General features: G+C 37.3%; 1 protein-coding gene across 1 annotated transcript; it reads left to right on the forward strand.

The window, feature by feature from the left end:
* The first annotated feature begins 20138 nt into the window (after positions 1-20138).
* Positions 20139-59177, forward strand: PRSS12 (serine protease 12). The gene is made up of 13 exons (XM_075150486.1): positions 20139-20184; positions 21784-21922; positions 24187-24365; positions 26503-26653; positions 31170-31348; positions 32007-32148; positions 33131-33327; positions 36472-36613; positions 42769-42974; positions 43612-43690; positions 45788-45910; positions 54148-54428; positions 56398-59177. The coding sequence occupies exons 1-13, from the start codon at positions 20139-20141 to the stop codon at positions 56703-56705; spliced, it is 2172 nt and encodes a 723-aa protein (XP_075006587.1). The 3' UTR covers positions 56706-59177.
* The last annotated feature ends 1771 nt before the right edge of the window (positions 59178-60948 follow it).

Here is a 60948-nt window from a genome sequence, read left to right on the forward strand (position 1 = left end):
GTGCTGCCATTTCACACTTCATCTAGATCAAATTTCATTGCCATTTGATCCCGTATTGTACATGTCCTTTGTAATGGACACGAAGCCTTGATGTTGCATGTTGCTCACAGCATGAAAGCTGCTGCCTCTGGACCAACTGATCATAGCCTCCTTACTAACCGGGAGGTGACTATTGAAAGGAATTTTGAAAGAGATTGTTGAATTTCTTTTCTTTTGCACAGGATCATATTTCATTCTACTTTGTCAGCAAGAATAAGTAACTTGCACATGTTTAAAAAATTATAAAAGTATTTCTAATTCCCTTACATGGAATAAACTCATTTAGTTTCTTAAATGTTCTGAGTAAAACATTGTTCTGGTTTCTTCAAGTAGTATCCAACATTGCCAGAAGAACAGGAGTATGGGAGTAGAGCTCGAGAAACTTTTTGAACTGAACTTTGTTTTGCAGAAAAACGTGGATGGGTCAAGAGAGCATTTTAAGACCTTGTATTGAATTTGTTAAATTGCTGGGAATGAAAATGATTCCTGGTTTTAAAAATTCCTCTGATCAACATGTTTTATTCTAGAAATGTCACAAACTACCAAAAATATAGACTATATTCTTAATTCAAGACATTCTATTAACAGCTATTTAGTCTTGACATTAGGAAGCATGTTTACCAAGAGAGTGGTCAAACCCTGGAACAGGCTTCCCAGAGAGGTGGTCGATGCCCCAAGCCTGGGGGCATTTGGACAATGCCCATAACAACATGCTTTAACTTTTGGTCAGCCCTGAAGTGGTCAGGCAGTGGGACTAGATGCTCATTGTAGGTCCCTTCCAACTGAAATCGTCTATTCTATTCTATTCTATTCTATTCTATTCTATTCTATTCTATTCTACAAATTCATTGTGTTCATTTTTATACCAAAAGGTAAGATTTAGCCTTTTTATTTGGGGTGAAAAAAAGAGCAAGCTGTTTTACATTTTTTTCTTTTCTTTCTTTCTTGCAGAAACTTACTAGCCACTTGTCCATATGCTCTAAGGTAAACCATGTACAGCAGTGAAACTCAGAACTGAGAATTTGCCCCATGCTTCCCAGACAATCTGGGCATTTTAACTCTCATGAGGACACAGACCAACTGTCCCAATTCACACGAGCCCACCCACCTTTAAGAGTTCCACTGAAGTCACTGGGACTATTCACACAGAATAGACAATGCAATAGTACTAAATGTGAATAAGAATGGCACAATATGACCCTAACTCATCTTCAGTACTGTAGGATATTGTATTTTTTTTTCTGGAACTATAATGACTTGTGTTTTGATATCTCTCACTATCAAGATTTAGATGCTAGGCATATGTGATTTCAGAGCTGCTACCTTGCACGCTATAGTCATCCATATAGCTTGCCAACAAGTTGCATCCATATTTTAACAAAGAGATTAACACATTCTTTCTTTTGACAAATTCAGTCAATCATGGCAATTAATTGACAATCCTCCTTCTAAATTAGTAAAAAATTTAGCCCAAACAGTCTCCTGAGCCCCCAAGTCCCACTTCACTTGGAGATCAAGTATTACTGGCTTCCCACCACACATTCAGAGAATGTGTTAAAATACAACTGGCTTTTTAACTGAAATATCTGTTATATGCCTCAAAAAAATAGAATGTGAAGAGGGGATGGAGTGCAGCTTTGTGTTGTATTGCATCTAGCCCTGTATTTACTGCTTCGCATTTTAACACTGCCCCCAAATTGGCCCCCCTTCTCATTTTAACACTGCCCCCTTAGTGAGGCAGGAGCAAATCTCTAGCAACTATACGAATGTCAATGATATTATTTTTTCTAATGCTGAGCTGAATTTGATCCACTCCCCTCAAGGGCAGTACAAATCTAATTACAGGACATCTGCTGGCTTTATTATTATAAATCAAAGTGTTAAAGAAGTGTGAATTTGTTATGCTTTGAATGACAAAGAAACATATTTCCATACACCTCAGTGTTCACTGAGGTGTTACAGATTTAACTCTGTACGCACTGAGATCAGAAAATATCATCTATCACTTTCCTGCTTTCCCTATGTTTCTCACACAAGATATTAAAATTATACTGACAGTTCCATCGTACAGTCAGAAATTGTGTCCTATCATGCTTGCAAAACAACCCCATACATTTTTATGTTTAAATATGGTACTTGTGCGTATTTTATGTGATTATGGTACCCTTACTTTGTCTCAGAGCTGTTTTGTTTGTACTAAATAGCAATAAAGGGGAGTAGATGATACTATACAGAATATTACAGTATATGGTAGCTTTGTATACTGAAAACCTCATATGTTTAAAGTCTTTGTATTCCAGAAAACTCATCCGTATATATTACCTCATATACTCTGTACTTTTCCATTTTAAATTTGTTTTCAATATTATTTAATGTTTTCCTGGATACCTCCATAGGTAATTAGATGCAGTATTTTGCATCAGCATGTTATTTGCACAGAATATTTAAAAACATATCCCTGAATTTATCTTCTATGCCCAGTCTCCCATTTACTTACATGTTTTCCAGAGCATTACAGCGTTACCAGTTAACTGTGGCTTCTCTGAATGCTCAATTTTTCAATATCTGCATCTTAATGCCTTCTTGTTTAAGTTTATAGCATACTAAGTTAAACAGCTCCTAGATCTGCCACTTATTTCTACATTCATGCTAGTTCACTATCCATTGTGTTTTCTGTGCGGCTGTGCAATAAACCAGATCAGGAAAAATATCTGGCTGATCTTTTAACCCAGTTTGGATTATTTTGCAGCAAATGTGCAGCCACAGCTTCAGAAGCACCAGAAGTACAGACAAAAGGCAGTAAAGAAATATGAAAAATGTTACTCCAGAAGATGGCTTGTAGTTAAATCCTAGAGAAAGAAGTTACTCTGCTGCTTTTTACTTTTCCTGGGTTCTAGACGCTTCAGGAAGAAAAACCTACGTATACAGAAAAAAAAGGGGACATACAGGGATGACTCATGATCATTGGAATAACCTCCCCAGGGAATGGTGGATTCCCCAACACTGGACACTTTTTAAGATTCGGCTGGATAGGGTGCTGGGCCATCTTGACTAGACTGTGCTTTTGCCAAGAAAGGTTGGAGCAGATGATCCTTGAGGTCCCTTCCAATCTCCTGTTCTATGATTCTATGATTCAAATTGCAAGTCCATCTCCTACAGCTCCAAACAGAAGTTACTTATTTGATTTCTAAGGGCCAAATGAAGGTTCTGTTGAAACTAATAGCAAAACTCTGAGACCTGTTTCCAAAATAGGATAATAACCATAATAAAAAAACAATGAGAGGTTTTAAGATTTTATATTAATAAACTTAGCAGTACTTCTAGTTAATATAACTGGGTATTTGGTCTAGCAGGATTTAGTTACACACTCTTAGAACGTATTGGGTAAAATAACAATGTTTAGAAGTCTAAAGTACAAAAAGTAGTGTGTACTGTAACATAGTGTTTGTTTACAAAAGTCGTGCTAAGCAGATCAATATAAAAACAGGACAAGTCACTATTTATCTTTTGTATAACTATATCCATAGCAAAAATCCGCGTTTTTTCATAATTCTATGGGTTTAATTTTAAGTTTTACTTTTTAGTTGATAAATCATTATCCCAGCCAAGATGACGAAATATGAAAATAGTAAGTTGGAATGTGTAATTCCACATTGCCATTAGATTATCAAAAAAATAGCAATGGGGAAATCGTAATGATGGGACAAGAGGGATCAGAAGAGATAAGACAGGGACATCAGTCAGAAGTCGAGAAAGAATAAGGGACGATTAAGCCAACGATGAAGATTATAAGAAAGCAGTTTGTTTTGCCAATAGTTACAGCAGTGGATCTTGCCTTCCTTGCCCCCTTTCTTCATCCCTCGCCCTTCCTCCTTGCCCTTCCCACAGCTCCTGACAGACATTTTCCACATTCCATGGTAATGACGGCGATCTAAGTGCAAATGTCTGTCACAGGTCTGCACAATGCCAGTGTTGTTCTAACTACAAGAGTCCTAGTTCAACAGGCAAAGTCAACTCTGATCCCATCTTGTACAGAATCTCCTCACAATTGCAGACGGTATCCTCACCTTATTTATTTTAAAGCGTATGTAGCTGCATTTTAAAATTTCAACTAAAATGTTGAAAGGAGGCACAAATAGCAAGTACATCTTTGTGTACATCTTTATATTAATCCATGTGAAATGGTTGCTCCAGCTCTGTATATATTTGTGAAAGCAAGCTAGGAACTACTGAGATTTGTATTTTTTTAAATGGTAACAATATGGGCAAACTGATTGTATTCATAATGCACGAAGTCTTTCAGTAACATGAGAAGACTCACTGATTTTGATGAAATTATTAACCAATACAGCCAAGAGGACATGGTTTATAAACAGTCAACAATATACTCCCCTCCTTAACAGCCCAACTTTTCAACTAATTGAAATTGCAAGTAAAACAAAAAATATTTTAAAATTAGTCCTAGTGCTTCCAACACAACCTCAAGAATGAACATATAAAGATCATGTGTTATGAACATGGTAACTTCCAAGAGATCTTTCAGTACCTTTATGAGGTAAGAATTGACATGTCTTAAATCTCTTCTTGGTAGCACAGCATTCAGTTTCTTCAGGTAATTATAAATCCCAGCCTCCTTAATTCAAATAAGTATAAACTGTTTTTTTAGCTTTCCCTTCATTTATAAGAATATGTGTTCCTTTGAAACAATAATGATATTCTTATACAAAACTATTACTAATGATAAGAGAATGCAGCTTTCATGATTTTTTTCTCAAAAAAAAAAAAGAGGGCATTTGAAATTTTACTTGTATTATCCAGCAAATTCAAGTTGTTACATATTTTTTTTTTAAAGGATAAAAATAGGTAGGACTAAATTTGGGTAATGTTGACCGAACACCTATTTCAGTGGGGAGTTAAGAGTATGCAACACCTAGCAGAAGGGACATATGAATATCTCCACAATAGTTCAGGTCTCTCTTTTTAATCTTGGTAGAGAATTGTGATTGAAAATAAGAAGTGGCAAAGTTCTGCTTGCTTTTTGTTCTAACTTTGTGAGACATTGTTTTCAAGGTCATATACAATAAACTTCTCAAGTTATATACAATGATGAAATCTTTTAAAAAGTTTATCTGTGAACCAATTAAAAATAATAGATGTGAAACAGACTTTTGGAAATATGTGAAATTCTTTACATTGTCAATTAGTCCAGCACTTGGAGATGGACAAAGACCAAACCTCAATAATAGTAAGTGACAGGGGAATTATATTTGATTCTTCTGTGCCTCTTTGAGAAAATGTGTATTGAAACATGTTAATATGTTGTTTTTTAAAAAAAACATAGCATATTTTTAATGTTAATAGGACATTTTAAAGTCTTAAAAGCAGGTATCTATTGAGTTGTATTTTAAGAGTGCACTGCAGAAGCATATAGAGAAATTACAATGTATAAACCATTTTGTTTAAAAATGGGTTCCCTCCAAAATATTTTGTTAAATAAATAAAACATATGGGCCAGATTATAGTTGTATACATATACGGGGGGGAAAGATGGAAAAAGGAACATGTCCTGCTTTGCATTTCAATTTGTAGACCAAATGCCCTCATGGTAAGGTTTGTGCTAATCTGAAGTGCTTGCCGCTTTTCAAGATCAAAAACATTTAGAAAATCAAAGTCTATAAGACGTTAAATATGGCTTCATGGACAAAACTATTCCTGCTCCAAGTATTTATCTTTTTTTTCCTCTTTTTATGCTTATTTTACATGTTCTAATAAGCTATAGCTATATTTTAATAATTGTGTAATATGTGCTTGCATTATGCATAACTGTAAAAATACAGCTGTAACTCACTTTATCCTTTATCATTCCCAGTAACAGAGTCTTATGTTAATGAGGATAAATCAAATACTTGAAGGGTCATTGCATGTATGTAGCTCAGCACTAAAGTAATTCCTGCATCCCTCTGAAACTCCAGAGAAAAAAGTCTTATTTACACATGGTACATACATTGCTGTTGGATTTTGTGCAGGACACTGAGAAATTCCTGCAGGAAATATTAGAAATGCCTCATTCCATTGCTGCTAATGGGAAGGTGACACTTGGGTTAGATGGAAGATAAAAATACAAACCAACCCTGCTTGACTTATCTTTCTGTGGTTTGTGATTTTCATTGCACTTACCCTTCACAACAATGAAATGCAAAATTCTGAAATAGATGTTATTAAGAAATGTTTTCAGAAGATTAACTCTGAACAGAGAAGACACCTGCTACCATTCCAGACATAAATAATTGGAAGAGAGAAGAACTTAGATATACATTTATATATAAGTAAAAATATATATATATAAAATTGTGAGAGAAGAACTTATTTAAACAACTGCATTTATAAAGCATTGTTTACCCCAGACAACGTTCTACACCATGCATGTCAGAGGAAATTGTAGAAGGTCATATATATCTCAGCTCTATAAACCAGTTGTCCTCACTGACAGTGGATGTTTTGAATAAATAAGGCTTCATCCTGCTCTGTGGCAGGCTTACCTAATGTTGACTGATTTGTAAAAGCCACTTTCTACATGAAAAAGAGTCCAAAATGTATGTTTTATGATGAAGAGATGAAAAAAAAATTTGTTTCACCTTTTCTCTCTTAGATCTAAACCAAAATGTTAAACATTTCCACAAATACTAAATATTTTTACAAAGGTGTAGCCTGCCCATAGATTTTTTTGGAGTGGGTTGTTTCTCCAGCATGAGGACAGAATCAATCACGTACAGAACTTGCTGTAAACAACGGACTCAATGAATCAAGTATCAAAAACCACATATATCCAAGGTAGTCAGGTTCAGAACTGAAGTTCCATTTCTTAGCAAAACTTAGCAAAGATTGTATGTTAGCAAATACCATTTTCCATTCCATTTCTTCAAAATATCCTCTTTGGCATATTCTTGCCTCTTTAAGTATGCTTATTTATAGAACAGCTACATAAACTCACCTTTCACCTAGTTAGCAGACTGCAACATATGTGATGCCACATTTACTTCCTATTCTAAGCATCAGGAAATAAAGCAGTACCTCTGCTCTATTTACACAGTCATGCTGGGGCGCTCCTGCTCTCACACTTGAGTCTCACCCCCACTCAGCCACACGGCATTGCACACTTGGGATCTGCTGAATGGTCCTTCTGGGAGAGGAGCGTAAGGAGTGCTTGGAGTGCTCATGGAACCAATACACAACGCAGCCTCAAACACCATCATATTGCAACTGCCTGAAGAAGAGTATGTTGTACTAATTGTACATACATACATAGTACATACTATGTACTGACATAGTAGTAACAGCGTGAGCAAATCACGTCTCCAGCCCTCCGAAGTTTTACACACGGTCCTCATGTAACCTACTTTACACATGGAGACATTACAGTATGCAGATGTGAACATACTAAGAATGAGGATACATATGTGCAGAATGAGAGCCTTTACTGAATGCAGGACTTTTTTTGTTATTAAAAAAATATTTTTCAAACAAATATCTCCACATTTCTTTGTTATTCAAAAATCCTTTTTTTTCTATGCAAAACTGTGATAGTTTTTAAATGATGTATAGTCACTTTGGATATGTCAAAACTATCTCAGTTGAAGTAGCATTTTTTTCCACAGACTATATTAAACAAAAAGTGTTCACCAGTTTTGCATGATTCAGTTTACCTTTCAGTTTTAAATGCAATTATTTCATCATGTCTGTATAACCCAGTGTTAGGCACATCTGCACCTATGTATTGAATTGTTCCAGGAAATCAAGTTTCTTATTGCCTTGTTCCAGGAAATCAGGTTTCTTATTGCCTTATAATATGAACTCAGCTTGTTGTACAAGAAAGTACTTAACACTTTAAAAAAGGTTTTTCTATGATCTCATTACTGTGCGCACTGTGTTATGTGGTAATGGAAATCTCATCAATTACAGGCTGTTCAGTCACATCCTGTGTAATGCAGGGTCACCCTATGGAGCTTATATATAATTACAGACAAAAGGCCTATTCTCTTCCATATGAGCACAAACCCAAATTAATTTTGAGTCAGACTTGGCAGGATTTCAAATTTCTGCTGCCTGTGTTTGTTAAAAAGAATGAGATTAATGAATAAAATTATTTTATAAGAGTGCTGACTTACATCCTAAAAATGTTGACTCATTACGGCACCCATTCTATGGCCCGTTTTGCACATGGAAATCTCCTTTGTGTGAAGCCTTGCTTCCTTTCCTTCTAGCCCTGATTTCAGCCCCTGCCTGGTGCTGTTTGATCTCACTCAGTGCCCACTAGGTCATGTGCCTAAGTTTTTCCATTGATTCCAGTGGTTGATCTATTGGCCCCAGCATACTTGATTATGTGAAGAAATAATAGTAAGACATTATTAGATGGATAGTCTGAAAATAATTTCATTACAATGTGTTGTGCCTGCCTGTTTGGCTACATTCTCTCTGCTTTGTACTTGCGCTTATTTCCTGGGGGAATTTCTCATATATCGCATTGCCTGAAGTCAACCCTTGCTCTGATCTGTCACATCTACATTGCTGTTTGACTCTAACCTGGTCAGGAGGGAATGCAGGAGAGAATTCCCTGGTTTAGGGCTATCAGTGGCAATAAGATGAGACTGACTCACGCCTTCACTTGTCACGAGTATTTTGACTGAATTCCACCAACAGCTGGAAGTGCTCAGCTTTTCTAAAATCTATGCTGAGAGCATACTCTATGAGCTACTCAAAAATAAAGGTAAGCAGCTTTACTGAACGCAGGAAGAGGCTAATCAGTGAATTTTGCTATTGATTTAAATGGGAGTAGAATTAGACTGATTCTCTAGCTGAATTTTAAATGCTTGGTATTAAATGTTTTTGAAATGCAGGACTACTATTTTTGCATGTATAACCCACACATCAGATATCTTCACCTATTCACAAGAACCATTTATTGAAAAGTAGTCCTCTGATAACCTGTACCCTCACATGCAAAAGCAGAGTCAGCGACAGGGAAGAACTATCAAGTGCTTTTAGAAAGCTATTAGGATAAAGGAAGCTCTTGTGCAAATTTCCTTTTAAGCCTTGCGTATATGAATAACCCTTGCTGCTGCTGTATTGTGCGAGTATTTCTGATATTTCCATTTCTCAGGTTACTTGAGGAATCTATGCACAGAAATACAGCAGGGCGTTTCTGGAGTGGTCAGATCAGTTCATACCTATGAATTATTTATTATTCTTTGTTTTATCAACAGTTTGGTATTTGGGGCTGTCAAATACCAGGAGAGAAAAAAGCAGCCAACCCTGTGGAATTGTACAGAAATTAAGACCTATTCTGGAAGATAATTTCGTATGACTGCTCTCATGGAAGTTGTCAGGTACGCAGCACAGATTTGCTAACTTTGGTCACAAGCATTGTTCCATGGCCTTCCATGGGACTGCTGTCGATAGGTAACTCCTCTGGGCATAAGATGTACAAACTAAATACTAAGATTAAGTATTGAAAATGTTTTGCAAAAGGGAGAATTGCTATGTACTTCAGCTGCAGCCAGTTCACCCGCTGTAATGTCATCTTAATGGATTATTTTCTCTACCAATCTAGAAAGACTAAAACAAGCCTTTCTTTTCATATAAAACTGCAGACCTTGTAAAATACAGATTACTAACTTTAAATCCCTTAGTGCTGCTGCAGGAGTAAAATTAGCACAGTCTCCAAAGATTTATTATTTTCTCAACATTTTGTGACAATTTTTTTCTGAAATTGAGGTTTCCAAAGATCTACTTGCTTATTTTCCTAATTGAGCAAACATAACTTTTTCTTTCCTTTTCATCTCTAATTCAATTTGTGAATGAATTTTCAACAGTTTTGTACAGCTGTGACAAAACTTTTTAAGGCAACCAAATGCACTAAGAACATCTCATATTTGGCATCTTTTTAAAGCTATATCAGCTATATCAGAGTAATAAGCCTTTTTTTCTTGTTTATAAACATGTGAAGGTAAAGTCCATCCTTAAAGCATAGTGCAGTTTCATTTTACGCACACTGGTAATTCTTACTGTTATTTTAAGTGTGATGTCCAAAAGAATCAAGGTTCTCAAAAATACACTGTCTGTCCATGTAACCGTTGCTTTGTCTTTGCTCTTCCCAATAACTTTTGATCAATTGTGAGAAATGTGACAGAGGTAGAAGTCACACAGATAATGAGCTTCCTACAAGCGTAATAAAAGTAGTCAAGCAGATGAGAGTGATTTCATACATAGCACCTGTAAGTGCCACAGCCAAAGGAAAAACTGCAGCATGAGCTCACACAGTTCAAACACAAGAGAAACCATATGGGGGAGACACTTGTAAATGCTCTAGCCAAGACAGAAGCTGCAACCCAAGTGCAAAGCATAAATCCTGGGAAAACAAACTGCATCAGATCCAGTATTTCTTAGACAGGGGTCCCTCCTACTTACAGTGAAACTATTATCAATGTCTTGAATGGAAGCCAGATCAAGTCCCTAATTCGTAAATTCTAACAAAAGCATTATTTCCTGTAACATTAACAGAGCTCACATCATAGTGAAAGCTAATTTACAGTTATTAAAACAAATTAAGGCTCATTCTCCTTATATGATTACATAAAAAATAACAATCATGATAAAAATTAAAATGTTCAAGAGTGAATCTGTACATGTGGATCATTCGATTAAACTTGAACCCTGTCTTGGGAGGGAATCATTACGACAATTGCTTTTTTCTTCTTGATGCTTCTTTTATAATTCTATTTACTTCCAAACCTTTTTCCCTGTGTAGCTCCCCTCCTTTCCCCCCACCTCCTGCTTAGTACCATTTTGCAGCCTCAAGCACAAACACCTCTACCCTACATAGACAAAGAAAGTTCACTGCATGTAAGATTCCTGCTGGCCCACACACCTAGGGGAGACAAATGAAATCAGAATACATAAGTACCAAGCTCAAAGCTTTGCCTGAAGTGTTTTGCAAGATTCATCATACTCATCTGTTCTCTTCCTCCTGTGCTGATCAGCAGAACCCTTCCTCTTCCAGGCTAGAGGGGAAAAAAAAAAAGAGCTTAGGTCAGGGAAAATGATTATTGCTGTTACTGTGATGCCAAAAAGTGTTTACTAGGCAATGAAGGAAGCCTTAACCACCTAGGCTGAGCATGCTTTTAACCACTCCTTCCAAAGGATAAAAGCAACCAACTTGTCATGACAGCAACAAATTTTCAGAGAATTTAAAAATGGCCATAATGAGTTGCTTTCAGGCTAACATCTTGTATATATTCAAATATTTTGAAAACAAATTAAACTCTTGCCAGTCCTGACAGTTTCGAAACTCATGCATATACATACCCCCAAAAGAACCCTCAGAAAGAACAATCTGTGCGCTTATATCCACAAAGAAGTGCAACAGACACATGGGATAGCATAGTTATCATGTTGCTGTAGAAACCCCAGCAGAGTATTCTTTAACTTTGTGAGTGATTAAAATACTAACTGTAATGTTGCAATAATAAATTAATCACAGATGAGCAGAACTAAAATGAATACAGGTAATACCAAACACTGTAGGACGTGCTTTTCCTTAGCACTGGGGCTATTTTGTTCTTATAAACAAAAGCTTAAATTGGTAAAGTTGCATTTTGCACCTTTTGAACAGTTTGGAGGCTGCTAAAGGAAGCCCAGTGTTTACTGGAGATACCTGGGATCCTGCATGGAAAGCAGAAAGCACGCTTTCTCTTCTAGACTCTAGTCACAATGCAAGGTTGTGGAAATACTGATGCGCTCACCCAGATACCAGATTAACACTTCTCAGCCGAAAAATTAGAGAGGAAGAAAGACCCTACGGAGAGGCAAATCTACAGACTCGCACTACAGACAAATGAGCAAATAAAGGGTGCGTGTTCCATCAGGCAGAGTTGGACTTCGCAAAATATGAATAGCATAGATTAAAAACAGTGGTAAATTAAAAAATAATAACTAACCCAAAATAACAACTGAACAATATGAGACAAGAAGCAAAACTAACTGACAGCCATTCTGGTAGAAAAAGGAAATCGAAGATGATCAGGTCATGCAGGACTCCGCAGCGGCTGGGAATAAGCAGATTACTATTCAGAGCACATGGGCCTGGGATAAAGCTAAACCCTCGAAGACACTTCTCTTCACGGCATTTGTTTCCAGCCCCTTTGTTTCCCGCAGACACGACTGGGGCTCTCTCCATCCCTCTGCCTCCCCAGCCGCCCTGTGGGTCCGTTTTGTCCCTCTCTCCCCGAAGCCCCGCACCCGGCCAGGCTTTGCCCGGGCTCCTTCTGCTTTGTGAGGCTGTCGGGGGGTCGGGGAAGCCACAACCGCGGGGACGAGGGTAGAGGAGAAGGTGGCTGGTAGGGGAGCCCCAAGTGCGAGAGAGAAGCGGAGTGGGGGGAGCCTGCGGGGCTGCGGCGGGACCGCGGGCAGCGATAAACCCCGGGGCAGCCGGGGCTGCTGGAGCGGCTGCTGCGTGGGCCCGGGCGGCCGCTCCGCTCCCCCCCGCGCTCGGGAAGGCTGCGGCAGGTAGCCGCAAACGCCGCTACGGCCGCGCCGCGGGAGCTGCGCGCCTCTCCGCGCCCCGCTCGCCCTGCCCCCGCAGGCAGAGGAGCCGGGGGGAGGGCGGCAGGGGTGTGCGGCGTGGGGGATTAGCGGGACGCCGCGGCCCCGCCTTCCCCCTTCGCATCCCGGGCGTGATGAGAGGGGGAGATGGACCCGAGCCGGCGGGACTGGCACCATGACATTCACCGGCTTCGTGGTGGCGCTGGTGATAGGGACGATCCCCGGAGCCCGCGGGCTGGGGCAGGTCTCCGCCAGCCTCCCGGCCGCCCGCCCCCCGCAGCCCCCCGCCCCGGCCCCGCCGCCGCCCCCCGCTGGCTGCCCCGCCGGGGGCTTCGCCGCGGCCCCGCGCCCCTGGCCACCGGCCGCGCCCGCGCTCCCGCGGCGGGGGACGGCGGGCCGGGCGCCACGGGGCCGCCGCAGCTCCTGCGCCCTGCCCGGCGGCGGGCGGTCCGACTGCGCCCCGGGGGGCGGCCGGGGCCGCGCTGACTGCGAGCGAGGTGAGCGGGGCGGGGGCGGCGGGCCGGCGCGGAGCGGGGAGCGGCCGCCTTGGGCGCGGGCTGGCGGCGGAGCGGCGTTGCGGGCGGGTGCGCGGTGGCTCTGCGGGACGGAGAGCCTTGGCCGGGCGGCGGCGTTCTCACCGTCCCGTTCCCGGTGCCCCGTCGCTGGAGGGATCAGGGAACGAGGGGACGGGCACCTTTTGCCACGGTGACAGCACAGGCTTTTCTGAGAGGAGAGTTTCACCTTCTGCATCAGCTGATGCATCGGAAAGACGAAGGTCCTACCTGGTTTTACTCCGACGCTATTTCAATGCTCGGTAAATCGCGTTAAGAAGCTGTGCCGAAAGTATTCAGTAGGCTCAGTTAGCCAAGACCAGCATTGCCCTATTCGTAATCGGGCGCACTTTGCTGGGAAGCGCTTGGTCTACAGAAGTTAAGTGGCAGAAGGAAAAGCAAAAGGCTGCCTTGCTCTAAACGCAAACTGCTGACACAGTATCTCTTTCTTTCTTCCCTCCCCCCCCCCATCTCGGGATAATGGGGTTTGCAAGTTAGCGCTGGTGCTTGAGGACATGTGTGAACCCAGCCAGGAGACCGGTGCTTCCCACACACGCACTCCGAGCTAAACTCTCAGTGACTCTAGTGGAAGTTCTCAGTGCGTAAGGACTGAACGGCAGTTTCAGCGTTCACTCCTTGAGCAGTTGATCAGGTTTACATTTCATCAGTGTTGGCACCCCTCCACAAGGTTAACTGTATTTATGTACAGTCTGGTTTTGAATGACTTCACATTTTCTCCTGCATTGCTTTGGTGTTATCTCCTCCCTAAATAAGAATTATATCCTATCTATGACTATACTAAAAATGATCAAGCATAATTGTTGCAATGAACGTAAAAACCCCCTTCTTTGTTGCCCTTCCTTTTACATATTTTGTGATATCATAAGGTCAGAAAGGAAGTTGATCATAAATATTATTATTAATAATTTTGTTCTTGTGGAAGTTAGTTTGGGGTTGGCTTTTTTAAGTAATTTACTTTCAGATGTCTGAAGAGGATTATTATCTTTCTCTTCCAACAATAGCCCTAGAAGGTGTGTGAAAAGATGATAATTTGAACAATGTGATAAATATACATATTGGTATAAAACATCACATGAAGAGCATATGGAGGCACCAAGGTCCATATTGACCATTTATGCTTTAAAAAAATGCAGCTTCCAAAGCTGTGTTCCAAGTCAAATGTTGTACTCCTTCAAGAAGATGGAATGATGTTATGCATTACAGATGTTTCCTTGGAAAGAATACCAGGCAGCTGATGCCACGGAGGAGAAAACAGATAACTAGACACAGATGAAAAAAAATCCAGAAGACTTCACGCCCTTTAACTGGTCTCAGTTTGGGAAAGGGTCCCACAGTTGCTTCTTTGATTTAGTCCATCGTATTTATAGCTTTTTTCAGAATTCTTCAGTCTGGTTCCCAAAATACTTTGTGAGGATTTGGTCTAATATGTTACAGTGAAGAAGAACGCAGCATTTTATTGCTAAGAACCCAATCTTGCACTTGCTAAAGTAAATTCCAGAATCCCCTCTAAGTTCAGCACGAATGTGATTTCAGTAAAAAACCACCAAAAATACTACATGGTTTGTGTTTAGCTGTCTTTCTTCAGTCTTTTCAGAATGCTGCTTTTTTTTCCCCAGAAAAAGGAAATGCAGGTTAGCCCCTGTTAAGAGGGAGGACATAGCTACTGAACAATAGCCAGTACTTTCTAACTGAAAGGTCATCTGCTTCTATTGGGCTCAGTGCTAAACTCTCAGTGACATCAACAGGGCAAACGTCTGTCCAAAAGCCTTCGTGGAGGCGATATGAAAGAATTAGAGAGTGTGTGAGATGGCTTAAGGTGGAACATGGAAATAAATCAAGCCATTTGCCCAGAAATAAACATTATTATAACATTCGTCCTGAAGTATGTTCCTTTCTTACAAGAAGCAAAGAAATGCAAGTAAGGCAATGTTATGATGCAGTTTATAGCTAGAGAAGGACAGACTGTTCAGAGATAAACTCACTGCATCTGCTGCTTTAGTAAATGTGCTAAGGAAGCCCATACTCAGTTATTAGGCACCTGCAATAACTAAATACAATACCATGTTCAAAGCCTTAACTGTAAATCTCCTGGCTTTTCTAGCTTGAATATTATCTGTAAAGTTAATTGGCTAAACTTTGTGCATGTGTATATATTGAACTGCTTTATATTTTAACATTAACACTGAAAAATTTTTAAAAAAAGCGCTTTTGCAATTATGCTATGTGGTACCAGTCTAAATTCAGTTTTATAGTTAAAATAATAGATTTTGGTGTTTCATTTCCTTCCTTCTAAAATGAGAGACATCTGGGTAGTATTATTTATTCATGCCCTGAAAGCAAGTAAACCAAATACAAATATATATAAATTATCATGATTAACCAAGGAAATCATAAAGGAAATTAAATGAGTAGAAGAGTATTCTGTACGCAGAGCTGGCGTAAGTCCAGCAGAATTTAGTCTTTAGTTACTGCTAATAACAACTTCCCTGTAATGTACTCATGCTTCAAAAAAGAGGCCTACCTCAGTTCCTAGAAGCAACTGGTGCCACACAATGTTTATGTGGCATGTAGCTACAGTATTCTGCATGATATGTTGTTCATGCTAGGTTGCTACTTACCTAATTTAAAGCTCTTTGAGTAAGGTGGGTTAACTATTTTTCTTTATTTTACAAAGGGGAAACAATACAAGAGAGGGTAAGTGTCTTTGCTAGAGGTCACACTACCAATCAGTGGCAGAACTGGAAATAAAACACACATCTCCAGAATAGCCAGATTGTAAAGTCTTTCCATTTAAATTGCTTTTATCACAGGGTAATTCCACTAATGCCAATCAAATAATGCTTCACTAAACTTCTGTGAGAGAAGAATCAAGCCTCAGGCTTATAGCCTTAAACACTAGATTATTCTCCCTACCTGTTATACTACAGTCCAGGCAGTTGATGGAAGGTCTTTTGGGATTTTGGTTTTTGTAATAGCATAGTGTTAAAGAAAAAAATATGATGAAAAATTAAATACGAATGTCTGTATTTTCCTTCTAAGAAGTGGCTCATCTGGAACCATTCTTATTACAGTTGCACAGCATGAGACCCCTCATCTTCTGCAGCTCTGTACCACGTAAGACAACTGCCTTTAGAGCCCGTTAATTCCTAACACTTCAGAGCCTTAAACCATTGATCGTTGACATGATGAATCTTACTGCTGCAGAGGAACCAGTTCAGCACATTACACACTCAATACATACAATATTTATGAAACTTCTAATACAAGGATCCTGGAGTATGCAATACTGCTATCTGCTACAGTTCTCAAGATAGTTTTTAAAAAGTAGTTCTGATGGATGCACCCTTTTTTCAAGGTTAAAATAGCAGGAGAAAATAGTTATAATTTTAGACTAAGAGCAGTGCTCAGGAAAGTGATGGACAAGAGCATTCACTGATTGCAGTGAGCATTATCCATAGTTTTGCTGAAGTCAGCAGGATTAATTTCTTTGATTTTAGCCAGGCCTGATACTGGAAGGGAAGAAAAGTTGCCATTGATTTGAACTGGTGTTAGATTTGACCTATACTACAGTTAGCTTTTTACAAGTACCTCATGCAAACCAATGAATTAGTTTCATTCGGAAACTGGGATAGACTCTTTTGTATGTATTATAAATCATCTACTAGTGTTCTGAAATACTGCGAGTTGTAGTGTGGTTACATGGGATATACAGCATGTATCAATGGGAGACCCTCACGCTTTATGTCACTTTGGACTTACCTAATTGACTCCAAGGCAACAGAGATGAATTATCAGTGCAGGGCCTTTCTGTGGCACTATCCCATGTTGGAACACCTTGGAAATGAAAGCAGAAATTAAAAATATTTGCTGTTTTTACAGATTTCCAAAATGCAAAATACTTCTTTTGCTTTCTTTAAACCTGCCATTTCAGAGCACTCAGCACCAAGGCGAAAGGCACAAGCAACTTCTACTTCTGATTCCTCTTTTCCAAATCTAAATTTACAGCTAAATTACAACTTCTGGACACAGGTGTTTGTGAAGAAACTACTGGCACACCTTTAGCCAACACCATAAACCCCACTGCCACAACAGAAGTGGAAGTGATTCCCATTCTATTTGCAATTCAGCCACACACAGTAACAATGCTTGTTCTCAGTGAAATGTAGAAAATAAAATAGGGTTTGAAGTTACCCAGCATCTCTGGACATGAGAATGGTATAGGAAAAGAGGCCAAGCACAATTCCTTTGAAGCTCTTCTGCTTTTTGGAGTTAATTAAAAGTTGGCTGAGAGGTTTTCCTCTCCCTTTTTTCCTGTGTGTCTCATCTTGAGCCTATATGGCAGGTGTTGCGGAGCAAGTCTCAGCAGCACCCACTGGATACCCTTACTTCCTTGCATTTGCAAATATAACTTAATCTCTTTTAAACAGTGATAGCAGATAGGAAAGACTCTGACTTGAGCAGATACCAGGGCAACTAAAATTACCAGACTGTATGTAAACAACATGAATTGACCGTCAGTAACCTCGGCTAGAACATAGTTAGAAGAAACACATTGAGTTTTTGAGTGTATATAAATAAAGGAGTTTCTGTCAAGACCGTAGATTTGTATTCTTCAATATAGGGCTGAATTAAGTCCCTTGTAAGACCACAGTATGTGTCCTAGAACTGCCTAGTAGGCCTGCTTTGTGGTCCTTGCTTCTAACTCTCGTGGGGTCAATTCACCTCTCTTCATCCTTCCTCTTCCTGACCAGTGCTGAGGAGGGCATTGAGAGCCCGGGACAGGATCCCTGTACTCATGTTCCCTGCTGTTGAGCTTGGTGTTGAGGCAGTGAAGGTTTGATAAGCACTTTAAGCAGAGGCTTGACACCATATTGAGTTGGTGGAGAGGGAAGAGAGTGTGAGTTTCCTCAGAACATTGCATAAAAGCCAGAGTAGATATTACTGCATTAGCTCTACTCCCAACATGTTTAGTTTTCTTCAGCAACTAAAAGAGCTGAAAACTCACAGCATAAAAAATCGAGATGCTACCATAGCTATGACTCCAGAAACCTAGAGCCTCCAATGCAGATGCTTAAGCCAGACCTGTTTTCTAAGAAGTAATTCAGATGCTCTTTGCTAGAGCTTCTTGTGCCCTAAGGTGAGCATAGAAGGAAGCCCCTTGGGCACACATGTTGAGGTGCAGTATGGGCTGGAGGGGTTCAAATGTAACAGTGGAAGACTTAACCAGTGAAATTAAGAATTAACCTGTATCCTTTTAATCATGCTAAATTTAGTTTTCTTGCTGCCTATGAAGTGAAAGAATGTTTCCTGGTCATTTTAACAACGCAAACACTGATTATCTTGCAAGTAAGATACTAATGCATTCTTAATAACAAAGATTAAATCATGAGTAATAAATAGATACTTGGTAATACAGCATAAACATACATGGTGGCAGATAACGTTGGTCATCTTGCAATTCCCTATGATCAATTTACACATTGAAGTAAGAGTTTTATCGATTGGAAAGAAAAAATAAGCTACTGAAATTAAAGTCTATATTTTAAAGTTCTGTTATGTTTTATGAAGTATCTGTGTTACTGTAACTAATGTATCTCTTGATCCAGTAAAATAACTACCAGGGTCTGAATACCACAACGTTTTGAGTAAACAACAGAGCAATCATTTTCTCATTAGTTTGCTCCTTGATTTGTTTGATATGTGATTATGACTTGCCATATGATATAGGTTGATACATACTTCAAAGTGCATATGAAACAAAAAATACTGTATCATTTTACTCGTGTTGGATACAGTGCTGAAATACTGAGCTAGAAACACTTAGACTGAACTTAGAAAAATATGTTAGAGCTATTAACCTTTCCGAGGGTTTTCAATTCCGACTTTTCTTTAAAAAAAAAATGGTTTTACTTACTGTTTTGCTTGAGGAGAGAATGCTGGATTTTGCTCTGGGTGGTTTAGGTTAATCGTAGCTGTAGATATCAATACTGTCCTATGAGGAGAGTAGTGAGTCAATGCAACGAGCATGTTAAAATTATTACACCGTATATTCAGTTCACTCTATTAAACAGCAGGCACAATAAAAGGTTTAATATTAGTTACATGTAAAAATAGACTTTCTTTTTATTTCTTTCTAGATTAACTTATCAGGTGAAAATCAAGAATATTTTAAATTTGTTACAAAATTACCTTTTACAATCATCTTGTATGTTTTCTATATGATAGAAGGTGGTTCTTTATCGCGTTTTCTTGTGAGATGAACAAAGGTCTGTTATGAATGCTACTACCCTTCATAAAACATTGGTGTTCCTAAATGCAGCTCTAAGTCTACAGGAAAAAGGCAAACCAAAATATTTTGTTGAGATATTAGATGAATTTTTAAAAAATCCCTCATTTATTGTTTTCATCTATGTCTTTTCCCACAGGCGCATGGAAATATAGTCATTTTCCCTTCCTTACCAACTGATACCAGTAGTGTGTTTTCCCACTTCAACAGGGACCAGATGTCACCCAGGGTTCTTTAGGGGAGTGGGTGGCGAGGGAAAGGCTGTTTTCTTTGTTTAGTGGTACGTGTCCACAGTGAGAACTCTGTGCTTTTCAAACTTCCTTCCTGAGGCTTCTACGGGAGATGCAAAAGATTTTAGATTTCTTTCATTTTTAATTGTTGCAAAAGAGTTTATGATGTGCAAAAGTTCTCTCTTGTGCTATCTTTTGTTCTGTGTACATGAATAAATTCTTCCACTGTTGTCTTTGGGAATTCTGTAAATACAGAAGGAGGAGTGAGCCAAATTCTGCCATGGAGACCTTAGAAGAGAATTTTATTCTTCAAGTACTCCTTTATTCAAATATTTGAATAGAAATATTGTGTAATGTGTACTCAGGAAACACTGTATTGATTTCAGTAGGTGTCATGCAGGACTGTAAGCAATCATGTACAAAAATAAACTTATGATGACATCTTCAAAATTACTTTCTGGTATGTCAGGAATCACTTTGCTATGACTGCAGTTGATGTTTCAAGTGAAAATAATAGTCTATATAAAAGTCTGGTGAAGAGCAGAAATAAACAAAATTCCAGACTCTCTCTGTATGTGACAGAAAAACACAAAGAGAAAAATTATAAAGACAGATAAACAATGTGCAACATGTCTACAGTATTGTTTTAACTCATTAATAATCCTCTATTCAGAATGATAGCTCACTCTGTAACATGAGTTGAATAAATTTTGTTTGTAATTTACTGCAGAGTAAGTTACTGCTGAGAAAGTAAATAGGAGGCAAAAAAGAACACACAAAACCGAGTTTGAGGTTAATTAATTCCTCGAGTTATTTGGCAGTCGTTTAGCTTCGTGGTTTTATAAAATATACTGAACTAAATTAAAACCAGGACACAATCTGAGTGAAAGCTGAGAAGAAAAAGTGGATCTACCTATTATTAATGTTATTACTATTACTATTATTATTATTATTATTATTATTATTATTATTATTATTTACACATACGTGAACACATATACAATGAAATGCAGGCACAAACATTGACTGTTTTCTCCCATTGCTAAAAACCCTGCAAACTGGATGATGGTATAGCTTCTGATTTTAAGTAGATCACAGAACAGAGGCAGATGGATTAACTGAGATTTCAGGCAATACTAATGCATACAATTAGGCTATGTTTGATAATTTAACAGAAATGTATTCTTTCTTGTTGAATTACTGCTCTGTTATGACTCTTTGTTCTGCTTCTGTGGAGTTATACCTGTGACCAGCTTTTTCCCATCTTTAGCAGTCGCACTTGGCTACCTTCAACAGCAGATGCATCTGGCATCTCAAGTAAAAATACTGTAATAAAAAAATGCAGAATCTGTTAATTTTCTTGGATTTCTGTGTTCTATAGCTCTCAAGAAGCAGACTTTTTTTTCGCTTCTTTTAGACAATTCCTCATGTTTTTAGCTTGTTTTGTCTGAGAATTTGGTAAAGACCTCTCACGAATTAACAGAACTACATCCAATGTTTTTCTGTCTGAGAACAAGTATGAACAAATGCATTCTTTGGCTAAAATAAACTGCTGATATCCATGACATGCATAATGTTACATGGGTCAGGGCAAAAGCTATGCAATCCATGTGGTTGTTTTCTGATTCCCTTAAGTTGGATGGAATTGTGTAGAAGATAAAAGTATAGCACTCTACATATAAACTTTTTGTTCATTTGGGTAGAGGTAACCACTTTTAAATAATTATGTGTAGTCTATACGTACTTTTTTTTTGTTAGATCTTTAACTAAGTTGTGGCATCAGAAGGATCAGAAATGTGATGTAATTTCAGTATAAGAAGCAAAATGTTTTCCTTATGTAAAAAATAAGGTTATCTACTTTTGTATATCACTGTATAAGAATGTAAGCTGTGCCAGAGTGCTTCTTAGAAGCAGCTCACCCAAAGAGCACAAAGATGTAATACATGAAACAGAAACTCTCTCTGCAGAGGGAAGATCAGGTGCAGTGTCTTTTGTGTGGGATACATTAATTAAGCAATGGAATATCTTGGAAGCTTGATTTTTTAATTTTTTTAACTAGGGTCAGTGAGACTCCAGGGTGGCAAGAATGAGTTTGAAGGTACAGTGGAGGTTTATTTGAATGGAATCTGGGGAACAATCTGTGGGAGCCATTGGGACAATAATGATGCAACAGTTGTATGTCGACAGCTTGCACTTGGGTAAGTTTCAGTCTGAATAAAAGTCAGTCAACTTATTTTAATGACATTTCAGTACAAAGGACAATCTATTTTGCAAATCCTGATGGCTTTTTGTGTTTGATGATTGTTTTTTCTGCTTGAAAGTTGTTGAATGCTGAAGTTGTTCTTCCCAGAATCCTTCGCTTCCTTCAATTGCGTTGTACTTCAAAGAGGTTGCTGTGAGAATCAGTATTTCATTTGAAAGCTGCATATGGGATCTGGAGAGGAGCAGACCAGGGTAGATGCTTTGCTTTAAAAGTTAAAAGTGTGAACAGGTCAGAAAAGCTTAGGGCAAATAAAAACTGCTTTACTAGACATCCGGGAGATGTCCAGAAGGGCAGAAATATGAGGTCTGATCCTGATCTCACTTATGTAAGAGTCAATTAAGACCAGCTCCAGTGAGGTTACTGAATCTATAAAAATGTAAATGTGGTCAGAATTAAACTCTACATGGGCTCCTAATCATAGGAAAATTCCCGGTTCTTAGGAGCATGGGGTAACCCTGGTAATTATCCATTCTATTCCTGCCAAAAAGCATCTGGGACTCATCCTAGGTTTTTGGAAAACGGGGTATTTTTGTTGTGCACATCTTCATCTACCTAGATAATCTGTGTGGTTTACTTTCAGAGTTGCACATTGATAACAAAACGTAAAACCAGACAAGTTTTGCAGCTTTACATTTTCATGGAAACATTTTACTGAGTTGGACAGGTGGAAAGACCCTGCATTGTCTTCATTGACCACTACTTCCCACTGCTCTCAGAATGGAATTAATCAACAAGACCTTTTAACATAATTTGGTGATTAAACTCTAGATAATGCCTATAGTGACACTGCAATTGCAATAGTAAGAGCAAACTGAGGTAAGGAAGAAAATGCCCATACCAAAAGGGAGTTTTAAAAATAAAATGCAATTTCAGCTTCTAAAAAATCAATGCTGTTCAAGTTAGCAACCAAATTACTTGAATATCCCCCCTTAGCACCCCATTCAGTTTGCACTTTCTTAATAAGCCACAAAGTATGGCTGGCTTTACTGCCTAACATTTCTTTCAGTCACATACCAAAGTAGTGATTTTGTTTGCTACAAGCAGTAAGGGGCTTTTATAGCATACTTGCACTGTGACATTCCTAATGATTATTCCACTTTTTAAGACTGCTAGCCAGAACTAAATCTAAGCTGTTTTATAATGTTCAATACTAATCTGGACACACCATCCCAACTTATAAAAATATGAGGATTAGATGAGATAAAAGTTCAGCCATCTGGAGGCCGTGATTTTGCTTATGACTTCAGCTGTCTACGTGCAATGCCTCCTTTCCTCATTTTCATGTAAGTTCATTTTTACCGTCCATACCCTAAACATTTCAGTTGAACAAGACCGCTATTAGCAAAAGTAGTTCAGTGATACGGGTGAATGGTTTGGTCTTTTCAACAGCAATGGCTTAAATCTGAATCCAGGCCAAAAAGCCCCAAGCAAACAGTAGTTGAAAGTTTCTGTTATCATGAGCGTTTGGCAGAAATTTGGATCTATGTACCACAAGGTGAACTTACTAGGTGTTATTGGTGCTTTTCAGGTGCTTCCATCTATTTGTTCCTTTGATTTTACAATATTTGGGCTTTGTTTTTAATTTAATTTTTTGGGCATTATATGGAAGAAGAGATGGCTCAATAATTGTGGCTGTAGATTCAGTATGGGAAGGAAATGAAGCTGTTTATAAATGTTCTGGATGGATGGGAATGGCTGAATAGAGAATAACGGACATGGGCCTGATCTAATAGAGTATGAGGTGGTTGCACTGCCCCATGGTCACAACCGTATTATATGACGTGTATGGGCAGAGCACTGATACATTTTAATGGAGTAAAGGAGAGGATAAGAGTGAAAGGCCCATTAGCATTACCTCTCCTGGAAGTATAACTGCAGTGGGATCATTCTGTACATTCACTTATGGACTGTGGACTCTCTGTTGATTTTTGTAGTTAAGAACCGGGAGAACAGGAATGTAGCTGGCCCTGCAGCAACACAGGCCATTGTACTAAAATATCCCACAACAAAATGGTGAGAACTGGGTCACATCTGTTACTTTTCTTTGTGCAGAAGACAATGCTGAACTGTATGAAAATGTGATGAATTTACACTGCTGAAGAAAGCCCTTTCTTTTCTACTCCAAGATTTATATACGAGAAAGTGTTCCACTTCCCCTCCTCCCACTCTAATGTCCTATCCTGATTATTCTTCTTACAGTGAAAAAGGTACAGCAAAACATATACCATTTTCCGGACTGGGCCTTATTGCCGTTTACTGGAGTGAAGTGCGTTGTCGTGGTGATGAAGAAAATATACTGTTATGTGAAAAAGACATCTGGCAGGATGGAACATGTCCTCAAAAAATGGCAGCTGCTGTCACATGTAGCTCTTCCCTGGGTAAAAAAAAATACATGTGGTTTGGTTAACTCCTTACCTTATTTAAATAGAAGTAGTAATAATTACTCATTATTAAATTAGAAAAAAATGTTAAGACTTCTTGAAACAGGAAATTAAACTGAGTGAATCATCACATCATTGACTCTTTCAAAATTCCTCTATGCTGTGCAAGCAGCAACTAGCTGAAGCCCTTTTTACCCTTCCATAATCAACAAGCAAATTACTGCTTTGAGATATAGGTTGTGAGAAAGGGTGAAGCAGCGAGAATCTCTGGCTGTAGAAGTAGGATTGCTTCCCCCCACATTTTTTTTAAACTTTTTTTTAAAAATTATTTATTTATTAATTTATTTGTCTACTCGGAGGTTGTCTTTGGTAGCCACACATGCTTCATGTCAATTTGTTAGCTTTTCTTGAACAGTAGGGAGGAGCAGCAATTTCACAAACAGGCTATGCCTTCTTCTTTGGTACAGAAGCGTTGGGATGACATTCCTTACTGTGAACATGGATGACATTGCACAAGGAACTGCAAAGACATTTGCCCTATTCTACATACATTTAATACAGGTCCAAGTCTTCCTAGCTGAAGATTGCTACCTCACATATCACTCACACAAGTCAAAATTATATTGTTAGGAAAAAAATACTATTAATGTTTTTAAGATATTTCAGGTTATTTTAATGAACATGATAAACAGCAAATAAATGAGCAGTTATACCATCAGATTTAAGATATTGCTGACCTCAGGGAAGGCTGGGCTGGCAGTGCTGAGGAGGTGGCAATAGCAATCTCTTCAGTTGTAACCAAAACATGTATGGCTGCAGCCAGCTCTGTGCTGCCTTTTCTCTCCTACTTACATTCCTGTCCAAAGGCAGATGCATTTTTGTCCTAAAGCTCCACTATTCATGAGGAATATTTTGATAAATGACTTTTAAAAAATCATTTTGGTCTTAATTTAGAAAGCTATAGTGTAGAGGGAAGGGAGAACCTTTTTAAGCTAGGAGAAAAGTTGATTGACCAATGCAAGAGAAATAGTTTTGCCTAATACATTTGCAAATTATATTTTTAGATCATAAAGTTTTCCTTCTGTTTATGGACATTTTCACCAGAAAACTTTGTTTTGCTTAGATAAATTTTTTAAAGGACTACTGTCTGTTTCAATAATGCTGAAAGGAAGTTTACCAGTAATTTAGAGTCCAGGGTATCTGAAATGAATTAAATTGATCCTGAGTTTCAGCAGACTAGATGAAGCTTTCGTGTTTTGCAGGTTCTACTGCAACTAGCTTTCTAAATAATTACAAAAAAACAGATTTCATACTAGTGAAATAGCAGGATGAAATTGGAGAAATGCCCTCAATTTTCTTTTTTTAAGCCAAGAAATAGATGAAATAGTAGCATTAATTGGTTGGAAGACCTACACAAAAATTAATGACATTTTAAATCATTCAGATGTTAGATATGGTTTTAAATAGTTTTAAATACTAGAGCGATTTTTTTTTAATATGGTTTTAAGCTGTTTCCATTATTATAGCTTTATGCAGAAGTGATGCTTTCAAGACAATTTCTTGCTGGACCAGAAAAGGGCTAATGATTTGAAAAGACCAAAAATCAAACCGTATCTTGGAAACAGGAAGGGAACAATACTTACACAATTAAAGTGAGACTCCACAGTCAATGAGATTTCACTGCTCTGACTGGAATTACCAAAGTAATGAGAAAACATGAGGATGAATTTCTACTTCTGTGGCAGTGAAAGAATTTTTGCCTCTTACTTCAGATTTTACCCTCTGGGACCAAGCCTATACAGAGCCAGTTTTGCTCTTATTGGTAGAAATGGAGCTCTACTGACTGATTGTAGTATTTGACCTTACTGCCCTAAGTATCTGTGAACGCTTTGACACCTAAGTAACTCAAGATCAGTATGGTTACTTGTCTGTATAATATTCTTCAGCTACTGAGAGTGGAGCTGAGGGGAACTCATTTCTAAGAAGTTTAATTTCAGGTTTTCCATCTAACTAGAAAAAAAATAAGTGTGGTTCTTGAGTGATGTCAGAGAAGCCATTAAGCCATCTTCTTTACTATCAGGATAACATTTTGGGAAAGAAATGACCTTTTCCTATATTCTATGTTTGATCACAGCTCCTGTCTTTACTCCGATCCGGCTGGCCGGTGGGAACAATGCTTACGAAGGAAGAGTAGAAGTCTACCATGCTGGCCAGTGGGGGACTGTCTGTGATGATCAGTGGGATGATGCAGATGCTGAAGTTGTCTGTCGGCAGCTTGGCCTTGGGTTTGTTTTTCTACATATTTTCTATGCCAGCAGCAAAGCAGGAGAGTTAGTCAGATACAAAGCTTGGAGCTCTCAAAAGATGCTCCTTTAAAATCACACTAATACTTTGAAGCTGTAACTAAGTTTATTTATAGAAGGTTCAGGTACAGCGCTATTACTTTCAGTTCCCTGGAACTTTAATTTATAGGATCCAGTTTTTAATGTCATATGATAGGGGCATGTAAGACAGACAAAGGATATGTCTCAGAAAAATGCTGACTTTTTAGTGAAAACTCCCTACAATTTCAGTAAAGTTGCAATCAAAAACCATAGGTGAAGAAAAGGAAGTTGCTTTTACTGTTTAAATCCTTATATTCATTTTACTGAAGAGCCTAACAGTCTCCTTGCTTTGGAGTAAGAGCACTGCTTTGTCAGAAAGGGTATGTTTTTGGCATGCCTATGAGAATCTCTCAAGATTTGTTTAAGTCACAGGTCTCTGAAGACTGCCAGTTTACATATACTGAGTAGAGAGATCTGTTTGAAGTTTTGACAGTTAAGCTTGACAGTGATTATGTCTGAACTAACCATGGTCCGTAATACAGTCACAGCAGCAGAACAGGATTTTCTTGCTCCTCTTCTGAACAGCCGGGGGTGATTTTGATACCACACAGAAGGTAAGTATTCAGTATTTGAGGAAAGATGCTGCAGAAGTGGGAGGCAAAGAAGAGAACTGCCGGATCAGAGAGGAAGGAGATGGGGACAATTGGGATGAAAGGCCAGATGGGCTGAAGAGGGAAAGAACTAGGAGCAAGATGCAGAGAAGATACTAAGATGTAAACCCAAGAAGGGGATTATGTCTGAGACAGACTGGATGAGAACTAAGCAGGTCAGTGCAGAGGAAACTGGAACAGAACTTGCCTGTTCAACCCTGCTGGGATTATGATGAATTAAAAGAAGTGGCATTGAAGGTAGCAAGCTTTGTGGCATTAATGGGTGTCCCCCAGAGCGTACTTGTTTTGTAATGTGAAACTGAGGTCTTGGACTCCTGGTGCCATCCAAATTGGCTTAAAAGGATGAGAACTGTGTAGCACTTACAAAGCTTCTAGATCTCCTGGTGAGCCATGTGGGAATCAATATGCTCCTCTGACATTAGATTTTCATTTTTCCCCCATTTATTTTATGCTATATTTCTATATTCCTGTATATTTTCAATTGGGAATACCTAATAGAAAGTCTTGTCTTCTTACAGGCTTTTTCGGCTTTTGAATTGGGCCACTATTAATAAGTTTGGGGAGTTACTAAGTTATGCTTTACCTTTTTGTATACTAATGACAAATGTCATGCTCTTAACCTGCCTCCTTGCTGATTACACTAAGACATTTGATTACTTAATGTTCAGAAACTGAAGTTCTGAGATGCTTCTAATTTGATTCGTTTTTCTGAGTAAATAAGTTGTATTAAGATGATGCTAAGTCTTTTTGAAATGTCTAGAGATTTACAGAATTTCTCAAGTAACCAAGATGTCTTGACAAATATACTCATTACTGTGAAGTGAAATTTTACCAACAGTGGCAGTAGACCAGTTATGAAGTAATAAAAATAATCTAAAAACGTGCCACAAATTGTAAAAGTAAAGCATCTCAGTAAGCAGCTTCCCACACCCTTTCAACTTTTCTGTAGCACTCTTATAAAACTTCAGAATATTAATCTACCATTAATAGGTGAAAAATAATGACAATTTACTTTATTATTTGTTTCATACATACTTTTTGCTTGATACAAATTGCCCTTGTTATGGGCATGTGTTGTGGGATGTGTTGTCTCTGGTTTATTGGAACTCCAGAGAATCTTACTAGATTATGGTATAATTTGTTTCAATGTTCAGAGTAGTCAAGCATTATCTCTTTGATTTCAGCCAGCTTCTTAATGAATAAGGATTTTTTTTCTAACATTTTCTATACATTTGTACCAGCATCAGAATTAAAAAAATACGAGAAATTGAAGCTATGTACAAGCATTTTCTTTTTGTGTAAACTTTTTATATATGCAAATACCACTCAATAAACTTAAATGAAGATAATTTCTCTTATACATATAAATGTTCCAAAGTATAATCATCTTAAAAACTACCAGTAAACCAGGCCTTCTGTAATAAGCCTATGATATATTTAGGGTAGTATTAATAAAAATAGGTATCCTGCAAGTAGGCTTTTCAGTCCGTATTTATTCAATTCTACAAAAATAACCTGAAGTGCTGAGAACTCACAGAGCCTATCTCGGTACATCAGAAACATACACTGGAAAACCAAGACGTTTTTATTTATTTAGATGCTTAAATATAAATGGGATACCTAGATTTGAAATAAGTATTACCCTTAGTCTATCCTATGGATTATACTTTCTTAGTTTACTGTATAGTCAACAAGTTCGAAAAGCAGCTCTTTATGAAATATAAGAGATGGAGGACTTGGCTTTTTTTTCCCATTACCAGCATTGCAAAGTACAAGTGTTCAGTAAATTAAAGCTACAAATAAAAATGCATGGTTATTTAACAAACTAAAGGAAAGAATAGTAAGGGCAATCAGAAAATGTTTGCAAATCTCAGGGAAAAATACCATTTCCAATCTATTAATTCTCCTTGGTATTGCTGAAGGAAAAAAATTAGAGTAAGATATCTGTTAATATGTTATTTGGCATTAGGAAGGTCATTTGGAATAAAAGGTAATGTCTAATTAAAAATCTCTCTCAAAAATAAGGTACTAACTTCAGACTGAAGCTATGTGTTTTGCTAAAATGTTGCCTGTTTGAGGATATTTTTGGTTTACCTACCTGCTTCTTTGAAGCAATTGCAGATTCTCCCTTCTGAGTAAATAAGACCTGCTTTTTGATATTTTCCATGTTCTACACCACTTGAAGAAGGCATCTGGTCATCAGAGAAAGAGTCTGAAAATTAAGAGTGCATTAAAAATATTAAAAACATTGATTTTAAGCAAAATGAAAATGCAAACCACAGATTATTTAATTTACCTTTCTTGTGTGTGCTTTTATTTACTGAGCACTACCATCTACACAGTGTCTACCATGAATTTCCACATCCTTCCTTTTTATAGAACTTTTTCCTGGTTCTAATTTAATTTTTATGAGCCTCTTACTGTTGTTATTTTTCCCATACCCCCTTACTGTTTATCAAGAATTTGTATGATTACTAATTGTAAATTTAGTATTGTTTTCCTTTTAAAAGCACTAGAAATGAAGTCTACATCTATCTAAATCCATACATGGATTAATGAGTCAGTGCCTTAAAAACATGAACTAGTGCAACTTACGTTAGAAAAAAAAATTACAGCAACGTACTGTTCTGACACATGGTCGCAAAAGCCAGTTAAGGGTTTGAATGATTACATCCCAAAACAAAATAGTCAAGACTTGTTATGTTTTCAGTATAAGCTGAATGTACCATTCCTGTTAGGTGTTACGTGACAATGTATGGGTGGTAGTGGAAAACTCTCTTTAAAGCAATTTAATAATTAGTATAGAGCCCTGCACCCAAACTGTATGTTAATTAATTTAAACTAATCCTTTGCATAGGTAATTCATCATAGTAAAAAATTTAGATAGATATTTCAATCTTACAAGTTGAAAAAGAAGACAGATATTGAGAATACTCCTATAAAAACTCGACTGGGTATATGAACAGAGAAACTATTAAGTGGAAAGAAACCAAACCATGAAAAACATTTACATATGAAAAACATGGTATCTTAAATAGAATTGGAAAAATCCTGATAGATTGTCAAGTGTTAAACACTGCATAATTTCTGTAACGCTAAAACAATGAAGCATTTTCAATTTATGTAGGTTTTTGTGCTCAAAATCCTCTATGCTGACATAAAGAGTATTACACACATAAGGCTAGTCATTGGTCTGCTTTCTGTTCTTATTTCTACCACTGATCGGTGGTATGACATTGTCAAGTCACTTAAGATCTCTCTGCTGTGGTTTTTACATGACTAAATGGGGAAACAATCACTTTTATCTGCCTCATCCGAATATTTGACGTTTGATTAATGTGTTTGAGGAAAACAGATGAAAGTCACTGCAGAAATATATATCGGATTATTTTTACTACATATAAACATTAAATGAAAATTAAAATTAGAATCTTCATACCCAAGCTGTACATCTATAACCTCTTCTAGGAAAGTTATCCTTAAAAATCCAAAGGGACAGAAGAGGAAAATCTCATCAATACAAAACAATAGAAATTGATGTTCTAAACATGTTCAAACCATGGAAGTGTGGAAATGGTATGTTCAAGTTGCTCCACAGCCTCAGCTGAGACTGAAGTTGACTGTGGAACCACATCACATTACATGACATAGCGCGGGCTGCATTGTCAGGTACCAGTGCAGCAGCTATTTAGGCAGTCCCACCTGCTATTTTAGAAGCTGGATATGCCACATTTTAGCTCTTCCCAGTGAGTCCCAGACTCTTCAGCTTGCTTGTTCTTGACTGGGTGTTTCTTACATTTCGATAGGGGTGTTGCCAAGGCGTGGAGCCAGGCTTACTTTGGAGAAGGCTCAGGCCCCGTGCTGCTGGATGAAGTGCGGTGCACGGGAAATGAACTATCTATAGAACAGTGTCCAAAAAGCTCCTGGCGAGAACACAACTGTGGCCACAAAGAAGATGCTGGCGTTTCCTGCACACCTCTCACAGGTACTTCAATTACCAATAATCACACAGGAAAACAGTGGCAAATGCAGAGTTACACCTCTGGAAAGAGAATTCTTAAAGTTTGCAGATGCACAAAACCCCACAGTAATAAAGTGTTCTGCTAGTATCAAAGTGAACCAGCTGTTGGCTATGGAAATTTTAGAGGTACAGAAAATTTCATTATTCAACACAAATCCTTGGTTCCTCAGTAACATGCTAACTGCCACTTACTATGTGGGCATGCCTTAACTCTGTATCAATCACATGTATCAATGGCAGTAAGCATTTCAGCATAAAAGCAATGGGAAATAACAGAATACACAAAGAAAAAGCTAAGGTGTATATACAGTGAAATCATGTAATCAGAGCCCACTCCTGCGGACTTGACATGTAATAAGGGCTTGGGGGATCAGTATCTTGTGCCATTTCTCTTGCACTTAAGCAATTGCATTATGCAACACTTCACAGCTGACCGGGTGCATTATGGCATTTCTTTCATCTTCTCATTAAATGACACCTAGTGATCAGCACTAGATTTAGTAGTCTAATATTCTGATCAGATGCAGTAAATGCAATGTTATTAATTTTGTTTTAGAGCAATAATTGGACCTAAGAAAAACTGATTCTTGTTTTTGTTTTTCCTTACTTGTTAATGACACAGATGGTGCATTAAGACTAACAAGTGGGAAAGGCAGTCATGAGGGACGCCTGGAGGTCTATTATACGGGGCAGTGGGGCACAATCTGCGATGATGGGTGGACAGAGCTGAATACACAGGTGGTTTGCCGGCAGCTGGGATTTAAGTAAGATTACTTGATATTAGATATCTGACTGACTTGACAATGATGACAAACATTTATGTGAATCCTACATTATTCAAGAGTCTGTTTTTTTAATATTAGCTGAGTGCTTCATGGAAAATACTGAGTTAAAATCCATTAAAGCCTGCCTCCCTCAGTCTCACAGAGATATTTATGGCCTCAGTTTAGGTAGAAGAAAAAGCTTCAACTGAGGTTGTGGTTCAGCAGCCTTTATTCATCGAGTTCCATCTAATAATCTTTTTGGCTAACTGAGATCAATGCATACGCTATAGAGAAAAACTGATTTGTTGTGTACTATTTTGCCTGTAAAAGTTTGATTCTTCAAAATCTTTGCTTGTCGAACAGTGATTAAAAATCACAGACATTTTCAAGGTGTAAGTCCTTCTGGATTTAGCTCAGAAAAACCCATAGTCTGGCCCTAGAACACTGTTATGTATTGAAAAGCATATTTTAGAAAAAATCCCATTAGAGTTTCATGCATTTACTCTTCATTACTTTTCCTACTGACTGTGGCTACAAAGATACACTCTCACTAGGTGATTGTTGTCTTGCCTTCAGATTATAACTGCTCACATTCAGAAAAGAATTTTGTCTCATTTTTCCCCAGACTGCGATATTTAAATGTATATATAATACTAAGAACGTACTTTAAGTCTCAATTCAGTGAGACAGCCATATGCTTGGTTGAAGGGAGGCCTTAATCAAAGGTATTACATTCTCAAGTTTGTATTAATGTAACAGTAATTCCTTAAAAAAAAACATTACCAAAGCAGCAGCATATGGTGCTCTCATTGAATTTAATGCTAACTGAACCTGCTCTGTCATGGTGAACACTGTTTACTGTTACTACTTGAGACACCTTTATTTCTTCAGAAATAATTTATTTCCTTTCTAGTGCTTAAGCATCACGTGCCCTCTGAGCACTGTGGACCAAAACGTTACGTATACGTTATGTGTTATGCAGGTATGGAAAAAGCGCAACTGAGAGCTACTCCAAAGGAAGCTCTGGGCCCATCTGGTTGGATGATGTCAGCTGCTCAGGGAAGGAGACAAACCTTCTTCAATGCTCCAGGAGAGAGTGGGGAAAGCATGACTGCAACCATCAGGAGGACGTCAGACTCATTTGCCATCCAGATAACGACAGCCATAAACTCTCACTTGGTAAGGCATCTCTTTGGTAGAGTCACAGTGTGAGTATTGCAGTGGGTGCAGATCTGAGCAAATTATAGTATACTTAAGGATGCTCAAAATCTTAATATTTGGCAGATGTGTGCAAAGAAGGAACAGGAAGGGAAAAAAGCTCACTTTTCTCCTGAAGATCATAGGAAGTAATCAAGCTTTGTTTAAAGGAACATAAACAGCCAGAACATTAACGATCCGCACAAATTTGTAAGGTAACAAAGTCAGATTCCAGAGATCCTGTTCTCTCAATCTTCACAAGATTTTAGACTTATCCAGCACTTCCTAATGATATACTGCATTTCACTCAGCCCTCTCCAAGTTCTAAGTAACTGTCTCATTCTATCAAAAGTTGGAAACGTACCTGAGCACTGAGAAACATAAATCAATAGTATATCCTCTTATGGCCTTACATTCAGACAATCCGAAAAAAGAGATATGGAGAAAGAGGGGAAGTTCAGAGATAGCAAGAAGGAAGGGTGAGAAGCATGAAATTATTTCTGCATTACTATTGCCTATCATTTGTATTGGGCCTGGGTGAACGGGCCCCACTTGCTGACCAGGACAGAATGATACTACAAACACAGATCAAAGAGCCAGTCCCAATGTCAAAAAGCCTACAAACTTATATGAAAAAAGACTAAAAAGACAGATAAGAAAAGAAATGAGAGAAAAATACTAATTACATAGCGGCATTATAGAACAAAATATATACAAATGATTTCCAAAGATTCCTAAATCCACATGTAGATAATTAAACAAGAATTCTGGCTATCAGATACGCGTAGTAAAAATTACAGGGGAACAACGGGTTGCTCAGCAATTCTGAAAAACAGTTTCATTTTTTAAATTTGCAACATACTAAGTTTGTAGCTTGTCAGTAGGTAGCTTTTTACAAAATTATTGCCGATATTCTTTAGTTTACCCAAGTATATTTTAGGCGATTTTGAAATCAGAATTATAACAAGTTAGATTCACAGCTTCTACTGAAATGTAATGGATTTGTATGCCTGGGTGCCTGAAGTTCTCTGGAAATTATAGACTGAAGGTCTATCCTGCAAACTAAGAGACAGATTTACTGCACAACATTGCTACCTATTATAACAACAATCAGCACTTCTATGTGTACTTTTCTAGTCTCTCTCTCTTTAAAGTCTTTTTCTTCACAGCCTTTTGACCTCTCACAATCCAATGAATGTTTTATGTTGCAGTATAGTTCCATTATGTGTAGATGATGTCAAATCATATTTGGTAGAAAGGATTTTCTCAGACCAAAAATAACAGGAATTCAAATCATGACTGCTGTCTTTTCAAATGCAAACCATCTGTGCTGCTCTGCTCAAATTCCTATAAAATATAATCTCAGCTGAAGGAGGTCTGGTTCAGTTAAATGCATCCATATGGTATCATTCTCACATCCCCTATTACTAGAAAGTTATATTAATTTTGTGCTCGTAAATGCAGATATATATATTTTCTAAAACACAAGAAGATGAGATAACAATAAAATAGCTATACTGTAACATTAATATCCCATGCCTCTAGCTGGGTAATATAAGTACAATTTTCACCTAAATCATATTCTTCCAGAATAACATATCATTTCAACAAGAAAATGAAGACAGTGTATCTGACATTTCCTACAAGATTTCTGATTGGAAAGTGGACAAAGACTCTATTGTTACCATTACTTCTCAGCATTTGAAAAAGCCTTTTTTCTCTGTGTAAGCATGAATGCACTGGAAAAATACGAGAAATTAGTAGATTATATGACTTGAGGAAATACAGACATTAAGGGACACTAAAAATGAGATAAAATACACTGCAATAACTACAACATTTGTTTAGTATGTAAGATCATGACAATGTAGCTAAACAGAAAGTTGGTGAAGTTAATTCATCTAACTGTCCAGACAGTATGAACTCCAGTATAAACAATATGCTTTAAATGACATTTGAAGCAAACAGACTTTAATTTTGTTTTCAAATCTTTCCTCTTCTAATTAATGAATTAGGCCAGATTTAACTAGCTTTGATCCAGAGTAAAGTTTGGTATACAAAAGTTATTCATACCCTAAATTAATCTGAATTAAATATCAAGTGCAAATATCTCAAAATACTGCTCTATTTAAGAGCATAATTAATTAATTTCTCATCCTTACAGATTTAGAAAAGATTAGGAACAGGTTAGAAGAATGAGGAACAGTCTTCCCAATTATTCTAAAAAGAAACTCTTATTAGTGTATTAAGGATTATAAAGTATGACATACTAAAAGATTTAGAAGGTGATTCTCACTTAAACATTACAAAGAGGCCTCAGAGGAATTCATAACTGGTTTAAGGCTACTTGCATTGCTTGCATGCCTATAAAGGAGTTTTAATGTAAGTGAGAATCAAATATGTACTTTACCTAATGATTCAAAATTTAACTACAGGCCAAGCTCTGAACAAACCATGATTTGATTAAGTCTGACTAATCCACATAAGTGAGATTTTGTATTCTAAACATATCTGAATAAGCAATCAATTTAAATTGCTAGAAAAATCATCACGCATTAGTCTAGAATAACATGCTGTAGAACATCATGCTATCACACAAAATACACAACGGAACAGCATGAGTAATGATAAGTAATAACTGAAGTTCAACACAATGCTGCACTTTTTTGCTGAGACAGTGGTTAAGAGGAGTGGTAGCAACCAGTTTGAGAATGGATTTATGAATTGAGATATAGTTAAATTCACCCACAAAGTTTCTGCAAGGAAAACGTGTCCAGCTTGTATGGGTATCATATCAAAGATATCTCCAGCGTTTTCTGCCTTTAGGGGGAGAATTGTTCTGTGCCCATTGTGGTCAAATTCCGAGCTATGTCACATATTTGTATGAAATGAAGGAACCAGATGAACTCTGAAGTTCAAAATACAGTAGTATTTCATATTTGTCTTGTAATTTGTACAAACTGCTTCCTTTTGCCAGCCAGGAAAAATATGACCGCTTTAACAGCTGATCTTAGGCTTGTTGAACATAAACATCAGTTGACCCTGTATACTGAACACGATGAAAATTACTTAAGTACTAGTTCTTGTTTCTGTAGTTGTGAGTTGACAGCAGTAATTTATTCCCAGGTCCTCCCATCAGGCTGATGGATGGTGAGAATAAGAAGGAAGGACGTGTAGAGATTTTCATCAATGGCCAGTGGGGCACAATTTGTGATGATGGATGGTCTGATAAGGATGCAGCTGTAGTCTGTCGACAGCTTGGCTACAAGTAAGAGAACTCATTAAACTGTTTTTCAAGTTATCTGTTTGTTGTATCTAAAAATGTTAGATTTCTGCAACCGAATATCACCAACATATGTCTGATAACATAATATATGCCTTTTAAAACTTGTCTGTTTGGCATTCTTTTAGAAAAGTGTATTTATACCATTCATATAATAAGTAATAAGGCTACTTCTTCAAAAGAAGTATTCATTAACTAGCATAATTGGGAAAAGGAATTTTAATATTCAAAGGCATATCGCAGCCTGACTCGCAACTGAAATGCAAGTTAATGCTAGTTATTAAATTTATTTTTAGAAGTTAAATATTCCAAATTACTAAGCTACTGACTAAATATTGTATTTTATTTGTCACTTATGGTGCTACCTGTCGATATGATATAAACACATTACACTAATTTTTTTTTTTTTACACATTTTTTTACATATTTTAGTTGCAGTAATGTAACTGAGAAGATAATTTGATTTACTGTATCTGCTTTGTGCTCTTTGCCACTCAAACTCTTCTTAATTTACTTCTTTCATCTTCTGTTTTCAGATTTCTAAACATTTTTAAAAAGTTAGAGTGAAATTTCTAATTTGGAGAAAATGAGGGAAACTGATATTAACATCTAGAATAGCACAGGTGATTACATATTCTGCGAACTGTGTAGATTCTCTGTTTTGCTTCTGATTTTGTGTGAGCTCTGTGTTTCACCATACTTAAGCGACAATTTTCATTCATACAACAATTTTTATACTGAGTCACCTTTAGTCAACACAGAAAAACTTAAGGAACCTAAATCCTAGTGCTTTAGTGATTTGATGTAACAGTATATATAGAAAAACCTTGGGGAATTTAAAATGCCTTTTTCATTACATTAGCAAAGAAAATAAAAATATTCAGAACCTAGACTTGGTTTACCACAGTTTACTGAAATTGTCTGGAATTTGGCTAAAATTTCAGGGGTAATGGTTGTATTGTTTCAAAAAGCTCTTGATCTGTTTTCATTGAAAGGTATAATTTTGCATATTGTTAATATTTATCTTTTGTGAACCTTAATGGTGACTTTGAAATCCTTATAGGTTCTAACATAACTGTTAAAATTTTTAATTAAATATAGCAACAGGTCAGTGTCCACTGTCACAAGGTGTGGATACAATTTCCCCAGATTCAGAGGTAGGCACACCAGCTACTGAATCCCTAGTTTCATGGGTTTTTTCCTTCATTTACTGATTTGGCTTGACTTGATGTAGCTTGGAGATTTGATAAAACTGTTACACAGAGGATTATCGCTTCAGCCTGCATGCCAGTAATTTGAATAAGCTTCATTTAATATAGGAATAGACCTGACAGGATAAAAATACCCTCACATTAAAACCACTGCAATGTGTACGTTTCACTTTTGAACTAAGTCGCTTAATCAGGCTGACATTGCTCATAAGCAATTTTTTTCAGGATACCTAAGAGCAGTAAAGATCTAACAACTATAGGGCAGACATATAAATAGCAGAACTAATATGAGCTGAAAAATACCCAGAACACTAGGGAAATACAACAGGAAACTAGTGAAATGTCTTCTCTGACTGTATCTGTAAAGAAATCTGAGCTTAAGAAATACAAATCATGTTATCTGTTTGCTTTATCTAACAATGTAAAGTTTGTGCAACTGAGTATCATCAAATTATGTCTGAACACATAATATATGCCTTTCAAAAACTGTCTGGTATTCGTTTAGTAAAGCTTATTTATAAGCAGTAATAGACTATGGCTTCAAAACTACAAAACTTGACTTGTATTATCTCCCACTGAATCATTCATTTAGTCTGCTTCATCCTCAGCCTCTCTGGCCTTTTATATGTCTCCCTCAGAAGATCAAACTTATCCCCACCTTCCGTTTTTAAATCTCTGCAAGGACAGACAGTTGGCTGGAGTCTCAATTTGTATCGTGTCAGAATGGGGGGTTAAGATTATAGGATATAACAGAGCACATGTTTCCTGAAGGACTAGGGGTAGATACACTTTAGAAATCTAAAATTAGGTTCCAGAAATTGGGAGAGCTTGTCAGAAATGCTGGATCTTGGTGACCCTATGTCTAGACAGTTGCATTCCACAAACGTGACTATGCCGTTATGTGCACGGATGACCTGGAATTCCTTCTGGGCCTAGGAGTTCAGGCACAGATCTTTTTGCTGAAGCTCAAATTATATTCAGTGGTGACTTGACTGTTCCAAAGCAAGGCTGGGGCTTTTGGGTTCATGCACCCGAGTTTGAGGGTTGATGAATGTTGTTTCTTTAGAAATAAACACATTAGGACCTTTTCCTGGGAGGAATTGAAAAAGCACCCAATACTGAAATTGACATCAGTTTTCATTAAACTGCTCACAGAACTAAACAGTATCATTCAACTCCTTTTACAATGCTATGTTTAATTCTCAAGTCTTTCCTACGGGGGAATTACATTCCTTGGGAAAAAAAATTTGCACATTTATTATTACAAATGGGAGAAAAGACTGTCTTAAAAAGGAAGACTTATGTAAGCCAAGGGTAAACACTGAGAAAATGGACTGAGTTTTTCCTGCATATATTATTCATATTGTCAATGCTTATCTGTACATTTATTTTACGAAATCCTGCTTTGCAACATTGTCAGCCATTTAGTAGGGTTCATTCTGAGACTGAAATAAGAAAACCCCTGAGTTGGCAAAATCACTAGGTTCAAAGCAATATTAGTTTTAAAGATGTCTCATTAAGCCAGTTTGTCAAATTCATGATTGATGTTAGAAAAATATAGTATAAAGAATACTAGAAAACAGCCCTACTAATTGGCTAAAACCAGTCATGAAAACCCCAAAATAATTAATAGCACCCTAATCAAAGTATATTTGTAGCAAGATAAACACTAAGAGAACGCACACCTTTTCTAAGTACTATCTACTATGTGATTGGGTTTAACATACAAAAGTATTTTGATAGAATGAGTAAAGAACAAAAGATGGTTTTAGAAGCTCTTGCATTTTAATGAATTAAGTGGCCCAGTAAAATTGAACCCCTTTCATTTAGGACAGGCTTGTAAGAATGCACATACACGCACAACAAATGAACAAATATCCTGCCATTAGTGCTCCAAAAATTATCTACTACAGGGGAGAAAAAAGTTCTAGGGTAGTTGGCCACCTATACTAATCAACTGAATTTCCTAATTAACAGTATTATGAATAATGGTAATACTGCACCTGGAGAGCTCAGCATGTTATTGTGTATGGCCTTGTGTCTAAGAAAAGCTAGGGGATAAGACCTGAAGCCACCCTTCTCTCTAGGGATAGATCTGAGCAAGCAAAAAGGTTGTTTCTCTGATGGTCATCTGTGCATAAATAGCTGGCTTGGAAAGCAGCAATTAAGGGACACACACCTTTGTTAAGGGTGGACTAAAACCAGTTTTAAGAGCACATTCCAGCACGGAACAAACACATAATCTTAACACTTCTACATTTAGAGATGTCCCAATTATATAAAATAATTTTCTCTATTAAGCTGCACTCCTTGCTCTAGAACATCACGATTTTTATCTTGTTTCCTGGTAGATGTTCTAGTTAAACAGTGGGGGGGTTTCTGTTAAGAGTGGGTATGGAGACACCTTTCATAGCAATTACCAGCAAACTGAGATTACTGATGCACAGTAAGGGATAGATAGCTTTCATATAAAGGTATGAAGAGTTTCTACAGTCCAAGTCCCATGATGCAGTTCATGTCAATGCATGATTGCAATCCATACGCACTAAGTTACCTCCCTCATCTTTGTCTCTCTACATCTCTTTCACCTAAAATATTTACATGTGACCTCATCGATATCAGAGTATTCTTTGAGATTTATCTGGTAAGCCAACAGAGGCAGTGCTCTTACTAAGTAGCCAGTAAGTCTGGAGAGACAATTCTATACTCAACTGCAATAAATACTTCTCTGGGAAAAGCTAAGAATACTGTGGTGATTTACAAGAAAGTTTTTTTCAATATCCTGAGGAACTTTAGAGCAATGCCCTAAAGCAGAAACTTTGTTGTTTGACATAGAGATACCAAAATCAGGTAAGAATTTGCAACAAGCGCCTGTACTGTCTCACTATTTTGTAATAGCATATATGGACACATCAGGTGCCCATGGTATTGGAAAGTTGGACTTTTTTTTTTTTTGCAGTTATCTGTAATCAGAGTATCATTCACGAAAGAAAAATATTTGGAGCAAGAGACACATTGCTTGCAACTGACAAGTTAAATCATACTAAACTCATTAGGCAAAGATTGTCCTATGCTGGTTCCAAAGCCAGTTAAGGCTTTGGATTATCTGGTAAATACATGCTAGCCATCGAAATTAAAAATGTGTAAGGGCAGTTGACCTTGTGGTATCATGTCTGTCGAATGTTTTACATGCTTCTCTTTCCTGGCTTTTTACAATTCACACATTCTAACCAACATTCCCTACTTAGAAATCCTGCCGGCCTTCCCTTCAGTATGTAGTAAAAAAAAATCCAAACAGGCAAGGCTTTCTATGTGTAAGTTTGAAAAAGGAGGTAGCTTGTATGTATTACTTTCATGTTTCAATTATATGGATATGGGCAATTGAGGGCTGGATTCTTTGAGTTTGATCTAGCCACACTTCTAGTATGACGAAGCTTTGAAAATCGTACGACAAATCAAAATTCCTCCCTAACAGAGAATCCCTAGCTGATGAAGGGACATAAACTCTTTATGCCATTCTCACCTATCTTCCCCAACACTGCAGGTATTAAAAGAGCTATAAAAAGAGGTGTAAAGGGAGAGAAATACTTTCTTGCCTAATACATTTTCATTGTTAAACTCTCTCTACTCCAGCATTTCATTGTACATGCAGTTACCCTTTTGTATACATAGAAGTACCGTCCTTTACAATATGCAGTTATAACATATCCTTTAAAATGGAAACCTATGATATAGTGGAACATTTTAGTTATCTAGAATTCCATATATTTTTATCACAATAAAATATCAGTAAATTGCGCTTAACTGATAGGTAAACTTTAGTTCAGACACACCTAGAGGTGGCTGTGGCTTCCTGCCCCACTTCTCTGTATAGACAGTTGTGTGGTCTCTCATGCATAATTCTTTCTGACTCTTAAACCATAAACAACAAAACATCTATTTATATATTAAGAAGCATTATCCTAAGTAATTTAAAGTAATAATCTATCACAAAAGTTCCAAATGAGATGCTTACATGCACAATTCATGTTGTTTTTTTATTGTGTTTGTTCATCCACTCCCTCATTTGGGAAAAAAGTTCATCATTCAAAAGAGGTCATTCACACAACTGACACTGCGGTCATTGCGGAAGCTGCATGGCACTACATACAAGCTGTAAGGATCAGGACTTCAAACCCTAATAAAATGTCCTAAGTCTGACATTTAAATACTTAGGTTTGATACTTATCCTTATACAAGCATAGGATTATCATACTGACCTTCTTTGTAAAGTGCCTGAGGCACTTTATGAAAATGTCACACAAGCACCAAGTACAGGGTTCCTCCCAGGAAAAGGTGGGTGCTGAGACTGAACAGGGTTCAGTCCTTCTCCAGTTACATTACACTTTTAGAACTCAACTGTGTGGTGCACTTTAAAAATGGCACGATAACGAAATATGTTAATAACTATTAACAACTAATAGATCTGTAAATCATAGCTCCTACTACTCTGCAAGTATACTGTATTTAACTGGCCCATCTTGCTGAGGGAATCAGACCAGAAGAGATTATTTTTAGCATTCACAGATGCTGATTTTATGGGAGGATTAAAGAGATTATGAAAAAGCAGCTTTCACATATTTTGCTTTATAGATATTTGTAATGCCTTTATAATGTAAAATACTTTGCATAGTGCCTTCTAACTACATACATAAAAGGACTTTTTAAATGTTAATGAGCTGTAGCAATTTTGTTATACTTATTTTTTTTCTACTTACCAGAGTTAACAGAGGCAATGAGAAGAAAAGTTGTCATCAAGTGAAACAGTGACAGAACTTGGAATAAAACCTTGGTGTCTTTCACTACTCACTACGAAATATTTCAGTTGAGTAAAATGTAGAATAATGCCTCAAAATGTTTAATAAAAAAACCCATATGCTCTGTTTCCAGAGGTCCGGCTAGAGCAAGGACAATGGCATATTTTGGGGAGGGCAAAGGCCCGATCCACGTGGATAACGTGAAATGTACAGGAAATGAGAGATCCCTGGCAGACTGCATTAAGCAGGACATTGGGACGCACAACTGCCGTCACAGCGAGGACGCGGGGGTGATCTGTGACCACCTAAGCAAGAAGGCCCCCGGGAACAGCAATAAAGGTGAAGCCCCATTATGAGCGGCAGACCAACAGGTTCAGATGGGCAACTATCACAGTAGGAAGAGACGGATGTAAACAATCCGACCTCACAGAGGAAACAGTTATATCAAAAGAATTATAGAAACAAAAGCGGTGGGAAATCCTCTCTGCTTACACGTGTGATGTTATTGCTGTGCCAGCTGCACAAAGGAATCAAATACTACTCCAATGATAGTTTACAGCAGCCATGTTTCTTACAAGGGACATGAAAATGCAAAAACCTAGACAGCTACTTTCAACTTTTCAAGGTATAGGTTATCTTCAGCTGAGAACTGAAACCTGTATGGTATGCCAAACTCTGCTTCCACTTTCATGAAGTAAGGAAGAACCCTACAAAAAAAATCCTACACTTGAGAAGCAGAATACAAATATGTAAATTGCTCTGTTATCACAGTCAAAAGATCTCAGCTAAAAAGAATTTCTAAGTCTGAGAGAATTCAGTGTATTTTCCCCGAGCAAAATTTAGTTGTTAAAATTTAGTTGTTACCATGAAACAGAATAATTCAGTCATCATGGTTTTTTTTTAGTTAACTCTCATCGAAGATTGGCTACTTTTCATTTTGAGTTTAATGCTGTCTACATCTTCCCTTCTGGTTTAGATTCTCTTGCTTCTGTTTGTGGATTGAGGTTACTACATCGTCGACAAAAGCGAATAATTGGTGGGAAAAATTCTTTACGGTAAATATTTGGTAAAGACAAGTAATTTTGAATATAAAGCTGCTAAGACATGTATTTGCCATAAGCGGTTTGCCTAATTTACAGTTTTATTTAGGTTTGTTGTTTGTTTTTCTTTTGGCTTGTCATGAGGTAGATGCAGAAATTATGCAAAGCAAATTTGGTAGGAAATTTAAAAATATTCATTGATAAATATTTGCAACATTAGTTGAAAATCTGTAGATGCTTATGGATTTAGTCCTTGATTGGGTTAAATTTCTTACTTTCAAAATAGCCATTTTACTTTTTTTCAAAGGATATCTTGATATCAGGATGTGAGCTATATGAAGAGAGCTATGAATATAGCACAAGGTTTTAAATACTACCTACACCAAAAAAAAGGCCTGGGTATGATTCACTGCCTAAGACCTGATTTTCCTTCACAAAATAAGCCTCGATAATGACACAGCTATAAAACCAGGCATTTTGTTAACACTTTGTTCTTAGCTTTTAATGACATGTTTACATTTAGTCAATATAAACAGACTAATTGAATACTACTATTACTACTACTAAATGCTACAATAGGAAGTATAGGCTTTATTTTCTTAACAGTTGTAAGTAACCACAAAAAATACAGAATCTTACAAAAGGGATTGCTAGAAATACACTTACGGTATCATTATATGGCATTGCGCAACCTATTTCAAAGTACATGCACAGCATCAACCAATCCATTTCAAAAAAGACACTGCCTAAGTGGATGAGCTTCAAAGAACAGTAACAAGAGGGAGGCCAATGCAGTCAGACAGAACAAAGTAGGATTACTTACCTTAGTAAAGAGACAAATGAGAGTAATAAATAATGATTGTACAGAAAAAGAAGATCGAGAATTATTGTATCAGAATATGTGTACAAAGGACACTGGATGAAATGAAACGGTGACAAATAATGGATTGCACAATTAAGTCAGAGCAAGAAACTTGATCTCATAATAAATAAGCACAAGGACATTAGATGAAGCAAAAAGGTGAGAGAAATCCAATAGTGCACTTAGAAATGCTTCAAAATCAAAAAAAGGAACATATGAACAATACCAGAAAAGGACCCATTGTCACAAGAAGTCATTAAGATAAAGAACTTGATTTGAAGTTCAAAAAGCAACTAGATACTTACATACATACCAGGAAATCCAAAGCTGTCCAAATTACTCCGTTTTGGAAAGACATTAAATCCCATCTTTCAAAACTAAAAAATGTCTAAATTGTTTTATGCTTAATGCGAAGTAAATTCCTCCACGTTACTTTAAAACATTTGGCACTGGCAACTCTGAGATAGGATGCTGGACTAGATCCTGGGCAGCTCTTGTACTCCAGTGTACCTATTCAAGTTGACAGTAGTCAGAAAACACCTAAGCCTACCTGTTGCTTATTCATGGATGTTGCTGTTGCTTACAGGTGCATCTCTCTCCCTCTCCCTTCTCTCTGATTCCATATTTTGCTAATCTATTAAACTGGCAAAAAATAATCCATCCTGTCTTCGTAGGCCTGCAAATATGTATCCCAGATCTACTATACAAAACAGATGATCACAGGCTGAAAAAAGGTGCTGATCTATTACTTGTGGTTTCTACTGTTGCTTTAGACTTCTTGGTTTGCCAGCTTCCCTTTTCAAACAGCTCAGAACCGACAAAGAGATTAACGCAGACAGGAAAGGATGCTGAGTTAAGCTTTTCAAGAAATTCCCTTCTTTCCCCTCTCCAGTTAACAGGAAATTTCTGGTTTGTTGACTTGGACGGTATTTGGTGAGGAACCCATAGAATGTATTTTTAGCACAATGAATGCAATCTGAGCAGGGAAAATTAAAATAATTGACAGTGGGAGGAAGTGCTCAGAGTGCTGGATGCCCAAACGATCCGTAAAGTAATCCTGACCATTGTTAAATGGAATTCTGAATGCTGCAGGAATATAAAGGTATTCTCAACTGTTACTCAATAAATAACATAGTTTGCAAGCTATGTCAGTCAAAGAAACTAAATGGGATTTACATTCAAGGTAACTGACAAGCTACCTTACTTTTCCATTGTTGTACCCTGAACACAATGTCTTATGTCCTCTGTAGGGGCGGCTGGCCGTGGCAGGTTGCACTCCGACTGAAATCTTCTCATGGTGACGGAAGACTCTTGTGTGGTGCTACTCTCATCAGCAGCTGCTGGGTCCTCACTGCTGCACATTGCTTTAAAAGGTAGGTCTCTTTTCAACAGTGAAGTGTATTTTCAAACTATTTTGTTGTTCTGGGTATAGGCAAAAACGTTCCAGTTCAAGCCCACGGAAAACTGTTCCAAAGAGTTGGCCTTTGGTTTAAAAAAAACCTACCAACCAACCTCCTTTCCCTCCAAATAAAAACAAACAAAAAACCCTAATACATTGAAATTATTCTGGGTGTTGTCATTCACGAGATTTATATTCGCAACTTCAGCATTTCCATGAAAACATATGGGCAATACTTCCGACATTTTAACACATCTTTCTGTTCCAACAAAACTGCAGCTTATGGCTTTCAGGCTATGGTGAAGACCACTGAGCAAACATCAGAGGGACTGTAATATTTCAGATTATTTTTGGTAGTGATAGATATTGGCAGTAATAGACATCTTTACTGTAACACCTCAGATGAACCAAACCCAAACCCATTTTAGGGTAAAGCATTATTCCGTATTTTGCTGAGTCTAATAGGAAAGTAAATCTGTACACTGGATGCTAGCAAGACCGAGCTGTTTTGCTTATTCTTCACAAATAGGCTGGAACAACTGCTTTACTCTGTTATCTCACAGTACATAAAGAATTGTCTTTTGCAGCCATCTAAACAAAGGTCCCATCCCCTTTAACAAAGAAATAATTGTGTAAGCAGTTATACTAGTGTAATTCTCTGACACTGGCATCTAATAAAACTATGCCAAATTCAGCTCTTTTCCATATGTTTAGCAACTGTTTTGCAACTTACACTTAAATCACATTTGATCTGCTTGGTCTAACTTCTTCTGCAATTCTCAGTATTAAGCTATTATCTAGCTTTTTAAAATGCCTTCTCCCATTTTTGCAGAAACAGATATTGCAGAAACAGTTACTGATAATTCTCCTATTCATTTTTTATGATATCCCCTCTTCAGTAATTTTGACATCAAGAATTCATTGCTGATGAAGTTACTGTAGTGTAAAAGCATCAACTTGCACAGTAAGGAAGCTGGTCTAGTATTTTAAGCTTTCAACAGCAATTATTTATTTGTAATACTTACAAAAGGTTGCAGTATGGGCTGGAATAAAAGCATAGAACAATGACACTGCAGTTTTGAGGATATTTGCTAGAATTTGCTCAAGACGGCTGTAAATGTTTTAACTTTGGACTTTGAGCCCTTCCTTTTGCACACCAAGAACTAAAAAGAAGAGTCAGATGTACTTTTACTCAAATGTTACCTTTTTGTTATCTTTGCTTAGCACCAGATGCACATCTTTTCATTTTCATGTTTCATGAAAATCATGAAGGACTTTTCTTGGTAATATTTCAAGCTGAAATGGTCAAACTCAATAAAATGTCTGCCTACTTCAACTGATGTCCCAGTTTCTGTGGAACTATGAAGGCACTTCAGTTGCTATCATCAAAATGTGTAGACAATGGCTTCCTACTCCCCTGTTCATCATCCCTACAGTGATTACTAAGGATGCAACTTAAGCTCTTGAGAAAGCCTTTGATTAAAGGGTTGAAAACAAGGCAGTCCTTTCTACCTCAAAGATCCTCTTCAAGGAAAGAAAAAGGGAGATCACAGGAAGCCAGTTATGTTTTCTGTGTGCAAATGAAGATCTCAGTTACCCAACTCTTTGCCTTATTAGAACGCTTTCACAAAGTTTGGTGACACAAGTTAGTATTTGCTGTGCTGTGCTGCTGCAGTTGCGCTCCATTCTTACAGTAAGCACTCCCCACAGAATACATTACCTGTTCTTCCCAGGGGCTTGCTTACATAGCTGGGCTCCAAGTCATTACTGAATGTGCTGCCAAAGCATGCCCATTTTAGATACTTTGCCGAACACCCACATGATGGGGCAGTGTTATGGATGAGCAGCAGCATGGCTGGAGCACTGTACACTGTGATACTTCCAGATCCATGCAGCCACTCAAGGGTCTGTTACAGGCTATCCTAAAACTGTTACATGTGGTCTCAGGGACCGAAGTATTGTTTTGCCCCAGATGTTGCATTTAAAACTGTGCAACCTAGACCTAAGCATGCAACTCCAACAGCCTGTGGATGCACTACTGTTTACTGTAAAAGAAAGAAGGCACCTTTGGCTCGAAGCTGACATTGGACAGACTGGGCTGAACTTCCTAATGATCTCAGAGTGATTTTAAGGGACTAGGTTTCCAAGAGCTATCTATAGATCAAGCGCCTTCTTCACATATTTTCCACAGACAGACAAGAGAAAGGCCAGTATACCATTTCTCACATCCTGGAAATTGGAACGCTGCTTAAATAACAAAAGTGGGCTCATCTGTACTATGGATAAAAATTAAATACAATTTTATGCATGATGATTAGAATTGTTCACCAGCAGTATAGCAGCATTACTGGTTTCTATAATTTCATAGACACATAATTTAAGATCAAAAATTGTTTTAATCTATTTTTCCTTTTATAACCCACCCATCTTATTAGCAAGTTTTGTCCTGAGTGATTCTGACAGCTATAAGGGAATTTGCAGGTCTATACATAAAAAAATATTAACTTTGGATAATTAGAAATATGAAGCATAGAAAAAAAGGAAATTATAATGACCATGATGTTATTTTAGGAAATACTGTGTTACTTGAACATCGTACTGTTATAATAATAAAACTCTTAAGTGCTTCTTTAGGCATTCCTGAATGCTCATGTAAACTTCAACATGGTCCTGGTAATTTTGCTTTGAGAACTAGGAACCGTGAGGCACAGTGGAACCAAATACCTAGTAAGACACCAGAAACGAAAGTAGACACCAGAAATAAAATCCAGTTTTCTCAAATTTAGCATGAATGGTGAGATGAATTCAGGTGTGCCTTCAATGTTAGTCCATTACTTGACTGGCAGCAGGATGATATTAGCATGGTGGCCGATTATTAATCCATCCTCCGGTTGGCTGGGAAGTGCTAAGGAGGTGCTAAGGTCAACATCAGCAGGCTGCACTAGAGCTTAAAGGCATGCCCACCAACAGAGGGGCAATACCCTGAAAGCAACATCATTTTCCACCCATGAAGCACTCCCAGACTCCTCCTCCACTCTTCAAATGTGATGTGCGTGTGGTGGTTCTCTGCCATTTCATAGGTGACTTTTAGGTGAGGGAAACTGGACATCTCTGAGCTAGACTACTTTGCCTTTTTTATGTACTGATGCTCTATTACAATATTTCCACATTTGGCAAATACCAACTACTACAGGGGAAGAAATATAATTGTCTACAAATGAAAAAATCAGTTTAAGAAAGCCTTATGTGTGTGAATGTGCACAGAAATACAGTAAATCTGTGCAAAGACTGCTCATGAAGCTTCTCACTAGAAGCCTTGTAGCTATTAAAGTTTCATACATTTACGTGAGAAGCAGCACTTCTCATTCTATTAAATGTTTAAAATCAGTACTTTTAATTAAGATAAGCTTTCCTGGATCTCCTTTCTTCATTATTCTGCTGTAAATGACCATCACGCATAACACAGAAAAACAGCGAGAACTTATTAAACGGAACACTGTTCCTTTTGTCAAAATCAAGGATGTAGCATTGAATAGAAGCAGCAAATTTTCTACACCACTATCTCATACATGGCTGACAGGAGAGCACTCGTTATCACTAGTCATAAACAACTTTCCTTCATGCTTAGGCTTACAAATCAAAACGAAAAAACATCAAGTTCCTTTAATTATTAAATCAGTTTAGGAAAGAAGTGTGTTCATTTCTCATCTAAATTACAAACACCTAATACATTTGTGATTCTGTAGTACTCTGACTTCCATGAGGTTTAAAAAAAAAAAGTGAAAAAACCACACAACCCCTTCCCTCCTTCAAATCGCATTAAAGATAATGGATAAAATATATGGTAAATCCTGTAATTAATGTTGTGGATAAGGCCATGCAGAGGCACCCATTACATTTTAAAAAAAAAAAAAGAAGGAAGATTTATACCATGTAAAATTACCTTTCTCTACTTGAGAGCCAGATTTCCGTTGCACCACTGATAATACACATCTGCAAAGTACTGTGATTGTGTTTGTTTATCTATACAAAACCTATATGTCTATGTACACAATGGTTAACTTAGATGAGCAAATATTTATTGAAGGTAAGAAAGCTTTCATAATCCATAAACTATCAGCATAGCATTAATAGGTGACTTGCTGCACAAAGCCAAAAGTGTATCTATAAATTACGAGTGAGTATTTTCAGTGAGCTTTTGGAAATGTTTTTGGCAGATTATGTCAGGCAAATATATATTTAATGCTAATAACCTTGTACATTTGTATTCCAGTCTGACACTCAGACGTGTTCCAAAAATTGTTAAAATATTACTTTCAAGCGTTCAAAGATCGTATTCTAGCAATACATTCTAGGGTACAGAATCCTATTTATGATAGCTTTTTAAGGCAATGAAATCAACAGTTATAAACAATCGCTGTAGCAAAAATTATTAAACTATTTAATATTGCTTAACTGGCAAAGGAAACTGCATAAATTTACTCAACATATTGAGCTCAGTTGCTGTATCATTTAGATTCTTAAGTGGAATGTCATCATGCAGTTATGAAATTTGAGCAGAAAAATATATCTGAGACAACAGTAACAAAACCAACTCTTCCATTTACTTTAGTGGGGGTTTTGCATGTAAGTTAGAGTAATTCAAATGAAAATAATAAAGCCATTTTACTGCACTAGTCACTAAAGTACTTTCTGTGTCAGCTTCCTTTTCTAATTTACTCTAGGAAAATAGATCCTACAAAGTTGGCTAATGCATCAGCCAAGATTGTTTGTGATCTCGGCCTGGGCAAGACATTGGAGAAGTACTTAGTTGGCTGTATAGCCCATCCCAGTGTTACTACACTCTTTACGTTCTGAGCATTACATCTGTTCTGTAAATAGATTTTGTAAAAATGAAAGACCGTTTGATACTGCACACCCTGACCATTCAGCTACCTGCCTCTACACTGACCTTGTCCATTTTGGAGAGGGGCACAGCAGTTGCGCTGTCAGTGTATAAAACATTGTATAATTGGGTGTTTTATTCCTCTGCTTTACAAGTTTCACAGAGGACCAACGCATTGATTAGCTTACACAATAAAACGAGGTACCAGGGTCTGTCAGTTTGGTTTTCACAGTGTATTCAGACTGCTTTATATACCATAGTAGCATGCTTTCTGTCAAATAATCAACATTATGGGTACTTCCATGAAAAAGATGGCCAAAGTGACCAATACACTTGCCCTTGATTTGGTAGTTTCTCTTGCTGCAACCAATTCAGAAATCTTTAAGCTGTAGTTCTAGGAAATACACTACCTATGAGTTTATACAGCCTCCACGTGAAGAGACAAATGACCATTGAATATATATACTGAACTGCAGATGCAACTTTCTGCAGAACACAAGATTAAACTAAGGAATCAGATTAATTTCCCTGCTAATATTTTCCATAACTAGAGGAATAAAAAATACTTTCCCCCCTAGTTTGTATATTTATATAAAAATGTTTCTAACTTTGAATGCTATGGTTTTGCCAAAGCATTACTGGAAATTTTTGCATGTGGGCCAGGAAAATTTGCTTTCAAGTATGTACGTAAACATGCTAAATTAAACTCTGAATTATAGTTTCTAAAAATTCCCAGAAGCAACAGCGAGCAAATATATAAAACCTATTCAGTACAAACTGGTACTGAAATGTACCAAGCATTTTATTGTAAAGATGCACAACTTGTTCATAAAAAAGTCACCTTCACAGAAATAATACTAGAAGAAAGCTGTTAAGTAATGCCTATACTATATAGTATTTTAACATACTGAAGATGCGTGTAGCCTTACTCCTTGCTGTATTAAGGAAAGCCAAATAAATGCCAGAAGAGAAAACAAGAAAGAAACTCATCCAAGGTCACAGATCAGATCACAGCACTGCTGTAAAAACCCCCACTGTTTTCTAGCCAGTGCCAGATTATACTTTTACTGGCTCCCACATCATAGCTCAGAGTGAAAATAATAGAAGTTTAGACTGATAATAGTATACTAAGTGTCTCGGCAAAGTATGGTAAGATTAGCCTTTTCTGATGTAAGATGTGTGGCAACAGTGACCCAGGAGGAGATTCATCAGTGTCAGAGCAGAAATTCTTGGCAGGCAGCAGATGGCAAGGATTTGACAGACAATCTACAGGGATGCAGAATTTAGGATTTCTGATGTCATTCTTCAGATGGCCAAATACAGATGGATATATATAACTCCAGAAACTAGTTGAGATCTAACAGCCCTTTTTACTCTGAAGAATCTCCTTAAAGGCAACAAAAATAAAAGCAATATACCAGGTGCCAACCCTACTTCCATGGAATTTCACTATTTATTTTATCAGGAAAAGAATCGTGACATCTTAGTGAGCTTTTAAAACTGGCAAAAACACACAAGATAATCTAGAAATGAGAATGTGAGATCTACTGCAAGAGAAAGAGAGATTCAAGTTTTTTTTTTTTAAAAAAAGCTTACGAAGAAATACCTCTATTCTACAAACTTCAAGGGACTGGAGTCAGAACACCTGCAGAGTCAAGATTCATGCTTCTGCCTTTTCTGATGTTCTTTTCCTATTCATGCTCTCATTTCTTAACGGAAAATTCCTAATGAAAATTGATTCAGTCATAAGTTATAAAATACTAGCACTTTTGTGATCAAACCACAAAAATTAGTAATGTGACACATACAAATAGAGGTTTTTTTCTTAAGTATCTTTGAGATCAACATACTGATCCACAAATTAAAAAAGCTCTTCAGCTATTTTTTTCAGGGAGGAAATAAGTAACATATTAGGTAAAATACACAATTTTTTCTCAGTTCTCCCTCTGAGACTAAAATCAGTATGGATACTTTTTTAAATACCTCTGTAAACTTCAAAGTCTGCATCAGTTCCATCTCTTCAGTTCCAGCTGCTATAGAATTTTCATTTCCAACCACAAGGAAAATACATTATCTGGAGAGTATTTCACACAGACTACTACTACGGAGGACCTGGAAAAAGTTTTGTGGTAGACAAGTTACTTCATTTTTCCTATATAGAAGGTCATCTTCAGATGAACATGTTTATGGTGTTTGGTCATAGTCCGCAACTCTCTCTCCTTACAAGCCTCGGAGTGAAATTTTGCTCATAAAAGACCTGGACGAGATGTGCAGAATTTGACAAAGAAAGCTTTGCAGGCAACCAGAAATGCAACCCACATTTAGAAAAAATATTCAGTGGTACAGCTATATATTGTTCAGGAGAAACCTGTAATGTTCCTGCTTTGCTGCTCGTCAAGCAAGCTTTAGTAAGCTATGGAGATCACCACATTACTGGAGGGTACAAAAAGAACAAGTATAGGTTAGAAGGTGACAGAACGCTGTAGGGTGTTTTCCACACACATATTACAAATTTCCTGTTGAAGGCTATGAGGGAAAGGGAGAAGTCAAAGGAAAAATATTTGGGTTAGCTTAGCCAGATTTTAAAATAAATAAATGTACCCAACAGTACTCCCTTGTCTGCATTTTCCTAAGAAAGGCTGTGTGTCCTGTAATCCAAAAATCTCCAAAGGCATGCACAGAAGATTGTTATTTCAGCCACAGTAATCATCTCTAAGGTATTTACCATTTAGTCTATGATGTGAAAGAAATTGGGGTCACATTAGATGCAAAACAAGTCTAAGATTTACAGGCCTTCTGTCACTTTGACATAGGTGCTTGTGATGCACATATGCTTTCTTTTCCTTATTATAACTTCAGTTAACGTAAGACATTTTTATCTAGAATTTCTCAACCAACCTACAAAGCAAGCTGGAACACTTTTCATTTCAGTAATTATTTGGAGCATCACAATGATGTTAATACTCAGGTTTTCATTATAATTACTGGCAGTTTTTGTTACCCTTACCAAATAAATTTATAATGCACACCTTGCTTGCACCTTTGAAATAAGTGCCAGTCACGGCAGATCGCCATAAGAAACCTCGCCTGTGAAAATATACAAAAAGCAACATTGCCCAACCTGAAATTTCAGAATGAGTTTTTTTGATATTCTTTAGGATATACCTGAATGCCAATCTAAACATCTGAGAAAGCATTTTTGCTCTTTAAAAAAAACTTTTGTATCGTTATTTGTATGACCAATGAAGACCCTAATCAAAGCCATTTGCATGCTTAGGATCTGACTTTGCATGAACCAGCCCTATTTGTTTTCACCTCAATCTTAGGTATGGCAACAACACTCGGAACTATGCTGTGCGAGTTGGAGACTATCACACACTGGTACCAGAAGAGTACGAGGAAGAAATTGGAGTCCAACAGATTGTGATGCATAAAGAGTACAGGCCTGACAGCAGCGACTACGACATTGCATTGGTGAGGCTACAGGGGCCAGAGGAACAGTGTGCCAGATTCAGTACCCATGTCTTACCTGCCTGTTTGCCACTGAGGAGAGAGAGACCACAGAAAACTGCTCCCAACTGTTATATCACTGGATGGGGTGACACAGGTAAAAATGTTTTAATGGTTTCTACCCACTGATCTCGTTACCCGAGGCTGTTTAAAAAAAAAAAAAAAATCTCAAATACTTAAAATAAGAAAATGCTCAAAATGGAACAGTTTAGCTCTTTTTATATAGAGGAATATTTTCTCTCCTGATCCTTAACCAGGAACAACAACACTTTGTTTACTGAATTTAGTTTTTGTTTGAAAAGTGGCGATCAACCTTGTCACTCTAAATCACAGAACCAGCCAGTAAAATGGCCTCATTAAGATTGACAAGCATGAATGAAAACCTTATTTGTTGCCAGGCACACTCTGCGCAGCAGCTTATCACCCCCTGGCTCAGAACATAACTAACAGCTCTAATATATTTAAGGTTTTTAAGGTAAGTACAATGAGTGTTTTAGAAAGGTTCTTTAAATTACACAACTTCAATAGAAAAATGGATAGAAAATATACACATAATAAAATTTCAAATAACATTTTTAGTCTCCTTGTTACCATTGACATTTTCAATCAGCAGTTAGATTTAAGAGAACATCTTGCCAAAATTTACGAGAGCCACAATGCAATCTGCAATCCAGGCTTCTGAAACAAACTATCTAGTTACTTTTTAGGTCAGTACAAGATTCTTCCTCTTCAAAGGTCTTTGTCCTCTAAATGTTTTACAAATTAATAACCATGTTTTACTTTCATGTTTTTATGGTGTTGAATACAGTGCAAGACAGGAACCACACTTGAGCCTTTGTTCCACTGACTTATTCAAACTGGCAAGGAGACAAGGCGGCAAGGCCAAATATCAGTTCTTCCTCTTTACATGCATTAATCTGTGTGCACAGATGGCTGGGTCACTGTACTACAATAAAGGAGATAGACTTGTAGGGTGGTTTTTTTGCTAAAAACAATTGCTAATTCATTACCTAGCTCTGCCTAGCTTTTTACACAATTCACTGAAAGTTCTGCAATACTGTTAACTTAGGACATCTATTTAAGGAAACATTAACCACTGCAATAATTGGCTTTAATTATGGTAAGAAATTACATCATCACAGAACTTCAGTTGAAATTTCACACTTACTATATGAATCATAATTACTTTACAAGTATTAAGATTTTAAACTTAAAAAAAATCTGAACACTGGCTTCAATTTCCCATGTTTCCAACTGAAAAAGAGGTGCAAGCTATAGAAAAAAGCCAAATTATATAAATCTTGACATTTTATAAGCAGAGCACTGCTTATACAATGCAGGATTCACTACAGATAAAGAAAATCAAAGGACAGGTTTTGGTCACCCCCACAAAATGAAGATTTCTTTTGGTCAGGAGTCCCATTAGTACTCTGGTACATAGAAGTTACCAGGATTGTAAAAGATTCAAACAATACTGCCGACCTCTACCAGAGTACACTTGGGCTCAGTAACATTAGCTCCTCAGCTGAGCTGACACGCAAGCTTGCGTGTACTTACAGGGCATAAGCGTGATGGTTGGCTGGATGCTCTACTTGGAAGCCAACAGAGCATGCAGCACCTGCCAGGCTGAGCTAGCCTAGATTTGAACTGGTAAACTAGAAATGAAGTAGTTCTACAGCTTTAGTCTCCACTGCTCAAGACTCCCAAAAATAGCTTCCCCATTTAAGTATTAAGGCATATACTCTTATAGAAGACACAAAGTGTGTTTGGAACAAAACAAATTCCAGCCTTGGAAAGATCCAGTGAACACAAGGGGTAAAGCTACATCTTAAATTTTAAGTTTTTTTTAAAAAAAAGCATCTATATTCCATATTTACAACATCTATATAGTATTTAGTGTTATATTTAACACACAGTAGATTTTTTCAGTATTTAGTCTTCTTTTCAGTCATTTTATTTAATGACAAAATAGTGTGAAGGACTGACAGCAAAAATTGGATTAAATCACATTTATGTTTCCAAGACCAGTCATCATAATGAGACAATAATTTGGGTCCTCTTTTCAGGAAGGGCTTATTCAAGAACATTACAACAGGCTGCCATCCCCTTACTTCCCAAGAGGGTATGTGAAGAGCGTTACAAAAGAAGATTCACAGGAAGAATGCTCTGCGCTGGAAACCTCCAGGAACAGAAACGCGTCGACAGCTGTCAAGGAGACAGTGGTGGACCACTGATGTGTGAACGTCCAGGGGAAAGCTGGGTTGTGTATGGTGTGACCTCCTGGGGCTACGGCTGTGGAGTGAAAGATTCTCCAGGTGTCTACACGAAAGTATCATCTTTTGTACCTTGGATAAAAAGTGTGACCAAACTATGAATGTCCGTAATGAAAACCAAACTTTGTTAAGGTTTGAGGCAGGACAATGTGAACAGTACAGACAGTGCACAGCTGGGGCCCACAGTGGGTGGAAACAGACACATTTTCCTAATTCATGTGTTTTTCTTTTTGTTAAGCTGTACACATGCAACCTTTCCAGTTAGGGATTACTATCCAAACAAAACCCCTCTGTGTTAAGGAAGTTTATATATTGCACGAACAAGTTACCATGTATCTAAGGGGAAAAGTGATAGTCAGCTTAGAGTAATATTGGACCAGGACAGCTGGAGAGTTCACCATGAGATTCACTGCCCACGGGAAGACTGTAGTAGCTCCAAGCTATTTATGCTCCAAGCTTCTCTAGAATTAATGACAGATCTCAAAATTAATCTTCAGTCTAGTTTATTTAATTAGTTCTTGATTGTTTTCCTATTATTCCTATGATCTTACACTCAGCCCTCTAATTTTGACTCATGTTTCATTAGCTAATGAGACCATTAGCAGGTTGATTCTTGGTAAGTAATTCTGAGTATTAAATGTTAGAAGGAAAATAATTGTCAATAATCAGATCCCTAGCTATTCTGATAAATGTTCTCACAGCTTAGTGTGCATAAAGTACATTCCCAAGTAAAATAGGTAGTACACTGGAAGTTAGTTTCCCTGCAAACATTCTGCACAGTTGCAAGTGCTAGATCAAAAACAAATGACCTCTTATTTTCTTTCCTTTAGATAAATATAATTTGTCTTCTTTGTGGAATTCATAATTTTTAGTACCTACAGCATTTCGGAGAGAACCTACTTTTCCTATTTACCACTAGCTGTCAGTACAGTATCAGACACTATCAGACTAACAGACAAACATCCCAATACTCCGATTGCTAGTTTTGGAGGGGCTTTACCCAAGTAACACTTAAGAACCTTCATCAATCCTACAAGAGAAAGTTTTAAGTACGTGCAATGCAAATACTGGAGATGTTGAGCCAAAACCTGTCTGAAAAGGTCTATAAAGTCTTAAACTACTATTTTCTACAAGATAATATTTAGACAACTCTCTCCTGCTTAGTTGCAACACTTGTTCAGACTGATCTTACAGGAAAGGTGAGAGTTAGATAGTTTTCAGTAACTTCTAAAGTATTGACATATTTTGATTCCATTTAATTCCTTTTACAGATACTGTTCCCCACGCTATGAAAACCTTAATGGCTTATTATTAAAATGCACTGATAAGAAGTCACTCTTGATGTACAAGACAAATATAAAACAGCTTACTATCCTTTTAGAAAGGGTCACCCCAACTTAGCACACAGAACACAGGAAATAATCACCATCTTAGTGCAACGCTAACAGAAAGTATTGAGACTAACTACAGTCAAGAGCGAGACAGGAAAGTTCAGTGCTACCTCTACAATCCCTGTCGAAGGCCATTCTGACTATCTGCAAGTGTGCTCTACATATTACATCAACAAACATACTTCTTAAAAAGATGAAACGAAAGCTCTGTGGGCCATGAAACGCTCCAGTGTGACAAGTGTGGCAGATGTGTGCACCACATAGTGATTGTGCAAACCGTGTCTGGCTACAACAGTGTTGTGTGGCCTTTTGTGAACAAAGTGGGATGCTTGCATTCATGTTGTAAGTGGGCAATCATTCATTTCTGTATGGTTCTATGTCTCTCTGGTTTTGTAACAAATATCCAAGACAACTCAATTTGCATACAAAAGTGGCGATGATGTTCCAGAAGCCCATGTGATTGAAGGCTTGGCCCTTAATTTTTCTCCAACCTCAAACTTAGTTTTCAAGGGTAATGACTAGTATAAATATCTTGTTGGAACTGGTGCTAAACTAGTACACGAGGTGCTTTAATATATTTTAGTTTTCTGTAATTCCACGCTATTTGAAATAGTGTGAAATATTTTATTTAAAAATATGTCAAAAATCATAGTACTGTGACCACCTACTGTTAGACCTATGTGAAACACTCTGCTAGTAAACTTTAAAACCATTTACGTTTTTACTTATACATAGCCTTTTAATTAACAGAAGGGGGAATTAAATCTATCAAAATGTATCTACTTGTACCATCAAAGCTTTGCTATGCAAGACCCATTATTTTGAGACTTGTGGTGAAGTAGGCTATGTAGTGCAATACATGTGTTGTGTACAGGGGAAATAATAATTTTCTTTTAGGAGTTACACCACAGAAATACAATACTTGGGGGGGGGGGGGAAATCAAGTCTGCATACTAAATGTAGTAAATATTTAGATTTAGTACAGTAGTTCATTAGTTTTGCTCTTTTAATAGGATGCTTTATTAGATTTTTAAATGTTGCACTACTGTTTTCATGCAGAGAGCATGCCTTTTCAGTTTCTAACATAAAATGAAATTGTCTTTATGTTATGCCATTCTAATTTTTGTTCAATGAGCCTGATGATGTAAATGTATACAATAAAAACTGCCACACTGACTACAACTTTTACACATTAATCCTGTGGATAATGAACAAGCAGATGCTGCAGGAACATCAGCTGAGTAAACTTCATATGAGCTTTCTTAAGTGAAAAAGGATGCTCTTGAAAATATTTTCTTCAAAGCACATAAGCTTTGGGCCATTTTCTCAGAGATGGAAGTTTGTTCTGTACAATGGAATTCCTAGTGTTTTGTGTGCTTTAACTTAAACCAGTTAGGTTGTCATAAATGAGTTTATCCTACACTCTTGAAGGGGCTCAAGAATTTTTTTTGACCCTTGCTGCTCTCCCCTTTGTTCAACATCTTTAATAAATACAAGGTTGTACAAAAACCTGCTCTTCAGCCTACACTACGGGTTTTTTGTATTAAGCAGGATGGTCATAGTGTTAACAATGGCATAAACTAAGAAAACACTCAGCACTTCTATTACCAGATTAGATGACCATCTTAAAGACTGCTGTGTCATGTATCCAGGTTCCCCAACATTGTGAAGATTTACAGCTAGATGCAGTCCCCCTGAACTTCCCAAGTTTTTGTCCATTTTTCCAGAAAATATACAACATCAGAAACAAGAACAGAAGCATTACTGCAACTGACACACAAAGCCTATTTAACACGCATTTATCTCAACCCTGAACAACTTCCCAAAGTAAAGGGGCACTTACCTGTAAACCACAGATAAACCAAGATCGTATTTTATTACATGCAGAATATCTATAACCTCAGCTGTCTTACTTCCAGAAAAATTCACAGCACTGTAACAGCTTATATTTAACAAAAGGTCAGTCCTGCATCAATGTTCTCCATCCTTTTCAATGTTACTGCAACTATTTCACGCTTTCAAGTGCTAGAATATTTATACTCAAGATTTTAATGCTGTTATGATTTCAGAGTGGCAATCGCAGAACATAACATACAACATGGCTAAAACAATTAGGCTCAAGCAGCAGATTGCAGTAGAAGCAGCCACCCAGAAAACAAGAAGTGTGTGGTATCAGGAAAGAAAAATGGGTTTTGTTTGTGCTCCAAGCTGCTGGGCAACAGCAAATGCAGTTAACTGAAGTAGTAGAGACCAGACCTACCTCATACACATTAGATACCTGCTCACATGCAGTAGTTCCTGTTCCGTTTATTTAGCATGGAACACGGAAATTGACTGTGTGACTTCCTGCAAATGCAACACCAAGCAACCACAAATAGGGAAAAGATGACTTAAGAGTTTGGAAGTAAGTATTTACCTTTGTAGCAATGTAAAGGAAAAAAAAAAAGACTGGGTTGGGTGAAAATTGGAGACACTGGATATAACTGCAGATGGAACAGGGTGCAGAAAAATAAGGAGCATCTATAAAGCTAAGAGCTAAGATGCAACAGGAATAGATTGCAAAAATAGGAAAACAGTTGTTTGGGAATTGGGCATTAAATTTTAAGAGAAATGATGAAATGATGAAAAACAAGCCATCCTAAGCCATATGGAAATGAAAAAGCCACATCTTGTAAGAATACCTCTATTGTACTCAAGTGAGGGAAAGCAGATTTCAGTACCCTCTGTGCATGTGACTGGATGCTCATGGAAAGCTTCAGTCACAGGAAAGGCTATGTAACCTCACCAAACACTAAAAACTAGCACAAGACACCCACAGCAAACATTATAGTTCATACTTTTTGTACTTGATCATAATCTTGAAAATTAGTTTTCCCTTCTCTTCATTCAAACCCACTGTTTTATCTTTGCAATTTTTCTAAGTATTTGATGAAGAGCTCAAAATTCAATGTTC

The sequence above is a fragment of the Calonectris borealis genome, chromosome 4, assembly GCF_964195595.1.
Source record: "Calonectris borealis chromosome 4, bCalBor7.hap1.2, whole genome shotgun sequence".
Taxonomy (NCBI): Eukaryota; Metazoa; Chordata; class Aves; order Procellariiformes; family Procellariidae; genus Calonectris; species Calonectris borealis.

Bases quoted from the DNA above. Each gene is read 5' to 3' on its own strand.
- PRSS12 (XM_075150486.1), top strand. From the start codon at position 20,139: ATGTACAAAAATAAACTTATGATGACATCTTCAAAATTACTTTCTG. The intron at 20,185-21,783 runs GTATGTCAGGAA...TTTTTTAACTAG, and splicing joins ATCTTCAAAATTACTTTCTG to GGTCAGTGAGACTCCAGGGT. The intron at 21,923-24,186 runs GTAAGTTTCAGT...TTCTTCTTACAG, and splicing joins TGTCGACAGCTTGCACTTGG to TGAAAAAGGTACAGCAAAAC.